This window comes from Rhipicephalus sanguineus, chromosome 7, assembly GCF_013339695.2.
Source record: "Rhipicephalus sanguineus isolate Rsan-2018 chromosome 7, BIME_Rsan_1.4, whole genome shotgun sequence".
NCBI lineage: Eukaryota > Metazoa > Arthropoda > Arachnida > Ixodida > Ixodidae > Rhipicephalus > Rhipicephalus sanguineus.
Window position 1 is genome coordinate 38,555,596 of NC_051182.1, and position 72,089 is coordinate 38,627,684.

General features: G+C 47.7%; 2 protein-coding genes across 2 annotated transcripts; both read left to right on the forward strand.

Moving 5' to 3' along the window:
• Positions 1 to 4,952: 4,952 nt before the first annotated feature.
• LOC119399403 (uncharacterized) lies at positions 4,953 to 34,364 on the forward strand. Its single transcript, XM_037666217.2, has 8 exons — positions 4,953 to 5,067; positions 11,181 to 11,216; positions 15,021 to 15,053; positions 16,586 to 16,685; positions 21,841 to 21,950; positions 22,969 to 23,016; positions 29,487 to 29,522; positions 34,208 to 34,364. Exons 4-8 carry the CDS (start codon positions 16,634 to 16,636, stop codon positions 34,355 to 34,357), a joined length of 396 nt encoding a protein of 131 aa, XP_037522145.2. The 5' UTR covers positions 4,953 to 5,067; positions 11,181 to 11,216; positions 15,021 to 15,053; positions 16,586 to 16,633; the 3' UTR covers positions 34,358 to 34,364.
• Positions 34,365 to 53,083: 18,719 nt separating this feature from the next.
• On the forward strand, positions 53,084 to 67,633 carry LOC119398627 (uncharacterized). Its single transcript, XM_037665460.1, has 3 exons — positions 53,084 to 53,110; positions 53,174 to 55,063; positions 66,479 to 67,633. Exons 1-3 carry the CDS (start codon positions 53,084 to 53,086, stop codon positions 67,631 to 67,633), a joined length of 3,072 nt encoding a protein of 1,023 aa, XP_037521388.1.
• Positions 67,634 to 72,089: the final 4,456 nt, after the last annotated feature.

Consider the following 72,089-nt stretch of genomic DNA (forward strand, 5'->3'; position numbering starts at 1 on the left):
CCAGGCAGTTGTGACCTTCCCAATCAAATAAGCATTTTTAACACGAAAGTGTTTTATCACCAATTACTTCCATTACGGATATGACGTTGATGAAATGGTCGCCAACGGGGGAGAAAAAGAAAACAAGAAAAAGGTACGCCGCTGGGAATCGAACCCACGACCTTAGGGGCGCGGCGGCAAGCTTCCAACGCTCGACCGGCTAAGCTATTTTATTTTCTTATTGTGACTAAGCTACTTTGACAGATGCTCGACACTTCACGAACGCGCCTTATATCTTTCACATATTCTATCTCGCACGGTGCTCTCTGTTGGCGGTGTAGGTAGGCGGGGCGGAGCGGGGTGGTGATGCTGTCTGTGCCAGGTGAAAAGAAGTAATCCACGATCGATAATATTAGCGCTTTCTCCGACATTTCGCGCAATATTGGAGGTCATGGTTAAAGCGTCTCGATACCACCGAGGGACACTGGCGGCGCTGGCTTCGCCGATGCACCCTAGACGCAGTTACATTATTTGCATTTCGCTTCGTGTTATCGTGCGTCGGCTCATCGGAGTAGTGCGGCTTCCGCATGCACCAACGGGATTTCTCCGCCGCCGACTGCTTCGATTGCGAGAGCACCGTCTAACAAAACTGCTGCAATGCGCTATGCAGAAAGGACACAATTTCGACGGGCTAATGTCGTACTTTGGTGGAGCGAGACAGAGGCCAGCGAGAAGCACGCGTTTGTGGCTCAAGCTACGAACGAAGCTCAAGCTCTGCCTCCCGTGTTGCTGAAGCGCAGTGTTGTAGTGTATGCGTGAGCACAGGCGTCGGTTGCCCATTACTGGAAAGCGCACACCGTGCCGTTTCTCTCCTTAATTGACGACGTTTTGAAGAAGCGCATATCGGGTACCAGTCTTGATTATGAGCTTGTTGATGTTATCTTTACGGAGGATTCACGATTCGCTGTGTCTAAGTATATGTTCACAACTTCAGCTACCACAACGGTTTAATCATGATCATGGGCGTTAGTCGTCGCGATAGAGACATGCCACTAGGCGTCAACATGGGTTCATCCACGTCAAACGGTGCTATTGGCATCGAGGCCCACCACCGGGAATGCCGGCGCCACCGTCGGCTAGACGTGCTTGGCAGGATCACGTGGTCTCAGCGGCCGCGTCGGCTGCTTGTGGAGCACTGCCGCATGCTTTGAAAACGAGTTTCAAGTCCCACATGCGCTGCGGTCTGTTCTAATTCTAAAGTTTTCTGATTTTCTACTCGATTGAAACCCTTGTAATAGAGCGGCTGCCTCCGAAGGCGACGAACATGGGGCTCTACCGCTCGGTGCCACAGTGCCGCGCTTACGCAACAGAGCCCAGTGTCAGCCTGCACCGGTAACCGCAGGACAAGAAACTGCGTGAAGCATGGGTTGTAAAGCTAAGAACCGGCAAGTAGCCATCGGCTAAGAGTCTTGTGTGCAACAAGCACTTCCGCGACAAAGACTTTCGTTACTGCGTCGGGCCTGCGATGTTCGGTGAGTAGCAGACAGCGCGCACTGAGACGATGGCTCGCGCGCGCTTCCCGCCGGCAAATGATGCTTATCTGCCACAGGATGGAAAAAGCGCTACCTTTTACCACGTGTGATGCCATCTCAGAACCCTCCCGTGCGGCCTCTTGATCGTCGGCCCCGTGCTCAGCGTCCACAAAATCGGCTGCAGATGCGCAAGTCATTGTTTAGATACGTTGAATTAAAAAAACGCACAGGGTCCCTTATGCATTCGCTAAAGATGACTACAAGGCGAAAGTCATCTTCTTCTTGTGAGTAATTGTACTGATTCTCCCGCGCCCCCCTCCAAAAGCGTTCTGCACCTAACGCGGTTTTGCACGGCCTCCGTGACCGATCACGGAAACTATGCAAAGAGACCATATGTCTTGTGAATAGGTCATCATTTGACATCACGTTATGTCACGTCATGGTGATGTCATAATGAAGTTACAAATTTAGGAGATCTGTGACGTCATATGGTGACGTCATCACGTGACGACTATTTTTTGCGTCACTCGTTTTGACGCCGCCGTCGGTCAATCTTCCCGTTTGAAGAGGCGTCTAAGGCTTTCGCCTTCATAAACTACGCGACATTTGCTGGTGGACTAGCGAGAGTCAAATGCTGCAGCTGTGTGCTGCATTTATGTTGGCAATAACATTTTTTTCAGTCGAGCTTGCGTTCCTCTGACGCAAACACGATGTGCTAAACAGCCCAAATTTAATTGTGCCACTCTCAAAATCACGTTGGGCCTCTTCAACCACGTGTATTTTCTTGGAGCCTCATTTATTTACGTGGGAAAGATGCGACCCTGTTGGCGTTAGACGCGACACTGCTGCCATTTTGCTTGGGAACTCGCCAAATAATTACTATCCTGTTTTGCGGCTGCCGGTTGCTGCAACAACTTCCATTTTATTCACCGCTATTTCAAGTTCATGTGGGTCCTACTTCAGCCGACGTTTGCAGAACAAGTCCGGCAAACGTTAATGTATTTTCTTTATTTTCCTTCGCGTTGCATGCTACTATACACGCTCGGTCTCGTCGACTGCTTCGCCTTCCACCAGCAATCTCGAAGTGGTGAAGCTTTGTTCTTTGAATTTGTTGATGACAGAGAGCGGCAAGTTGGTTGGAACGCAAAGGGATCGATAATTAAAGGGACACTAAAGGCAAATAACAATTTATGTCACAGTGAAAGCTCAATGTATGACAACTTCTAAAACGGCAATATTATCAAGAGCAGTGCCTTACTTACCGAGAAATTAAGCTAAATGTATCACATGATGAGCGCCACGAGTGGGACATTTTCGAAGTGATCACGATGACGTATGAGAGTCTGCCTACAATAAATCACTAGTAATCAAACTAACAGCAATAAAAAAAGATCTTTCCTTGCATCATAAGATGTAATCAAATGCTGTTTGTTAGTTTCCGTTTGATTCATGGAAAAAAGAACCTCTGTGGCGTTGCCATGGGGAACGGCGCGCGTGGTTCCGTTTCGCCAAAGGTTCCGTTTTCGCCGAACTGCGCTTCGCCCGGCGCCCTGCTTAGCTCACGCGGTCGCGTCTCAGTGGTAGTTTCGGGATCGCGTACTGCCGCGTGTGTTTTGCGCGCTCGTGAAAGTCGCTCTGACAGAAAGCTCGACAAAATGCCGCATGCAACGACGCCGGCACTACGAGCCCTCAGCAGCATACCGCGTTCGTCGGGGCTCAAGTCGCTGAATTGGAGCCCAGCGTCGCGAGCCAATGTCTCGTTGTCAAGTTCTCCGTCCACATCCATTGCGGCGATTGCGGCAAGCTTCGATGGCTTCGATGGCCGTTGTTGCTGCTGTGGGTCCCGCTACTCTCGCTCTGCTGCTAGTGTCGGCGGCCGCGCAGTAAAGACGGGCAACGTTGGGCACGGCAGCACTGACGTATGAAAGACTGATTTCAGGCGGGTGATTTGAAGTGCGCTAACGCGATGCGGACCACTAGAACGTGATTTTATTTCAAAATAAGCACTTCCTTGTCATAAAATTAGCACTACGAGGTTTTTCGACCGCTATTTCAACAATACACATCGACTGAATATTTGCCTTTAGTGTCCCTTTAAGGAGCATTAAAAAAAGACGTCGCATTTGCTCACGTTTTGTGTGAGCGCCAAACGAAACGAATGCAGTGAATAAAGAAACAGAAGCAGCGGCATTTGCCCGCTGAGAAGACCGATCAATACGCAGTGCGAGACAAGTTGTCAAATAACATTGAAACGTACATGAATTTAGACCGAAAAAAAAAACACTGAATCGTCGGGACGGTACATCGCAATGTTGCCATGCGCACCGAAGCCGTAGTTGTAACGAAATTGTTTTTGTACTGCTCTGACAGCATCCGCGCAACAATAGTTGTTTGTGTACTAACAAGTTCTCATATTTTGCGGCCTAAAGTTCACAGAGCGGTGCCAAAAGGCGCTCGTAGCAAAAGCGAAGCCATCTGTACGAGCATACATGCAGACGCTCATACATGCAGAGTCGTCAGTCGTCGCGAACCCGTGCGATCGCTGGCTTGAGGCATGTTTCTGTTATGCTCCGTTTGGTTATACATATCTAACGATATATCTAACAAATATCTAATGAGATATTTCACATAGTTTGCACTCAGCGAGTGACTACCTTTCACGGAAGAGGCCGGTTCAGGGGTCTCCAACGCGGTGACCGCGTGAAGCGGGTGCTCGGTTTTCTGCAAAGCGATAGCGACTGTAGAGTATCTTGTGCGTTCAGTTCGTCGAAAATGATTATTTTGACAGTAAAGAACACATTTCCTTTTGAAAGTACTTACAGAAATGCCCTAGGAAGGCTTCCGCGAGGTGTTTTTGTAGAGCGCCGACAGCAATACCTAAGGGAAGCGCGCCTGCGGTATCCTGCCTAGCACGCAATCAAGGCGCGTCCGACAGAGGGCGACTCCGTCACTCCTCGCGGCCAACAGCTGCCAAACACGAATAGACATTGTACAGGCTCTCATACACCACTACACAATAAGAACTACTTCTGTGAAGACACGTTTCACTTTCGTATTACACTGATTCCTATGACGGAGGGATCAGCCGTGTTTTTTTTTTTTTTTTTTGCTAACAGATTCTGCAGGAACATATATCTAGAGATCGTAGAGGAAATCGTGGCACCAGAACACCACCCCCCATGATGGAGTAGGGTATTCCATAGAAATTCTGTACAGGCGCCGGGTGTTAAAGCGCGAGCCGCGTGGATACGGTTTCGTCCACGTCATTCTTCACATCTGTGTCGCGGTACCTCGCAACACGAACCTTGCAAGACACTTGGCTGAGAGAACTCTGGGGATGTAAGACATATTGAAAGCATAAAGTAGAGCTAATGCTGCTTTGTCGCCGTGTCAGTGAGCGCGCAACGTTTTTGTGTGTGTATGTGTGTGTGTTTCAGATATTTCTGCTGTCACCGCAGCAGATACGGTGTCAGACGCGAACGGCTCGGCGAAAAATCTAACTTCAAGCAGTGATTGTTTTGACGTTACGTTACCCGACGTTTTCTCAATAGGCAAGGTGAGTGCCTGTTTTAACCTTCTTGTTGAATTATGCACCTTTTCGTTAATGAAGACTCGGGAGTCCCTACCTGGTGCATTTCGTAGACATATTTCTTGAAAGAGGCTTCTCATGTCCAACGCAATATCTCTGCTACCGTCTGCCCTGTGCCGTCTCACTTGTGCAACATAATCGCCCCTACGGAAGCTGCATTATCTACCACGAGGTTAGAATCAGTTGCAAGAACCATACATGATTGCTTCCTTACGAATGTGCCACACGTAAGCAGGACAAGAAGAAGAAGAAGAAGAAGAAGACAAGAAGACAGAAGATTTTCTGGCAATGAGAGGCTTGCATGCTTCAGCCATGTGCAACGAAACGATATCACTGGAGCCGATATCTAGTAGCTAGTAGGTGCTAGTAGCTTTCTTTGCTGCTTGCAATGTGCATGAAATATAAGCATCTGCGAATCGCCTGAGAATGAGGACGAAGATTACGTTTGGTTGCCTAAACGACTTGTTGCAACTGGTTTTAGCTAAAATTCTCTAGTTCCATGCTCTGTTCGTAATTACGAGCAGTATGTATTGGTAGTTCCTGTTGTGTTGCAAAACCAAGGCAACACGATTAGAACTACAAGGACTCGTGCTCGTTTCTGGTACTTTCTCGGAATAGCCGGCAGCAGTACTTCAAAACCAGAGCATTTTTCCGCAACTACCTTCAAGAATTTTTACTTATACTCTCCTAAGTCATTGCTTATGTGGATTAAAAGTTGTTATATAAGCACGGTCCCTGTTTTCATGCAGCAAATATTTAAACAGAGGCAACAGAGTATGCTAATATGACAAAGTGTGTGTTTCTTCGACTCTTGGTAAGAAATTAGCAGTCATTTTGTTGTACCTGACGAACTAATAGTAAATCAAAAGTATTTATCAACTTTAAACAGTTTTTAAGTTCATCTCAATCAGGGTTTGTGCACACGCTCATGGTAGACGAAAAATTGGATTGTCTTCCGCAAGAACTGAACGACGCATTTGCCGGCGAAAAGAGAAAATCCATGAAAATTACTTGCAGGTACCGCATAAGTGTCCATTGTCATTCATCAACAAAAAAGGAGAAGGGCTTGTTTTCTTCATTAGACACAATCTCTTGAAACCAAGTCAATGAGGCTAAGGAATGTATTGAGGACTTCATTTGTAGCTTTTAACTGCAATGTAGTAATTCTGATACAGCTGTAGCAAAATTATTGTGGACAAAATGACAAGTTGCCGTAAATAGAGACCGAATCTGAAACCTTCGGATAACGTGTTCGGTGCTCACGCAATTGAGCTACGGCGGTGGTCGGCCTCCCGTCCACTTCATTGTGTGCTTCTCTGCATGCAAACCTGGGAGTGTTGGCCAGCAGCAGACGCGTTATCGGACGCGTTACGCGAAGGTTGTAAGTTGGGTCCCCAACGGCGGCACATTGTCTTTTAGTCCACTTTAATTTCTCGACATTTATGTCATAATTGCTGCACAACAGTTAAAAGACCACACATTCTGTCCCCTATACCTTCCTTGATTTCATTGCCCGTGGGTTTCACTACGTTATGGCCATGCGTGAGATAGAAGCCCCATGATGCAGAAATGATTCGGGAGACTAGATGTTTAATCCAGTAACGCCCCTCAGGAGAGCCGTTTTCTTGAATATGATGTACCATAACCGCACAAAACTCTACACGTCGTATAAAGAGCACGCGCCCTGTTATCTTAGCCGCTCCGTAGTGGTTTGAACCCATTGCAGAGTGGTGGCTGTGCTTTCCAGCGCGCGTTTGCACAAGTACAAGGTTTTCTTCCTGAGCCATGGCGTTTTCTTTTCGCTGTGAGTCCACCATGGTGAAGCAGTGGCTACGGTCCCTGGCTGCAGACCCCAACGTCGTGTGTTCGATCCCAGCTGTGGCGGTAGCCTTTCAATGGGGGTTAAATGGTAGAAGCCCGTGTTCTGTGCGATGTCAGTGCACGTTAAAGAATATCACATGGTCAAAATTTGCGGAGAACTTCACTACGGTGCGCCTCATAATCATATTGTGACGGGGTTGTGACGTTGACGAAATCATCAGGCGGCGTGTCCAAAAATGAAACTCTTTATTTGGCCCAACTTGTGGCCGGGAAGAGGAAAGTGAAACTACAGCAATGCACATAGTAGACGGATAGCGGCGAACAGAGCGTTGGCCGTCGATAAAGTGCCCAGTGGTAAGGCGTGTCGGCATTTATACGTGCGGCATCGAGCAATCGAGCCTTATCGCTGGTGGCCGCGTTGGTTCCACAATGAACTAACAGTTCGCGTTTGTGCTCTCAATCCTATAAGAAGATTCTGAAATAATCTGGAAGGTTCCCAAATATTCGGGCGCGGTTTGCGCAAGACAGTGATTTCACGTGTAACGGACCAGTTACATAAACATAGTAAAAGAAACGCGCGTGGCAATATTGTGGCTCTTGCACGTAAAACCCTAGATATTCTTATATTGTAGTTGTTAATCTAAAATTTTAAAATCACAGCTTTAGCATTCAGAGCAGCGACAAAACTGCATGCTCTTTAAATAACTAGGCAATCAAATATTCTACTTTAAGGTTGGCAGCCGATTGCGTTGAAGGCATTAAACAAGACGGCACATGTGTTCACAATTATTGCTTATTTTAAAGAAATGAAGGCAGCTTCACATTAGTGATGCCGAGATTGAAGGAAATGTGGAACCGAGCAGCGTTCTTTCTTTCTTTTTTTTTCCTTTCTTTGTTCACCTCGTTCTTTTTTCGCTGTTCTCTTTGTTTTCTATATCTTTTCTACTCTGTTTATTAGTATTTCTTCCTTGCTGCGTATATTTCCTTCTTTTATTGCGATAGCAATATATGGACTGTCTCGGCTGGTTTTTGTCCGTCCCCGTCGCCGCCGCCGTCATTCACCGTATATGTATAAGTATATATATAAAAGTCCCAAAGAAAAATAATTCAGAAAAATGACTTCGAAGCGCGGAATCGAACAACAGACCTCTCGCTCCGCAGCGCTAACCACTGTGCCACCAAACGCAGATCCTCCAGGTAGCTAACGGCGAGCGTTTTATGCACACCCTTTACCGCTGGCCGGACTCGGAGACGGCAGGCGCTTATAAGCGTTTCTTCATTACCAGCGAGATGGCGCGAGGAGCGCAACGGGCGCATTTAAAAGTTGTCGGCCAGCTCGCTCGCTTCTTCTAATATTTGCGCAGGGAGAACCTTGTCCTTCCGCTGTCTGCTCGCGCGGTAGTTGATGCCGGGGTGCCGCTTTTCTTGCTATCGCATTCATTGCTTCGTCTTTGGGCGAAACTGTGAATTTCAGATGCGAAGCATCTTATAGCGGAGTTGAAACCGATGGTAGTGGTGGTCGTATTGGTGTGCGGCGTGACCACCCTTACTGCGCAGCGCATACCCTCTCCACACACCTCCTCTCCACTCATCTTATCCACTTACCCTCTCCCCTTTCCTCCTTTACCCCTCTCCACTCCCCCTCTCCCCTTCCCCCTCTCCACTTCATGTAGCCATAGGAGCCACTCATGTAATCATAGGAGGTCCCCCTGTCAGTTTCTCTGGAACTTTGGGACCTCCTGCTGTAAACGCTAACCATGTAACTCAACTGAACTATTTAATAAACTTGACCTGACATCCGTCTCCCCCTCCCTCTCTGCCATAACCCTCTCCCCTCCCCTCTCCACCTCCCTCTCCACTTCTCCCCTCCCCTCCCCTCTCCACTCTTCCTCTGAAACGCGGGCTAGACATGCCGAAATTCTCTCCTGCGCAACGCCGCGATAGGCGATAGCGCATGCGCGTCCCCTCCCTCTCTCGCTCCTCTCCTACGCTGCCACCCTCTCACACGCCTGTCGACCGTGTTTCCCACTCCCCCTGTGAGAATTAATGGCCAGGCTAGAGGGAAGACAAGACGCGCGTAGCGTTCCTCTTCGCGTTCCACGACGCGAGTTCGGTAGCATGCCCAACGAACGCCAACTGAACGCGATCGTGCAAGTGCTCCGGCTTCGCATCGCCTCATGGTCCCCTTTAGAGGGAAATAGTGTAATTTTTTATGACTATTTCTTTCTTTCTATTTCTTCACTTTCTTTTTTTCTCCGTATTTCTCACTGCCTCTTTTTTTCTACCTGTTTCTCTTTCTGTCGACATATTTCTCACTCTCTGATTTTCTCCCTTTCTATCTTACTTTCTCTTTCGGTTTTTGTTCCCTTTCTCTCTCTCTCTCTCTACTTCGCTCTTTCTTTTTCTTCCCATGCTATGCTTTACTCTCTCCCTCCTCATTTCGCTTCTCCTCACCCTGGCGTCTCTCCTGCCCGCCGTCACTTTTCTTTCCCACTCCCTTGGTATACTATACTATATTAGACAAGGCTATGTTTGCTCTGCTAGCGTTGTTGGATAACCGAGGATTTACCACGGTCGCTTTCGGATTGTGGGTACGCGGGTTTGAATCCCACCTCGTCAATAAATTTGTTCGGCAAGAATTTCTATTTCTATCTCTTTCGTACACATTCTCTGTACTCGTTCTCTAACCCATCAAGTCATTTCATCCCACGTAGGACAAATATAGGCGCACATGTTCTGGGATTCAAGCCGAAGATGAAGACACAAAGAAATGGTGTGCCGGTACATTTTTTGTTGACGCGAAACGCATAACGAAAAGCTTAGCAGCTTAGCTGTAGAACTTTGTTCATAATACCTGAAACACCGAGAAAAAAACGCAGTCGCATATTTCAATCGCTGCCATCAGTAAACACGGTTTCCTTGCAGACAATTTCTATTCAGCAACACTATCTTCATATCACTATGAACCTGATTCAGCTGTCTTAGTGAAGCTCGAATATATAAATAATTAGGTACAGTTAAGGTAGTGAAACTAATCGGGACGTTGTGTAGCGAAAGCCCATTTATTAAAATGAAAACAAAAGGCGAAGATTCCTTTATAGACAAAACTCTCGTACAACGTTAGTTTTCACTTAGGTGCGCAAAGATGAACTTCTAGAAAGTGCTACATACTGTCCTGTGGTCACCATGTAACGCCCAAAGTGGAAACGCCGATCCATTAATAACATTTCCTCCAAAAATGACGGGCTAGCACTACCAAAGTTAATCGTTGTAAATTCAATATAATCGCTTTTTGAAGGCTTCTCTGCGCATGCGTTCTTTAGAAAAGTGCCAACTTCAGATAGAGCAGCATAGTCAAGAGCGACGATGCGTGCTCTTCACAAAGTTATCCGTCTGACCAAGCAGTAGTCATATCAGAAATATTTAGATTATATTTTTAATGGATGCATGATCTTCTAAAGTAAACTTCTAACGTGCTTGCTGTATTGGTACAATTTTTCCATAGCAGGTCCTTGAATAATTATGCATGTGAAACTTTGAGGTGAACACTCATGGCTGCTGCTCATAACGAAACTTAAATGATTCCGCACAGTTATAAAACGAGTCCTTAAGAAGTAGCGCTTCCTTCTTGTTTTAAGGCTAACACTTGACCAGGCTTAGTGGCCGACTAGAGGTTGGCTGGTAGGAGTTGTGACAAGCTAAAGCTGGCGTGCAGTAAGTCACTTTTGAAACTGCACTCGTAATATGAACGAACTGTAATAAAATCTTAGGAATGCGTGCATCGTGGATGCTTTCACGGCCGCTGATCGGTTCACCACATTAGTGTTACGTATACCAATAGATGGCAGGGTAATGGTCGTAGCCTCGGAGCCAGTGATGTAGCCCTCAACGAGGACATGGAGGCTGTGACTACAAAAGCTTCTGGACCTTTGCTCCTGAGCCCCATGGCCAGACTCTCCATGTCCACAGAGCGTGACCGTGGCTCGGGTCACACATCTTCTTTCGCCAAACTTGGCCCTTAAGCCAATGATCCATGAAAGGTAGCCTTGTTTTAAATGAGGCTATCATTATGAATCTTGCAGCGCATGTTTTAAAATGCACAGCTGTTGTTCCTTTTTGTAGTCTCTCATGACACCAACTTTCACCGTGCATCCGTCGTCTACCAGTATAGAAAGTTGCTGAAGGTGAATGAAACATCGAGCTAACTCGGCCAGCCTTTGCAGTCAATGACTGCATAGTAAATGACAAATTCTTTTCAGTGCATCCAGGAACAGCGGGACTTATGCCAAGAAAAGGTATGCCACAATACTGCCTACACACACACACACACACACACACACACACACACACACACACACACACACACACACACACACACACACACATATATATATATATATATATATATATATATATATATATATATATATATATATATATATATATATATATATATGCCGTGTATATTGCAGCAACATCCTTTATTTGTGCATTTGCTTGAGCTTCTTATATTTTTGCTGAAAACAAATAGTATTCATGTGAGTGAACTGCCGTGGTAGCCGGGGATTAAATTCTAGTATAGGATACGCAGACAACGCAGCGCCTCCGTGCCACCGGCCACCATCCCACAGTGGTAGCGACTAGTGAAGATAAAGCGCATTCTCGTTTCCTCGCAGGTCTCGCAGTACAGAGCGTGCCATGTAGCTTGGGCCAGCGCTATAGACAGATGGACGGTCACTGCCAGATAATGCATGTTCATTCAAAGCCTAAATTATGTAGCACTATAAGGAAGTATCGGTAAGCCATCAAGAGGAGATCGCTATCGCTACCCGTTTGTTAGATGGTACGTTGTGCACTCTATCAGAGCGCTCGTAGACTAGAGGACTGTTGCGGTACAAATCAGCTCCTTGGTAGGGCTTTCTTTAGTATTAATATGCTTTCGATACAACGCGAGCTTCTTGTTTTGAGCGAGCCTAGCAAGCTGCCTCGCTATAGACAATAGTTTCTCCAGTGGCCATAGGTCGGCAAAAAAAGTTGGACCTAGCTCAGACTAACTCTAGAAATATATTTTTCTCTGAGGGTTCACTCGGACTCAGACTCACGGAAAGTTTCCTCAACTGGACTCACTGGGACTCAGACTCACTAAACTTTTTCTCAACCGGACTCACTCAGACTCAAACTCACCAACATATTACTGTACCGGACTCACAGCTTCATATGAGCCTGAGTGAGCCGACTCATGAGTCCGCAGCGTAAAATTTGCTTTTTCATCATGGTGTCTATCCTCTTTACCGCCAATATCTTACATAATTAGTGCTATACGATACACCTTTTGATCTTGTACTTTGAAATGCGAATTGTCATCACATATAATACATCACCATTATCAAATATCAATTCAGTAAAAGCACCTTTATGAAATACGCGACTCAGACGAAATCTTTTAACAAGAACTCACGATGAAAGACTTTGCGGGGGAGGTCATAGCACCCATTTGCCTAACTCGCGCATCGGATCAATAAATATTGAGATGGCGCATGAATGCTAGTGTGCCGAGAAAAGGGCAAGTAGATGTCAGTGTAAACTTAAGTCGATATAAAGCTGATAGTAATGCTCAAGATGAGTAGATAGGACCATAATTCGACAACAAAAGGTGGAGCTCACTCGGACTCGCTCAAGAAATATATTTTGCGCTTAGAACTCACTCAGACTCACACTCACCAATATTTTCCTCAACTGGACTCACTCGGACTCACACTCACTAAAGTTTTCCTCAGCCGGACTCACTCAGACTCAAACTCACCAAACTATTACTCACCCGGACACACTCATACTCACGGCCCGATCTGAGCCTGAGTGAGTCGACTCAAGAGTGAGTTTGTCGGCCTATGCCAGTGGCCTCTTGCTTTTAGTTACAAATTCTGGTCCCAAAGAGAGAGCACTGTGGCAGAAAGTTCCACCTCCGAAACCTTGCAAACGGTGTTCCACTGCGTGGGCTTTTGTCCTGGCATACGGACCCAGAACAGCGTTAACTCATGTTGGCCCAGCCATTTAGTCTTCTGGCCTGAGAAGCATGATAAAGCTCAAATTCTGGTGTCTGTTACCTCGGCGGTTCACAGTCACACTGCACATTTGTGCCCGAAGTATGCTGCTAGAGCAGCACTAGACTTTACAACCCATATCATAGGATGGCTTACTTAAGTTCTCAGATAGAGAACATGTAAGGAATCGCACATGCCTATGTGTCCGCCTAATCGTTTAGAATATCCCTCTTTCCTGATATCCTGATGACAATATTTAAAGATGTTTCCTCCAAGAGACATTTTATCAGTCTCGCGTAGCCGCCATTAGTTAGACGCTTGCTGTGGACCTCTAATCTGTGAGCTGGATTCTAAGAGGAAGTATTTCGAAAGCACACTTTGGTGATTCCTCACTCTGCAAGCTTGAATGCACGGACATTACCAACACACTAGGCTTTTTCGCTTGCTGCTCAGACATCAACATATGTGGTTTTTCAAACGAAATATCCTAATGCAAGAAAGCGTTTAGTGCAACGCTGCGGAAGTTTGTGACATCAAGTGGCACAAGACATTTCTAAATTGAGGGTAGCAGGGTAAATTCAACTTCTACTTAAGCATGAACGCGATCATACAAAAATTTTAAGAATTGCCTACAAACCTAAAACGCTGCACGCTTTTGACATACGAACTGATTTGGTCAACGAAAAGCTTCTATGTGAGAAAAAGAAATTGCTGAGGATGGGCACGATGCATGAACATCTACATATAGCCCTGTCTAGCATAGCACGTTTGCATAAAAATGCAAAGTGGAACTCGAGGCAAGCAGCATTAGCTCCGAAATTCACTTCTTCATATAAATTAATGAATCATTTCGAACGTAAATGACTCCATACTAATCGAACATCTGTTTAACGGCTAGGAAGTCACAGTGAGGGATTGAAAAATACAGGTGTTTTATTTTGAGCTAAGTGACTGGTATCATTAGGGAAAATAAAATTCTGTTAACTCAGTTACCTGATCTGTTTCCAAATCTCAAAGCATTCATTGAAGGTTAAGCATGCAAGTTTGAAATGCAGAAATAAATTTACCGACTTCTGCTAGGAGTCATTTCTGACGCTATTACACTTGGAAACCGCAGATTGTGTTTTAGCATTAAACGACACATGAAGGCGGCTTAGTTAACTGTCATTATTATAGTTTTTGCAGTTTCTCAGGAGTTAGCCGGCTGCATAGGATTTTGCCATGCGCTTATAGCTTGGTAAGGTATGATAACAGTTTCGTTAGGAGGCCTCCGCCACAGCTTCGTGTTCCTTGGCACAGAACATACCTCTAAGTGTACGGTGACGCCACGGTCATTTAGTGAACCCTTCGACAGGGTGAATTTCTGGCCAGAAAATAAATCAATAAACATCTAAAACAGTACATAGGAGGAGCGTGACACACAATAAAGCACAGTGACATCGACACTTACATATGAAATGCGAGCTGTGTACTCGTGTGGAGAGAGCCTAGCAAGCTGCCTTTCGGCAACAGGCTTCAATTGCCGTGCGATCTTGTTTCGGACTAAATCTGGAAGCTCTAACTGTGAATCTCCGTGAACAAAAATCCCCTGCATGGTGCTCTTTTTTCTTCCCTCCACATGGCCTGCATTGCGCATTTTTAAGGTGATTTACCTCATTGAAAGTTGCCACAGCAGTTCAGCCCATTGGTCTGCGAAGCATAGGAAAGGAAGACGTGTACCACCAGCACTCGACGCGTTACTGTGACCTCTCAGATTCGTGGTCGTAACTTTCCGTTAGAGCCGCAATAAGTGGTACAATCAATCTTAGGATATTGCAGATCCTATGTTCTTAGTTCTTAAAATCTTTCGAGTTCCGGGTCCGTTCAGATCAGATCCTCAGATTTACCGTTTCCTAAACTGGAAAACGGAAGTCAACGTAAGGCCTCAAGTGTGTAGTTGGAAGTCCCTTCTGTAAGCTGTATCAGGATCCACGGTCATAAAAAGCCGGACATGGTCGCATGAAAATCCTATATTTGTAAAACTGCAAGTAAATGACCTTTCCGAACTATGTGTTTCAGACAAGGCTACCTCGAGCTATCGTGGCGGTCGGTGTAAGTAGGCTTCGTACGTTTTTGTTCTCTTTTTTTCTCCTTTTCATGAAAGCCGACGTCAGCGGCTCCTGTGTAAATACACGAGGACAAAGAGTGTTATCTGTAACAATAGTTGAGCCTTGAATTATTCTTTCAAAACTAAAGAGCGAAGTTCTTGTTTGATCGGAAGGCGATTCTTGATCTACTAGCCATTTCTTGGTTTATTTGATCAAAAGTCAAAAGTAACACTGTTTCGTACCCTTGCCTTAATTAAACAAATGTCTAACTGAGCTATGAACTAAATTATTAACATTTTGTAAGCAAGACCAGATATCCCATTTAATATGGAAAAAAGAATACGTTATCAATTGCCTTGAAGTGTACAACTAATACGTAAGAAAATTAGAAAGAAAGAGGTAGGAAGATAAAGCGAAGAAAACAACATAGCATGGCCATGTGTAGTATAGTATAGCAGGGGGTGGAAAAGGGAAGCAAGGGTGAGGACGTGTGAGTTGCGGCTGAGAGAAAGGGGGAGGGGAAGGCCACCAGCCTAAAGGGACACTAAAGGCAAATAACAATCTATGTCAGAATGAAAGCTCAATATATGACAACGTCTAAAACGGCAACATTATCAACAGCAGTGCCCTACTCACCGAGAAATAAAGCTAAATGTATCACATGATGAGCGCCACGAGTGAGCCATTTTGGAAGTGATCCCGATGACGTGAGAGAGTCCGACTAGAATTATTGACTAGTAATCAAACTAGCTGCAATAAAAAAGAACCTTCCGTTCATCAAGAGACGTAATAAAATGCTGCTTGTTCGTTTGCGTTTGGTTCATGGAAAAACGAATTTCTTTTGCGTTGCCATGGGGAACGGCGCGCGTGGTTCAAAAGTTCCGTTTTTGCCGAACTGCGCTTCGCCCAGCGCACTGCTTCGCTCACGCGGTCGTGTCTCAGTGGTAGTTTCGGTATCGCGTACTGCCGCGTGTGTTTTGCACGCTTGTGAAATTCGCTGTGACAGAAAGTTTGACAAAATGCCGCATGCATGTGATGTTGCCGGATGCCCGAATGGTGCACGCCGTCAGTGCACGCCGCCGCGGAGTAAAGGCGGACAACGTTGGGCACGGCAACAGTGACGTGAGAAAGACTGCTTTCACGCGGGTGACTTGAAGTGCGCTAACGCGATGCGGACCTCTAAAACGTGATTTTATTTCAGAATAAGCACTTGCTTGGCACAAAACTAGCACTACGAGGTTCCTGGATCGCTATTTCGACAATGAACGTCCACTTAATATTTGCCTTTAGCGTCCCTTTAACTGTTTCCATAGTCTTCCCACCGCTAGTGCGTAGGTGCCGAAAAATATTCAGGCCCTGGATTTTAAGTATCTTGCGCCACACATGTCGAGAAACGTGCATGCCGATTACTGCCTGCCTTTCAGTTCAGCCTTGTGCAATCACACTCCTTTTCAAGTAGCCAATATTCGTATGACAAATTTTGTATCCCATATATGTTATACTGAAGCTAAATTACATATACCGCCCCATTTTCAGTGCACTTTGCTGGGAGCTTTTGCAGATTTAGACACCGTCAGCGCTGTGATGTTGATCCGAGACATCTATGTCGCCCTCGCAGAGAGGAGGTTTCACAACGGTAAGATTCACCTGGCGGTTTCCTTACGCCTTTCCTCTTACGCACGACGCTAGCCTTAAAGCCTTTAACTCATTTTTGTGTGCTGTTGTGCTCTCCAAATTAAACAGTATGGGATATACCCTGATGTGTCGTAAACAACACAGCTTCCCTGGTTTCAGCTCACCCTGAGAAGAATATTCGGTAAATACAACTGCATTAGCAATTCTGTTGCCTATAAAATATTGGCCAAGTGGGGTCTACCACTGCAGAAAATATTGACGTTGCGATGGCAATTGGCAATAAACGGGCATGTCATATCTGCAATACAAGATTAACTACAAGATCAGTGACATTACGAACGCGCGTTTTAGTCTGTTCGAAGACCGAAAATTGTATCTGGAAAATATGTTGATTTTCTCAGGGTATATGCCTGCCATCATTATCCGGGACCTCATGCGGTTGGACTACTTCGTGCGGATTGAGTTGATAGCCCAAGTCGCTTGAACCATCAAGGGTCTGAGTTAAACGATACAGTGAAAATTCAATATACAATTTTCAACGTGCGCATCACTAGGATTCGCATCCGGCGTCCACGCCGACTTTTCAGCAGCACCTCTCTTGGCACGTCACATTGTTTGTGAATGCAAATTGTGCGAACGAGGTGGTTGGCTGCACTGCATACTCTACGGACAGTTTTATTGCAATAGCAGTTACATGGACACTCCTGGCGCATTTGTTGTCGCCGCCGTTAGCGTCCAGCGTGATGTTCCGTGTAAAGTTCAGATCGATAGCATCTTTCCGCGCCTGCTATGTTCTACGCGCGAGTGAAAGCGTCCGAGGGCAGCTGACGCATAAACGAAACGCGCCGGCCTTTTGTCATCCAGGTACGCGTATACGACTCTCATGTCAGCTAAGGTGCTTTCCATGCACCTTTGTAAGAGAGCGGGGGCGGCCCAAATTTCGAATGGCAGCCGGTTGACTCTGTACAAGCTTTTTCTGGTATTGATTCTAAGTATTAAAGCCGTATAGCCCGTCACTTTAGGTTGCTGATAGGCCTGAGTAATGCCTAATCTTGTGAACACCTTGCACTTTACGATGTTGTAGAGTACTTCGGTCATTATAGGTAATGGGTTGGACGCTTTCGATGCGACTGCCTTCATTGTGCTGCGGCAAATCGCCGCGGAGTCTGACCGCACCGTGTCGTTTTCGAACTAAAACTACCGGAGTAGCCCAGGCGGCATACTGTGGTGGCTGGACGAGTTAAACGCTCGAGCTCATCTACAGCTTCTCTGAGAGCGTAGGGAACCGCGCACGCTCATAGGAACCTAGGTATCGCAGATTCGTGCACTTCGAGCTTTATGCGTGGTCCCTTCTAGCAATCTATATCGTTGTAAAAAATCGGAGCATGCTTGTTGAGTATAGCAGATACAGCCTCGTGATGTCGAATCTGGTCGATACCATATATAGAGATGCCCAGGGCCTCGAACCAATTTCGCCAAGCAGGTTACAGCCTTGGGACTTTTTTGCAAGCAGTGGAAATGTGAGCTGCGTTTCCTTGCAAGTCACAATGACAATCGCGGTGCCAACCAGTCCTGACGATATGCACAATCGGATATCACTTTGCATGAGCGAAGGCGGATTATCACGACATGTACTCTGTAAGGTACCTTCGCTAATAAGAGAGTAGGGGAATCCTGTATGCTTCGAATGGCAGGCTTGTGCCTTGGATATCGAGTGCCACCAGATTGTCCTTGGTCGTTTTGAGGCGATACTGCAATATTCTGGACATGCAAGTCAGTTTTTTTCGCGTGCTCTTGACACGTCGAATACTTCGGACTGACCAACAGCATGCAGCTTGGAGTATGAACCGTGCGTCTTCGGCGGGCAGCTTGTTCCCCCCCCCGCTTCTTCTTGAAAGATGCGTTATTGGTGCGGCCTACCTTTTTACAGTAACGGCACATCGCTGGGCGGAACGGGCTGCTTTAGGGGCGAAGCTCCTTACAGGACCTGGTCGGTCGTCGCTCCATGCGGCGTGCCCCCGCCGTCGCGTCTCCCGTATTATTCAATAGATGGCGCTGTCCTATAGCGATGCATGTAAACAGCAGTTGGGTGATGATATACTAGATGGCGCTGTCCCATCGAGATGTGTGCAATATGTGTGCAAAAAAAGAAAAGGAAAAAAGAAAAAAGAGAAAACAGAAAAAGAAAAAAAAGAAGAAAAAAGGAAAGAAAAGAAAGAAAACGAAAAAAGAAAAACAGAAAGAAAGAAAAAGCAGCGGAACCAAGCACGCTACATGGCGTGCAGTAATCAAAGCGGTGTATCGCTTTGATTACTGCTGGGGGAAACCACTGTACATTTCACTGTGTAACCATGATTGCTTCAGGAGCTTCGCCCAAGCTCTTCATCATTCACCCGTGGATATGCTGCAATTTTTTTACTGTCGCAGCGGAAGCAGAGATGTGGTGGTTGCTTGTTGCGAGGACTGTCGTTTGCCACTTCCGGAGCTGTTCTGTTGATGTCGGATGCCTCGCCTTTAATGCGCTGTTGGGGAAACCTTGCGTTCTCTGCACGTAAAGCGATGTGGAGAGCCCTTTGGAAACTTAAATATTTTTCTTTGGATAGTGTGTGCTTCAGGTTGCCATGCTGTAGACCACACACGAAACTGTCTCGAAGCATGATGTCCAGCAGTAGCATCGTTGCATGCGGTGAGCTGGTATGAGCCTGTGCTTCGCCTCCTGCGAGTGATGAGGAGTCCGAGTCCCAAAATGGCGTTCAGTGGCCAATTTATTCACTGTTGTTTCGAAGGCAGTAACAGACTCGCCGGGTAGTTGGTCCCGATGCTGGAAGTAACAGCGACTGTAGAGTTCGTATGACTGTGTATCGCAATGCTGCCGAAGCAGTGAGACGATATCCACGAAACGCACAGTGTTTGGCTTTTCGGGAGCCACCAGTGCACTGTCTCATAACTGGAAGGTACACACAGTGTCAGCAAAACAGCTTGCTTGCGGGCGTCTTCTTTTACGTCGTTCGCTTCAATGTAGAAGTTTAGACGCTCTGACCACGATGCCTAGCCAGTGCCGGAAAACTGAGATGGAGCCGTGTGTTATCATGGTTGGCGCTGTCGGATTCGCGGAAACTTCTTGAACTCATTGCCAGGGTTACATCTTACGGCACGACAGGGCAGATGCGTCCCAATAACTTTATTTAAGAGTTTGAAGTCAACTGAAATTTGAAGCGACTGGACACGGGTGAAAGGAAAGCGGCGCCACGGTGCGAACACGGGCGCGAAGTCTGATTGTCTCGGAGGATTTCGCGCTAGATGGTCGTCTCGCGCGCTATGTCATCTCGCTGAAGACCGCTCGCCGATCGGGACGTCGTGTTCCGCCCGCGAACTTCTCTAACCGCTCCGCCCATCTTTCCTTTTACTTCTTCGCCTCCTGTCGCCGTTGCCGACATCCGAGCTCTTCCATTTCTATTTCTTTCTGCTTTTCTCTCCCCCCCCCCTGCAAGGCGCTGAATCGTGGTCCCGCAATGGTTGCAAAAAATATAGCGTCTTCTTCCTTTCATCAAAACACTATCACCTCTAATCTGGCTCACGGTTGTCGTTGCGGCTGTCGGCGGAGGCGATGAAGGCAGTATATGAGATAGGGTAACATCCATATTGCCACGTGCGTTTCTTATTATAACTTTTCCTGTGTTCGGTTTTCGCCCACAAAGACTGTCAGCAACGCTCTGCGCAAACAGCGCCTCATTGATCGAGAAGCTTCGCGATGGTTGTAGATCATTTTGTTAAGATTGTGCGCAAGATGCGAACGCTCGGGCTTATTCTAGAGCATGCGCGACACCCAGCGATAACGCTGGTATTTTCGACGGCACATGTGTAAATGACGACGCGCTTCACCGCTTGTCAGTTGATCGACGGTCGACGCTCTGTTCGCCGCTATCAGTGTATTGCTGTAGTTTGACTTTCAGTTTCCCGGCCACAAGTTCGGCCAAATAAACAGTTTCATCTCGGACGTCCTGACTGCTGTCTTCGTCGACGTCACAACCACGTGACATCTGGTGGAGGTGCTGGGTACACGTCCTGACGGGGGCGTCCGGAACATGAGCGAACAGCACCTCCACCAGATGTCACGTGGTCGTGACGTCGACGAAGACAGCAGTCAGCACGTCCGAGATGAAACTGCTTATTTGGCCGAATTTGTGGCCGGGAAACTGAAAGTCAAACTACAGCAATACACTGATAGCGGCGAACAGAGCGTCGACCGTCGATCACTTGACAAGCGGCGAAGCGCGTCGTCAATTATACATGTGCCATCGAATATTCCAGCGTTATCGCTGGAATATTCTTATTTATTGATGCGAGGTGCTACCTTGATGCAAGGTGCTTCTCTTGAATATGGCGCGTGCGATTTCACGATGCAGTCCCACGCTTACACAAATTCAATAAATGTCTCAGGAAAATTAAAATGCAATTTTCCCTGAATAATTTTCTGAAGGAACCATTTCTACGAACTTTGAATGAGCAGAATTTCTCTGTGACAGAAGGCAGCCATTGCAAAACCACCAGATACTCCACCTCTTATTCAATTCAAATATAATGATAGCATTCGGCGCATTGAACCCGCGATATATTTAGGAGAGACACCATATTGGAGGCCTTCGACGTAATCGTGTCCACCTAGAGATGTTCAATGTGGGCACAAACCTGAGATTTGGGCGTTCATGCATTTCTTCCTCATCTAAATGTGTCCGTCGTGGGCTTATGTCAAACCCACGTCCTCACACTAAGCAGCGCGACAACTTATCCGCCAAGCTACAACAGTGGATCACCTCTTTTCGACAGTTTTTGTTTTAAGCTATGCTATTTGTGATAACACGGATTGATTCCATTAGCTATCTCACGGAGATATAACATCATCGTAGCTACCGAATTCTGACGCTACTGTCGAAACTAGTTTTTCGGGCTTTCCACTTTTGTGGAAAGTTGTGGTTCATACGCATCCACACGAGACATAATGACGGCACAGTGCACTGTTGGTGCTGCTGTTTTTATTTTCTAGAAAGGTATACACCAAGTGCAAACTCTTCTAATCAGTTGATGTCCAAGCGGTTACTGCAGGATTTCGTGTTCCGTTTTTCTTGCTAAAGCGATACGCAATATGTTTCTTTCAGCTGGAAACGTCGTGGATTATTACTTATATGCAAAAAAATTCAGCGGGCACATCGGTGACCAAGTATGCGGAGGAGAAATTAAGATTACATTGCCCAATATATGGACTAAGGTTGGTCACTCAATCTCGATAATTTTGTCTGTCTGTCTGACGCATGTATGTATGTATGTATGTATGTATGTATGTATGTATGTATGTATGTATGTATGTATGTATGTATGTATGTATCTCAGAGTAATCGTACGAGTTGCCCTGTGTAACTTTGTGTTCAATATTTCTTAACTGACACGCGTCAATTTGGGAATAAGTAATCCGCATACGTTTGTTCCCTCGAATGAAGGTAGTGCAAATGATCCTATGCACTTAAACCACAGTCGGTACCACCAATAGATGGTCCCTATCGACAAAGCACCTCCCCATAGACAAACTCGTAAGATAGCGTTTAAGCCAACCCTGACGCTGCGTGTATCACTAGCCGACGGAGCTTGACAATCACAAAAATACTCAAAATGATCCTATGCATCCGTCTCAGTCGACTCCAAGGTGAAATCCATCCTCTACTTTTTCTTCTAAGACGATTCACTAAACCTTCAGCTCTCTGAAAGCTCTCTGAAACAAACGTGGTTTTGCAATGTGTCCAGGATCGGAGGCATTGTAAGCTTTCTGTATCTTACCTTGTTTCGCACTGCTTCCGAGATCGGCCCACCTATGACCAAGCAATGATATCATGTGATGACCTCACCATGTGGCGTCACAGTGACGCCATGATGGCATCATAATGACGTCACACATTCAGGTGATTTGTAACGTCATGATGGCGCCGTATGGTGAAGTCATCACGTGATGATGATTTCTTGCATTAGTCGTGCTGATGCCGCCGACGCGGGACGCAGACGCTGGACGCCGGTCAATTTTCCCGTTTCATGAGGCATCTAAGGCTTTCGCCCGAATAATCTGAATTTATGAACCTAAATTTTTCGGTCGCTGTTGGTAAAGTGAGCATGGCCCACACGTGTTGGTGTTAATGTTGGTGCTTCATAAACATTACTGCTCTGCGTATACTTCCTTACAGTGCATATCAACTTGTAAAATAACTTGTTTCTTTAATATATGTTTCTTCCGTACACAGTGTGTCAACGAAAACTTGGCTGGGTGCGTGAAAGGAGATAAAGTCAGTGTGAGTAATGCGCTAGCCTCCTTACCTTGCGCGGAAACTAGATGTATCAAGTTTCCCAAATATTACTGTGGTAGGCATGACCCACTATGCGGTTAGAATGCGAAGGTAAAGATTGACGAGCAACTTTGCAGTAATGGTCTTACGAGCATCAGTTCTCAATGCTCTGGCATCCTGTAGGGCCACTGCACAGAAAAGGTTTAACACGGCAGCGCGTAAGTACCAAGTGATGCCCTGTTTCTTGCGCATTATGCTTGTTAAAATTTTATTGCTATTGTGAGGAAGAAGATCGGCAAGCATGAAGGCCCATCGCCATCGGCTGGCACAGACCGACAATTCGCTCTCTGGCTACGCCCTGCGCGCTGCTGCTACGATCGTCGCTCTCGTAGAATCCTCAATAAACCCCCCGTAACAAGTGGTGGAGCTGCGGGGTAAGCAAATCTGGAACTACGCAACGGGAAACTCAAGCCCGCCTCTACTATGACAGAAGGGGGACCAATGCAGCAGCAACAACCCGGTGCCACGGTGACTACCGTGCTCTGCCCTGGCCCGTTCCCTCAACGCGACCCACCAATCTTCAGCGGTGCAGAAGAGCAAGATGTGGAAGACTGGCTCGCTGAATGCGAACGAGTGAGCGTGATAAACCGCTCGGACGACGCAGGAAAGCTCAACTACCTGTCATTTTACTTGAGCGGTGTCGCCAGCGTGTGGCATCGAAACCACCAACGTGACCTCCCGACATGGGCTGCCTTCAAAACTTACGTGACGGAGGTATTCGGGCGCCCCGCCGTTCGCAAGCTTCGATCTGAGCAACGTTTGCGTGCTCGTGCGCAGCAGAGTGGTGAGAATTTCACAAGCTACATAGAAGACGTTCTCGACCTATGTAACCGCGTTGATGGAGCAATGACCGATGCCGAGAAGATTAGGCATATCTTGAAAGGAATCGAAGACGATGCCTTTCAGATGCTGCTGGCGAGGAACCCATCAGCAGTCTCTGACCTAGTCAGCCTCTGCCAAAGCTTCGATGAACTGCGCAAACAACGTGCAGCCACCCGCCAATCTCTACCACCCGCGACTTCAATGTCCGGCTTGGCTGTTGCTCCCGATCACACGTCCCTGCTGCAACAGATTAAGGATTTCGTTCGAGAAGAAGTCGCTCGTCAGCTTTCGCTGATGCCGCTTATTCACGGCCAGTCGAGTTCTCCATTGGCGCCAGCTCTCCAGAACATCATCAGGAATCAGGTAGCCGATCAAGTTCCACCTTCTCTCCTTCAGGCTCCAACTGCTGCTCCTCTGACGTACGCTGAAGTCGCTTCGAGGCCTGTGCTACAAAGTTACGGCCCACGTCGCCCACATATGCGCCCGCCAGTATCTCCACCCGCCCGACCAGCAGTACAGTACGCACGAGCTGAAGATCCTTGGTGCACGGAAGACAACCGTCCTATCTGTTTTCATTGTGGTCTTCCTGGGCATGTGGCACGTTACTGTCGCTTTCGTGTACCGAACGTCTCGAACAATATGCGTCCACCATGGGTCACGTATGCGTCACGTCAGCCCCGCCGTAGTTATTCGGACGACCACGAATCTGCTCCTGTCTCTGAGGCACCATTCTCCTCCCGCCGTTCGCCTTCTCCTCACCGCCATTACCTTTCACCCATGCAACGACGGCGGAGCCCTCTGCGCCAGGAAAACTAACTAACGCAGTTCAGGAGGCAAGAACTGCGGTGCCAGCGAAATGTCTAAGGCCTCAAATTTCCCCGAAGAACGTTATTGATGTCGCCATAGAAGGAATACGGACGCTAGCCCTCGTCGACACTGGCGCTGCTCTTTCAGCAATTGATGCCCGCATTTGCCGCCGAATCGGAAAAGTGACGACACCACTTTCTGGACTATCTCTTTGTACCGCCAACGCACAGCACGTCGAGCCGTCCGGCGCCTGCACAGCCCGTGTCGTCATTCAGAATGTCGTCTATGTCATCGAATTCATCGTGTTGCCATCATGTTCTCACGACGTAATATTAGGCTGGGATTTTCTCTCAACGCATCATGCGATCATCAATTGCGCCCGCGCGGAAATCGAGTTGTTTCCGTTTTCATCAGATATTATCAATGACCACACAGACTCTTGTAAAATCGCAGTTTCCGAAGACACCGTTATACCGGCCTGGTCTACTGCTCTTGTCAGCATCTCTTGTACTTCTATCAACGACGGCACCTTGCTTTTCGCACCCTCTGACCTTCTACTTCGCCGCCGATCACTACCACTGCCGTTTGCCGTCCTTCAGTTCAATTCTGGCACCTCTGTGATGTACGTGTCAAACCCAACGGCCGCACCAGTCACCCTACGCCGCCGTGAAACCCTAGGGAGAGCCGAACCACTGCCATCTTCTTCAATTTTCGACATCATGGAAGACTCCGCTGACCTGGCCGCCCTTGAGACCTCACCTCCTCAGTCACTGCCGCGGTCTTTCACACCAACTATTGCAAGCGACCTTACGACGACGCAGCGCGACCAGCTTCTTCGCTTGCTCGAAGGCTTCTCATCCTCGTTTGACTCCCACGCAACGTCGCTTGGCCGCACGACGGCTGTGTCGCACACCATCGATACTGGAAGCCATGCGCCCATTCGACAGCGTCCTTACAGAGTATCGGTGAGCGAAAGGTGCGTTATCGATGAGCAGGTGAAAGACATGCTCCAACGTGGTGTCATTCAACCTTCCAACAGTCCCTGGGCCTCTCCAGTCGTCCTGGTTCGGAAAAAAGACGGTACCATACGATTTTGCGTCGATTATCGACGGCTTAACAAGATTACCCGAAAGGATGTGTATCCGTTACCCCGTATTGATGACGCCCTGGACTGTTTGCAGGGTGCGGAGTTTTTTTCTTCCTTGGATCTCCGCTCTGGCTACTACCAAGTGCCAATGGCTGACGCTGACTGTTCGAAAACGGCGTTCGTAACACCAGACGGATTGTACGAATTCACTGTAATGCCGTTCGGTCTCTGCAACGAGCCCGCGACCTTTGAACGCATGATGAACGGCATCCTGCGCGGCCTGAAGTGGCGCACTTGTCTATGCTATCTTGATGACATTGTCGTCTTTTCCCCAGATTTTTCGACTCATCTGCACCGTTTACATCAAGTTTTGACCTGTCTCCAGAATGCTGGCCTGCAGCTTAACTTGAAAAAGTGCCAGTTTGCGGCTCGAAAACTGACTATATTAGGCCACGTTGTCTCCAAAGAAGGCATTCTCCCCGATCCTGCTAAACTCCGAGCCGTATCCGATTTCCCAAAGCCCACTACCCTGAAAGCACTACGCAGCTTTATTGGCTTATGCTCATATTTTCGACGCTTCGTTCGCAATTTCGCTAATGTCATCGCACCCCTGAATGCACTTCTCCACGGCGACAATGAACTGTCTACCTGGTCGGAAGCCTGTGATCACGCGTTTACGACTCTTCGCCGCCTGCTTACGTCTCCGCCAATCTTGCGCCACTTCGATCCCAGCGCACGGACAGAAATTCACACTGATGCCAGTGGTGTTGGCCTTGGTGCTGTGCTCGCACAACGTAAGGACGCCAACACTGAATACGTGGTCGCCTATGCCAGTCGTGCGCTCACGAAACCTGAGACCAATTACTCCGTCACAGAAAATGAGTGCTTGGCTATCATATGGGCTCTTCAGAAATTTCGCCCCTATCTTTACGGTCGTCCTTTTGACGTCGTAACGGACCACCACGCTCTTTGCTGGTTGTCGAACCTGAAGGACCCGTCAGGCCGCCTCGCTCGTTGGGCTCTCCGAATCCAGGACTACGACATCCGCGTCGTCTATCGCTCTGGCCGCCGACACGCTGACGCTGACGCCCTTTCTCGTTTTCCCCTCATATCAGACGACAGCACTTCTACTCGCGATGAAGATATGTCGCCGCTTGACATCCTGGACATGGCCACGGAACAACGAAACGACCCATGGATCGCCACCATTTTGAACTTTTTGTCAAGCCCTCCGACAGCGTCGGCACCTCGCGCACTGCGACGCCAGGCACAGCATTTCGCTATCCGCGACGGACTTTTATACCGCCGCAACTACCACAACGACGGCCGCACATGGTTACTAGTCGTACCCCGTAATCTTCGTCAAGAATTATGCTCCGCTTTCCACAATGACCCACAGTGTGGTCACGGTGGAGTGTCTAAGACGTACATGCGGCTCAGTCGACGATATTATTGGCGGGGCATGTACAACTTCGTCTGCAAGTACGTCCGCTCTTGCATCCCCTGCCAACGACGCAAACCAGTCTCGCACCTCTCCACAGCACCTCTCCAGCCCCTCCCATGCCCAACCCTCCCGGTTGACCGCGTCGGCATCGATTTATACGGGCCCCTTCCATGCACTGGTGCTGGAAACCGATGGATTGTCGTTGCCGTAGATCATTTGACCAGGTATGCTGAAACCGCCGCCTTGCCTGATTCAACAGCAAAAGACGTTGCATCGTTTATTCTGCACAACTTCATTCTTCGCCATGGCGCACCTCGTGAACTCCTGAGTGATCGGGGACGTGTATTCCTCTCGGACGTGCTGCAATCCCTCCTATCTGAATGCCAAATTATTCACCGCACTACTAGCGCTTATCACCCACAGACCAATGGCTTAACTGAACGATTTAACCGGACCCCTGGTGGCATGTTGTCTATGTACGTTGCCTCAGACCACTGCAATTGGGTTGTTGTACTTCCGTTTGTCACATACGCGTACAACACCGCCTGCCAAGCAACTACCGGATTCTCACCATTCTTTTTGCTTTATGGCCGCGAGCCCTCCAGCACGATTGATACAATTCTCCCGTATCACCCCGACCCTGCTGACGGCCAACCTGTGTCTGAGCTCGCCCAGCACGCTGAGAGATGCCGACAACTTGCCAGATCTTTCACCTATGATGAACAGTGTCGCCAAAAACTGCGCCATGACTCCAAGCCACCTCCGGACCCTTTTCCTATCGACTCCCTCGTGTGGCTTTGGGTGCCTCCAGTTGCTGCTCCCGGCCTTTCATCTAAGCTCCTTCCAAAGTACCACGGACCCTACCGCGTGGTTGCGCAAACCTCCCCTGTCAATTATGTGGTCGAACCCGTTACGCCATCTTCCGATCTCCGTCGTCGCGGGCGAGAGACAGTCCACATTGACCGCCTCAAGGCATATTATGATCCTTTGACCTCTATCTAAGTCGCCAAGATGGCTACCTCTCCATACCGGGGGTGATTGTGAGGAAGAAGATCGGCAAGCATGAAGGCCCATCGCCATCGGCTGGCACAGACCGACAATTCGCTCTCTGGCTACGCCCTGCGCGCTGCTGCTACGATCGTCGCTCTCGTAGAATCCTCAATAAACCCCCGTAACACTATATCAATTATATGGAAACTCTCAACGGCTTTTCGCCTTCATATTCCGTTTAAAGTCCAAATCGATGAGATCTCCCCGCTCATCGTATAAGGAACCCAAGCTCAAGTTTGCGCGCCACGCTCGCGCGGCCGAGCTATGCGTTACTGGGGTGAGACGCTGCCTGCGAAGGCGGTTTGTCGCCGGATTCGGCAGATGCGGCGTCAAGGACACGTGCGCGCATGCGCTCTTCATTCGGCCCGGAGCCCTGCTAGTCAGCAATAGTTACACTGTGACGCAACACAGATGCAATCCGAGATCTCTGCGCGGGCGCGGAAGCTGGGGCGGCAGTGTTGTGGCAAGAGAACGCGCCGTGGATATACCCAGTTGCGATATGAGCAGTGGCGCCGATTGACGTTGCTTTGGAAGTCCGCGTTCTGCCCGCGGGCAAAAGCGCGTGAGCAGGGCCGACGAACGCGGCTGAAGCAGAGATGAAACGAGCCGACCAATCTCCGTCGCACGGAGGGCGCATGCGATATCACCACCCACCCCGCTTGCGAAGCCTGCAGTCGATTGCTACTCAAGCAGAGAGGAAACGCCCCGCCCGCCTCGAAGGAGCATGAAGGAACGCGGAGGGGGTGATGTGTCGCTCGAGCAGCAACTGTGCACTTAGGTCAAAAGGGAGCGCTCGCGATCGCTGGCGCGTGCGCTAGCTCGCTGAGATCAGGAGACGGCTCGTATACCTTTCAACGTGCCGTGCTCTCCACGCGAAGCACTGTGTAAGAAGCGCAGCTCTCCCTGGCGCGGCCGTGTTCACTTGCACCTGCGTTTTGTAGAGTTACGCGAGATTGGGTCCAAATGAGTTAGCTGCCAGACTTACTTCGTATAAAATTACAATCTATTGCTACCACATTCAATGCTTCGCCATCGCGGTGAAACTGTGATTTCTGTAATAACCTTACCGCTTGATTGGTGGAAGAAATGGAGAGATCTGGGACAAATGTAACTCAGGCCAAAATGTCAAAACGCTAGAACAGGTTAGATCAAAGCATTTGTGTCAGTCTAGCAGGTAAATAAGAATATGTATTTTGGTTCTTCTAGGAGAGCAAAATCCAGTCAATAATACACCTTGAAGAGGTAAGTGCTACGAATATAACTTTTTTTTTCTTTGTGCCTACTTTGCTAGCGACGCAGGTATTCTGCACCTGCGTATAAGATATAAGGTTATTTAGGCACACAAAACCCTAAGATCTGGGTGAAAACGAGCAACAAGATATTTCATCGTCTCGGCTTAAAAAAACATCATTTCATCAAAATATGTTGAACCTGAGTACCATAATTATGCATTGAAAATGTGCATAAATTAGGCATTTCTGTAACAGTACGCGCAATAGGGCAAAAAGGTAATAAAGGAGCCCTGCAACACTTTTTGGGCATGGTCACAAAACGCTGCTGATCGATAGTCAGCAGCGTTTCAGCAGCGATAGTCAGCTGCGATAGAGAAGAGAGAAAGCGCTTACAGCTTGCTCCAGATCCCTGTAACTACGCTCGTACGTGACGGATTCTAAAACTTTTGGCGACTGCATATTCGTGAGGCGATAAACTCCTTTAATGAAGCCACTCAAAGTTTCTTAGGAATATGTTGCAGGGCCCATTTAATAAAAAATTCTGAAAAAAAGGTAGTTCCATTTAACAGGGTTCGGAATGGCTGCAACGCTGAAACAATCTTTTCATGAAATTTTTTACAAACGTCGTACAGCCCGGTTGCCAATGAATCCATCATATTCCAAGCCTCTGCCACTAGTCGACAGAATGTTTTTAAATACTGTTGAGCTGGTTTCTTCATTTAATTGTTTTATTGTGAGCGTAATAAATTCATAAACCTGAGGCCATTCGTCTTCTGACGAATAAGACTATTTTCGTACTTCGGGACGGCGACATTATAAAAGGAAGCGAAAGGGACCTGATTTGTAATGACGGGTAACGTACTGTGGCCAAAGAGAAGAAACTTTCGCTGAGTGCTGCATTGCACTAATGTGTGTAAATCACTGACGCGTAAAGCTCAAGGACGCGAATGGCAAGTTCCGTAACGAAAAAAAAAATAAACGTGTACGTTGCAGCTTAGCGCCCACGACCAATCCCTAGATAAGTGTTCAATTTTCGAGAAGCCTATCAAGTAGTAATTGCTTGTAAGGAATGGTAGCTGAATTGTCCTTATGAACGCAAGGCAAAAATTGCTGCGAACGAGACAGCATTTTTTTTTATACTTGAAATGCATTACCCTTTTTTTTTGGACACGACAGTGCGGTATTGCACGTGCAACTAATATAACTGTTTCAATATACCGTTATCAAATATTTGTTTAAAAAACAGTTAATCAACATATTAGCCGCAGCTTTCAGGTGCCCGTATCGTCTAAAAAGCAATGTCGGCGTTGTTCATGAGTGAAACATCGTCCTGATTGGTGCAAAAAATAAATAAATTGCCGAACAGGTCAAATCGTGCTCGGATTGGAGCCCATCTTTGGAGGGCAACTGATGCGAGTCAACTAAGGTAACTCAGTTCGAAAGGAAATTGGATAAATTTGTGTCAGATGGGAATTGAACGCCGCCCTTTCGGCGGTGAGAGTACACACTTCCCGACTCGTTAGTTCCCGGCGGCGGACACACACAAGGCTTGTTAGTTTAAGCTCATCAAAAGGAGACCAGTCAGTCGATTTGTTTAACTAAGCTCTTCATGCTTCACATAGAGGAAGAAGCGGAAAGTTCTCACTGATCGCTCGCGGAGGCGGCTGTGAGTAAGAGGACATCGGGCATAAAGCGCTGGAGCGCGCGTACACGCTTGAGACACTTCTGATGGATTTGGCGCCGTCCACCTAAACGATGACAAGGACGTCGTACACTGGGCAAAGAAAGGAGTGTTGTTTCATGAGACTCGCGATGTGCGACTCAAGCTCATGACAAATGAATGAGAAGGCGACGCGTAAGAAGACCGATGACGCTATGGCGTTTTAATCTTAAAGGAGAAGCTCAAGTGTCCTCAACTTTTGCCTTCTGCTTTTTTCAAGCAGCTTAGTAAAGTTTATGTAATGAGTACGGGCATCCATCCATAAAAATGCGGCAGATCCCACGCATTGTGGGAATCGATGTAATGCGAAGCAGCCAGCAAAGAGCTGCATACATCGCCTTGTTTGTCTTTGAGCCAAATGAAATCACTCATGCCACGGCATCTAGTCCACCATATATCGCATGTTTGCCATGCACGCATGCATACACAATGTAGTGTACACCATGCCAATGAAACGCATATTCTGGTATATAAATGCATAACCTGTCGCTTATGTTCATCACGCACTCGTGTCATGCCATACCAATTTTGGTATATATCACGTTAACAAAACGGCCGGAAACGCACCACGACAGTGGCATGTAAATCATACCGTACATGACATGCATAACATGATTCGCATGTTAAGACCTCTCATTTATGTTCGTCATAGTCGCATCGCGCAATGCATATTATGGTGTATATCAAAGGAGCGAAACGGCCGCGAGCGCACCATGAGTAGAGCATGTAAATCATGCCATACATGACATGCATATTATAGTTTTTCATGTTACCACCTGTCACTAAAGTTCATCATACAGTCACATCGCGCAATACCAGTTTTGGTCTATATCAAGCTATCGAAACGGCCGCGAATGCATCATGAGCGTGGCATGTAAGTCACGACATACATGGCATGCATGTCATAGTTTCCATGTTACCACCTGTTATTCATGTTCTTCATACAGTCATATCGCGCAATACCAATTTTGGTGCATATCAATCTAGCGAAACGGCCGGGAATGCACCATGAGCGCGGCATGTAGATCATGACATACTAACCTGCATGTCATGATTTCCATGTTACCACCTCTAATTTACGTTCGTCATGCAGTCGCGTCGCGCAATACCAATTTTGGTGTATACCAAGCTAGCGAAACGGCCGGGAATGCACCATGAGCGCGGCATGTGAAGCATGACATACATAACCTGCATGTCATGATTTCCATGTTACCACCTCTAATTTACGTTCGTCATGCAGTCGCGTCGCATAATACTAATTTTTGTGTATGTCAAGATAGCGAAACGGCACGAGTGCGTCATGGGCATGTCATGTAAATCATGTCGTGCATGTCATGCATGTCATGATTTTCATGTTACCACGTCTCATTTACCTTCGTCATACAGTCGCTTCGCGCAATACCAATTTTGGTTACATCAAGCTAGCGAAGCGGCCGCGAATGCATCATGAGCGTGGCAATTAAATTATGACATACATGACATGCATGTCATGGTTTTCATTTTACCAACTGTTATTCATGTCCTTCATACAGTCACATCGCGCAATACCAATTTTGGTGTATATCAATCTAGCGAAACGGCCGCTAGCGCATCATGAGCGTGGCATGTAAATCAGGTCGTACATGACTTGCATGTCATGATTATGATGCTACCACGTCTCACTTACGTTCGTCATACAGTCGTGTCGCGTAACACCAATTTTGGTGTATATCACGCAAGCGAAACGGACGCGAATGCACCACGAGCGGGGCATGTAAATCATGACATACATGTCATGGATGTCATGGGTTTCATGCTACCACCCATTATTCATGTTCTTCATAAAGTCACATCGCAAAATACCAATTTTAGTGTATATTAATCTAGCGAAACGGCCGCGAGTGCGCCATGAGCGTGGCATCTAAATCATGTCATACATGACATGCAAATCATGATTTTCATGTTACCACGTGTCAGTTATGTTCGCCATACAGAAATGTCTCGTCATACCAGCTTTCGTATGTATCCCTTCATTTAAACGGCCGCGAGTGCCCCGAGATCATGTCATGTAAATCATGCTGCACATGACATGCACGTCACGATTTGCATGTTAGGACCTGTCATTATGTTCGTCAGGGACTGTTGTCACGCCGTACCAACTTTGGTATATATGAAATTAACGGAACGGCCGCAAGAGCCCAAAAGCCATGGAATGTAAATCATGCTTTTCATGACATGCGTGTCATGATTTTCATGATATGACCTGTGATTTATGTTCGTGGTAAGGCCATGTTATGACGCACCAATTTTGGTATACATCCGATTAACGGAACGGCCAGGGAGCCCAAAGGCAGTGGAATGTAAATCATGCTGCTCATGACATGCGTGTCATGATTTTCATGATTTGACCTGTCGCTTATGTTCGTAATAAGGACATGTTATGACACACCAATTTTGGTATACATCCGATTAACGAAACGGCCAGGAGAGCACAAAGTCGTAGATAGATAGATAGATAGATAGATAGATAGATAGATAGATAGATAGATAGATAGATAGATAGATAGATAGATAGATAGATAGATAGATAGATAGATAGATAGATAGATAGATAGATAGATAGATAGATAGATAGATAGATAGATAGATGCGCTCAAAGTCGCAGAAGATCGCTAAGAAATGCTTCGCATTTAAAAAGTGAGGCTGGGCTCATTTACCAATTGTACTTGGCTCGTTTAATGTGGCGTTGAATGGCGTCACTAGTAGGAATTTTCTGGCAATCTGAAAAAAGTAATTTTGAAACGTGCTAGTGAAGATTCGACGAAGAGGAAAAGGAGGCCAAACAGGCTCGCGAGTCAGTCCAGCCTCGTTCTCCTCTTCGTCGAACTTTCGCTACCCCGTTTCACTATGTATTATATATTGCAGTTATTATTTATTACGATAATAATCTAACATGTCTTGCACGTGCGTACCTTGTTCCTTCTATAAAATTCTAGTGCATCGCCAGGGACTTCTTCGACCGCGTTCCGCAAGATGCCATCGAGGACATGTTTTGTGACTTTCTCAAGAATGTGCAAGTTACTTCGGCTGCTGCCTTGAAAGCAAAGGGCTTACTAATGCTGATATTCAAGGACAAATGTAAGTGATACCGTCATCCTATCACATAATCGAAGACTGTGTGCACCAAGCGGGTGAACTCGGTGTGTTCTGCTTGATCACCAGAACGATGAGTGAGATTCTTGATAATTTCTTATATCTATTTTTAAAGAAGGCTTTAAAGGCGTTCACGGAACCTCTCTTATGCCAATGCTGAGAGTGTTTTACTTGTACGATCTGCGCGTTTCGGCGCAGAGAGACGTGGACTGAATGCCTGCCACGGTTGCCGCATTTCGATGGGGACGGAACGCAAAGACCACCCGTGTTCTTAGATTAAGGGGCACGTATCGAACCCCAGATGGTCGAAATTATTCCGGAGTCCCGCACCCCGTCGTGCCTCACAATCGTATTGAGGTTCGGCACTTTACACCAGCACTTAACATTATTTGTGATACGATCTTCTTCTTCAAGAATTGAGATGTTTTACAAACAACATTGGTTTGTTCGATTTCATCTCTGCCTTTTTGACGTTGAGAACCTAGACAAGATGAACCGAAGTGGCCGCTACTTCCGACATAAAACTCAAACCTTTCAGTCAACACAAGTACGACGCATGCGCCTCCTATTTTCAAACTGACAGAGTAATCACGTCAACTAGCTTCAGATGCTAGAGCAACGCGCAATACCCGAGGCTTCGGGCGTTTTAAGCACAGCCCTACGGTGATAATCTAAAGCGCTGCTCGCAGGAATAGTTATGCGATGTCTCACAACATTTACTTATCCTCAAATGAGTCTCCCAAAGATACTCATTAAATCGTGAGTGCCATTAGAAAGACAGCTTCATTGAATGTCAGGGACAAAACTTACATTGTATAATTGCTCACATACGAGTTGTGTGCAGGAAAAAAGCAAGTGTTACAACCGTAAATTTTATCACTCGAAGTGGTAAAATATGAAAGACTGAATTTCGACGGAGTTCATAATTTAAAAATGCGCTTCACAATTTGTAAAATAATAAATGAAACATATTCTTTAAGTACACATGAAAAGCTTTAGAAACTTCTCGCTAAAATGAAATTGAACTCACTTGTGTCGCACAGACGTATGTTTTAAAATGCAGAAAGGTCGCTCAAGCAGTGTCTTACAAGATGTTTAAGAATTATTTTGTTTTTAAATATCGCTTTTCCTGACGTAGTTCACGCGAACAGCGAATCATAAGTTGCATGAATAAGTTTGATAGTCAATTATTTTTAATTACTTCTGGTCGCATCTTTCGCGGCGTTTCTTGTGTGTCATGACAACTGTGTCTATAGTGCGGGTGAGTGCGCAGTGACTGTTCTGTGATCACCTTGGCTGAAAAATTGCAAGATGATCGTTTTTATAAAGCGTGATGAACTATTGTATAAGCGTACAAAGCTTTTATATGAACATTGTTGTTGACGTGTGAACATTACGCTTGTGAACGGACATTTTCGTGAGTGAATTTTGCGATAATTGATTGTTATTGATAACTGGATGACGCAAATCAATATGTAGCAGAAGAGAAGTAACCGGAGCTATACACAGGCAACCAAACGATGGAATTGTGCGTTCCACGAGTACATCTAGGCGCCACTACTAAATATGCCTGGCTTACCATGTTAACCGAAGCAAGTGTCACTAATTGCACCTTCACCCATTCACCTCTGCTCGTCGGGAGCGATTTCCTCCTCACAATTTTGCGCCATTTTTCTTGAGGAATTTCAGAGGTTTTAAACTGCGCGAAGGAGACAGGGCGAAAGCACGAACACATACGCACACACAAACGCTTGTGTGCGTATATGTTCCTGTTTTTGTCCTGTCTTCTTCGCGCAGTTTACAGCCCTTTTTAAATCATGAAACGACTAACCCAACAACATGCCTTGCTTCTTGAGGAAGTTGGCGTCATGCTGCGCTTCCTAAAATCTACGATAAGCTGCGCTACAGTGTAAATTCTGCTGAACCCTTCAAGGGATTTCAAACAAAGCAAACACCGTTTTGGCTGACAAAAATTTAGAAAAATTAGAGTATCAGGCTCTTTTGCATCCCCAAATAGCCTTCTGGTTCGTGTAAGGGATAATGATTTACATAAGACACCCCTGAGGAGTCAAGGGCGTTGAGTTACCGGGACATCTGCAGCCCGTATGACTCGCCGATTCAAAATGCGTTGGATATTAGGCGAGCTTAATTTAACATATCTGTCTTATTGTTATCAAAGAGCACACGCGTATTTTTCAATGCTGATTATTTAATTATGCAGAAAAGGAAAATCCCCACCATTACTGAACGGGGGCGCTAGATACTATGGCTAAATATACTATATGGCCAGCGTGAGGGTGTGTAGCACGAGCGCTCCATCCGGGTGGTGTTTTGCAATACACTATGTTATGCGTGACGTTAGGCGCGTACGTGCGCCCTCTATGCTGATGTAATCTCTAAAGGATGTTTCTTGACTGGTAGTCTTTATCTTGCACTGCTTTTCAGCGATAAGGGTGCCTGGACGATTGCAACACCCCATAATATGGGCGTTTTGACTCATGAAAATGCCTTTTTTCCTCAGGTGTGAGGGTGTTATGGGCCCCTTAAAATTGTAAACTGGTTTACTGTTATACGAGCATCGTATCAGAAATACTATGCTCTTATCTTGAAGCCAACTCTGTTCTACATTAAATGCACACAGTGTCACACACAAAGTGAAAAACATTCGCAGCATGAAGGAACGTCAAGCACAACTCTGTCCAGGCGACTCAGCAGCATAATCTTGTCAACCACCGTCACTGTCGTTGTTTTCACAATCCTCAACGTTTAGTAAAAAAATGGTTGTCCCCAACATGGCCGCTCGGAGCACCACTGTCAAAAACTGACAGGGTCCCTTATGGATTCACCTAAGACGACTAGAAGGCGAAAGCAATCTTCGTTTTCTTCTCAGTCGTTGTTTGATCCAAATATTCCTGTGCCTAACGTGGTTTCCCACGGCTTCCAGGATGGGAAACATTGCAAGCTTTCTGCGCTGCCGCCATGATTGCCCCATGTTTGATGAAGCGTCAATATCATGTGATGACGCCATCATGGGACATCAGTTCATGCGACGGCACAAATTTCGCCGATCTGTGACATCTTGACGATGTCATGTGGTGATGTCATCACGAGATAATGATTTTAGCATTATTCGTATTGACGCCTCCGACGGTCAATTTTCGCGTTTTAGGAGTTATCTATAGCTTTAGCGTTAAAAGCAATCACAATAATGACCGCCTTCGAAAGGCCTAGACTACTCCGCGGCGCCATCTTTATAGTGAGAGACGCGAGTTGCGGTTAGAAAAACTTTTCATTTTTGTTTTACAGCTATTAGCTCTGGCTGAAAAAACTGGACATGTACCACCATCTGGTGTTAAAAACACCTCAAAAAAGGAAATCTCGTACACTGTGCCACCACCTACCCACACATACGAAAACGAGCGCTTTCTAGGCGACCGGCGCAGCACCACCTGTGTAAGCGAATGGGTAATAAGGCGTTAATATAACAATAAACGTGAACACAGTCTTAAAGCTAAACTTATGGTTTCGCTTCGTGCAAATGAAAGCAAACTTCAAGAAGAAATACACTCGTATTTCAGATAAAAATAATGAAGCATGGTGATGTTCAGTATTCTCATTTTACAGTAAAACGATTTTAATGATCAGCGTTTAAATATTGATGTCACAGCGAAAGATGTCTAACGCTATTTTTTATTTTACAGGTTTGTGAAATATTCGAGCTTTCTGACTACCTCAGAAAAATGTTTCCAGATTCCATCAACAACAGAAGGAACGAAATAAAGTAACGCATTCTGAATACTTCTGTGCAATAGCATTTTTCTTCATAGCGTCGGTGTACTACGTTGCATATTCGTATAGTTGTTTTCAGCATCCGCACCCAGACTCATGAGGTTTCGCCCCGCTATGGTGGTCTAGTGGTTATGGCTTTCGACTGATGACCCGAAGGTCGCGGGATTGAATCTCGGCCGCGGCGGCTGCATTTTCGATGAGGCGCAAATGTTTGAGGCCCGTGTATTTAGAGTTAGGTGCACGTTAAAGAACCCCAGGCGCTAGAAATTTCCTGAGCCCTCCACTACGGCGTCTCTCATAATCATACCTATTTTATTTAGGAAAAACCTTACAGGCCCTGTCGGGCATTGAGAAAGGGGGGCATTGTTACAAGAACAGGTGAAATACAGTGGAAACAGCTCGAAAATACATTTCAAGTAACTGTACAGTTACCTTAAAAAAACAGCACACACATGGTGAACAATTAGAACAGCAAAATAAATCAAGGCAGATTAAGTAAAAAGTGCGTACAGACGTTCCCGAAATATTGTATGATCGCTTATCGAGACAATATGAACACGATCATTCCAGTGCGATATGGCACGAGGTAAAGCTGACAAATTGAAGGCAGTAGTTTTAACAAAAATTCGCTTGAAGCTAAGATGATTATGTAATCTTTGTGACGTGCGTGGGGGCGTTTGGAGGGGTAATATGCATGGCTTAGCGGAATGGAGATATTTGTGAAGCAGACAAAGCAAGGAAAGCCTGCGACGGATATGTAGGGTCTGTAGAGAAATATTGTCACTGGGTCGTGACGTCCTCGAAGGCAGCAGTCGGCGTGTCGAAGATGAAACTTTTTATTTGGCCGAACTTGTGGCCGGGAAACGGAAAATCAAAATACAGCAATGCGCACTGTACACCGATAGCGGCGAACAGAGTGACCGCCGTCAATAAAACTGCTCATGGCTGGGACGCGCCGTCTTTTATACATCATGCATCAAACTTTCCTGCCTTATCACTTTCCTGCCTTATCACGCAAGCTCTGGAATAATCTTGACTATTCGCGTCATGTGCGCAATCTTTACAAAATGATGTACTACAATCTGGAATGTTTCCAGTCATTCTGGCATGGCCCGCGCAAGACAGCCATCACACGTGCAACGGACCAGTTACAAAAACATAGCAAAAGAAATGCGCGTGGCATTGCCCACGTTGAAAAAGCGTCATCCCGATGCTCGTCACAGAGCATAGAAGGGGGGAAAAGTGCATACACGAATAAAGTACAATGATAAAGGGTAAGAAAAGCAGTCCTAAGGTTCGCTAACGCGTATAAAACGGCTTAAGGCGCACGACATCGACGACTTCTGGTCGTGCGCGGCGCCGCTGAGAGTTCGTGATGCCACCCGACATGACGTCGTAGTCTAGAGCACCGAGACGTCGAATAACATTGTATCGCCCGAAGTATCGCTGAAGAAGTTTTTCGCTAAGCCCACGTCGGCGTATCGTCGGCGTGCAGACCCAAACACGGTCGCCGGGCTGTATTCCACGAAGCGTCGTCGAAGATTGTAACGGGGCCTGTCGGTCGTCTGCTGATTGCTGATGCGTAGGCGGGCGAGTTGTCGGGCTTCTTCGGCGCGCTGGAGGTACACAGTCACGTCGAGGTTTCTTCGTCGGTGGCGTTCGATAGCATGGCGTCGAGCGCGTTGCCGGGTTCTTTCCGTAAACCAGCTTGTATATGGCGTCATTTGTGTCGTTTCTTGCACGGCAGTGTTGTATGCGAAGGTCACAAACGGCAGGATGGCATCCCACGCCTTGTGATCCAAGTAGGCGTAGGTGGTCAGCGTGTTGGCGATGCTCTTATTTAGACGCTCGGTGAGGCCATTGGTTTGTGTGTGGTAGGCTGTGCTCCGGCGGTGGCTTCCTTAGCTGTATTTCAAGATCGCTTGAGTAAGGTCAGCAGTAAAAGCCGTACCTCTGTCGGTGATGAGGACTTCAGGGGCGCCATGACGCAGGACGATGTTCTCAACGAAAAACTTGGCTACCTCGGCGGCACTGCGTTCGGGCAGGGCCCTTGTTTCGGCGTAGCGGGTGAGATAGCCGGTAGCTACGACGATCCATTTGTTTCCGGAAGTCGACGCCGGGAACAGCCTCCGTAAGCCCATCCCGATTTGCTTGAACAGTCGACCAGGTGGCTCGATCGGCTAGAGAAGTCCGGCTGGCCTTGTCGGCGGTGTCTTCCGTCGGTGACAGTCTCGGCGAGTCTTTACGTTGTGGGTGATGACAGTGAGGCGAGTCCAGTAGTACCTTTCTTGTATTCTCGCGAGCGTGCGGTTAACACCGAGGTATCCAGCCGTCGGGTCGTCGTGTAAAGCTTCCAGCACTTCTGGACATAATGCTGAAGGTACTACAAGGAGGTAGTTGGCCCGGAGTGGCAAAACGTTTTTCCCTGGGAGCATTTCATTCCGCAAGAAATAGGACGCCAGTCCTGGCTTGAATGCCTTTGGAACAACGGCGGCCTTGCCCTCGAGATATTCCATAAGACCCTTCAGTTCCGGTTAGGCTCGCTGTTGTTCGGCGAAGTCGTCAGCACTTAAGGTTCCCAAGTAGTAGTCACCAACCTAGTGTCGTGTGGCGGTGGATCAACAGGGGCACGGGACAGGCAGTCAGCGTCGGAGTGTTTTCTTACGACGGTAATGTCGAATTCCTGAAGTCGCGGACTCCACCGTGCGAGGCGACCTGAAGGGTCCTTCAAGTTAGCTAGCCAACACAAGGCGTGGTGGTCGCTCACATCTTTGAAGGGCCGGCCGTAGAGGTAGGGGCGAAACTTCGATGTACGCCAGATGATGGCCAGGCACTCTTTTAGGGGCGAAGCGCATTATGCCGTGGGTCTGTCCATCCTCCGTTTGTAGGTTTGTAGGTTTGTAGTAGCCACCTCTAGTTCGTGAGAAGCGCGCGTTCTGGTATTCAGTAGAAGAAGAAGACGACATTGACGAGTGAGACTCTCGTGCGTATTCGCCTGTGTGGCATTCTTTCTTCTTTACTGCGCGCGTTCTGGTATTCAGTAGAAGAAGAAAACGACGTTGACGAGTGACATTCTCGTGCGTGTTCGCATGTGTGGCGTTCATTCTTCTTTACTACGTCTCGTGTTTTCAACGACAACGAAGTAACACGCCATGAGGCTCCCTCCCTGGCACGCTTTCTCTTTAGCTCGCAGTCGCCAGATGGACGACAAGGCTGCGGAACGGAGGGCACGGAAGGCGGCGGCAGCACAAGCTCGCAGAAAGAATTCTGAGGTGAGAGCCCGCGAGGCCGAAGCTGCACGTCGACGCCGCGAAGCAGATTCCGCCGTTCGAGCCCGCGAAGCCGAAGCTGCTCGACAAGCTGCACGGCTGCGACGAGAAGACCATCCGAGGGACGTGTATAGACCTGGTATTTTCTAATTTCCAATTGCAACCCGTACAAGAACCGCTGTCCCTTCACTTCACGCACCATAAAGCCGTGATAACGAAGGGACAACGCAAGCCAAGCGTCATCTAATTAAGAAAAACAAAAGTTTCATGTTTGTAATATACACACGGTGTTTCTCACTCTTCATATGATGATTGATGGAGCGTTACACAGAACATTCACGGTTTACCGATGATTCTCTCCGGAGCTTCGCCCCACTCATCATCAATCACCACGTGGATATGCTGTGATTTTTCCTGTTGTGGAATAGTTGGCTTCCGCCTTAAATAGCGACCGGCTAGCATAACTGACATCCCTTTCTAGTCCGTCACTCCTCTGCACTAGGACTTCTCCGAGCCCCACGCTTTCTTGCGTCGGTGTGGATTTCCGTGTCGGCGTATTCGTCCAAGTGCGCAAGTATCGGCGGTGTCTGCAGGCGTCGTTTCAGTTCTTGAAATGCCTCGACTTCTTCCGTTCCCCCCTTCTATTGCACGTCGCTTTTCGTGAGGTGCGTTAGCTGCTCGGCGATCCTTGAATATCCTTTCACGAATCGCCTGTAATAGGCGCACAAGGCCAGAAATCGGTGTACGGCCTTCTTGTCGGTGGGCGGCGGGAAGGCAGCAATAGCAGCTGTTCTCCGCGGGTCCGGGTGAACTCCAGAGTTGCTAATCCCGTGGCCCAAAAACAAGAGCTCCTTGTACGTGAAGCGGTACTTTTCTGGCTTCAGGGTGATTCGAGAGGCTTTGATTGCCTGAAGTACAGCCTCAAGACACCCGAGATGCTCGTCGAAGGTTGAGGCAAACACAACGACGTCGTCCAAGTACACGAGGCAAGTTCGCCACTTCAAACCTACCAGTACTGTATCCATAACGCTTTGGAAAGTCGCAGGCGCCGAATAAAGACCGATGGGCATAACCTTGAACTCGAATAGGCAGTCGGGTGTTATAAAGGCAGTCTTCTCTTGGTCTCTCTCGTCGACTTCCATTTGCTAGTAGCCGGTTTTGAGGTCCAATGACGTAAAGTACTTCGCGCTGTGGAGTCGATCCAGGGTGTCGTCTGTGGGTGTCAGAGGATACACGTCTTTGTGATTTTGTTCAGGCGACGATAATCGACGCAGAAAGGTACAGTTACATCCTTCATTTTCACTAACACCACGGCTGACGCCCACGGACTCTTGGACGGCTGGATGATGTCGCCACGCACCATTTCGTGAACTTGTTTTCTACGGCCGCGCGTTCTGGCGTCCAAACTCTGTACGGGCGCTGAGGGAGCGGTCTCGCCCTTTCCTTTGTAATGATGCGATGTTTTGCGACTGGGGTCTGCCGGATTCTTCACGACGATGAAAAGGAGTCCTTGTATTGCAAAATCAGGGTTTTGAGTCGTTCTTGCATATGCTTCGGAAGGCTAGGATTGACGCCGATAGCTGGTTGAGGAGCTTGGTTTACCGGAGTAGGCTCGGAAAAATCGGCGAGGGCGAAAGAAAGCATTGGTGGCTTCCATAATTTCTTCGATGTAGGTGACCGTCGTGCCTTTGTTCACGTGCTTATACTCGTTGATGGAATCTGTGAGCATCACTGCTGCTTTTCCTCCACGCAACTCGGCTACTTCTCTGGCGACGCAAATCTCGCGGTTAATCGACTGGTGCTGGTGGCGTTCAACCACGACTTCTAGGTCTGCTGATTTCTAAGTGCCGACGGAAATGATCACACTGTAGCGAGGGGAAATCGTTACTTGTTCTTCCAGCACATTCAAGGCGTGCTTTCTTGGCGGAGTGTGCGGCAGTAGTGCTTTTTCTGTGGATAGTGTTATCGACTTGGATATCAGGTCGAAGACTGCACCATGAAGGCTCAAGAAGTCCATGCCAAGGATGACACCTCTGGAGCAACGCTGCAGGATTACTCGTGTCCTTTTATTTTGCTGGCTTTCTTCAAGTATCATGAAGGAACTGTCCCAGATCTCAAATCTGCAAATTACGAAGTTTTTGAGATACATTCGATTGTTAATGTTGAATCGCGCTGTGCAGACTCCCTCCGGCGTTACTAGATGACATCCAGCTGTCCGGATTTTGGGGCCTTCCCAGGCTGTCCTAATTTTCTTCAGCTTCGTGGCGAACGTTCCACTGATAACAGAATAGTCGGCTCCGGTGTCGACGAGAGCTGTGACGATGTGGCCATCGATAAGAACGTCGAGGTCGCTAGTTCGTCGCCTCGCGTAGCAGTTAGGTCGTGGCGTCGGGTCGCGGCTACATCGGTTTGTTCCGCTGCTTCCCCGTTGCGTCGTCAGGTCTTCTTCTAGCCGCGAAGTTTCGACGTCAGGGCTCCGTTGGGCTTCCGGCGTGTTATTTAGATTTCATCGCGGCGTCGTCGTCGGTGGCGGAGGATCTTCGGTAGTTCGTCGTACAGCAACCGCACCTCCATCGGTTGCTGCCCTTCATTTTCCGGATACGGGCTAGGTGACCAGCCCCTAATTGGGCCAGTGTATGGTCGTCGTTGGAGAGAGACATAGCAGCCTGACGACGGCGAACGGGACGGTTGTCAATTTCAAAATTCAATATCAATTTCAAATTCATTCAAATGCGCCGACGCGAAACTAACCACCGATTTCGCTGAACACGGTCTATACTGCCAGCAAGCATACTTCGCAATGAAATTTAAATGCATGTTTCAAGTTTCAAGTTGATTTCGCATTTTCTCTTCTTTTACAGCAAAAAGCGAAGAAAAATGCCAGGGCAAGGATAAAAAAAGCTGTACAGTCGCAGAGTGACGAGGTTCCTGCCCCCTTCGTTTTACAACAAGAATACAGCATGTATATAAAATACACAAAAATACAATGCATATTCTACACACTTCTATACTCACATCTACGCATATACAACACTTGTACATATTCCAGTCTATATATATACACGTTCATATACGCATCTATTCACATACAGCATTGGCACCTATTTATATATCCGTACAATTACATCTGCTTGGAAACCTAAATAATAAAAAAATACAGTTATGTACACGAAGAGTACGTTATTGATACAAAAAGATAACTACGACGACATACATAAGTTTTGCTTAATGATAGGGTTTTATTGCGAAATATTTACATTGTTCAGCCAAAAAAAAAGCAAAGCCGAGAAAAAAATAAACAAAGGAAGAAGTACGAAAGGGAGAGAAAAAAATGCATCACGTATCAAGAAACTGCAAGTTATCAGAGCAAGGCAGTTCGCAAGTGAATTCTAGCCCGATCCCTTTTTTCTTTAAAATGTGCACAATTGGAATATGCACACTTCTTTGCACAGCACGTGACTTGTCAATTAAAGTCAAATAGTAATCTGTACTCCAGAACACTCTAACACATCTCTGCAGATTGGTTAAACCCGATAACGAGCCGCTATGACATTAATTGCCATTAGGATGGTGATTCAACAAGAAGTTGTTCAATAAATATGAATTCAGTGTTCCACCTCACAATGCTCGTGATAGCACGTTTTGACTGAACGTGACGGCATGTGATTACTCGCATGCCAGCTAACTGCTACATTCGCTATACATCCGCTCGGTAATATTTACACTCACTGCATCATTCCTTTCGCATTTCATTAGTAGAGCTAAATGCTGGTGAGTTCAGACATACGCAGTATTTATGATGTAATAAAAGTCAACAAGAGGCGACGCTCTGTTTCCCGTATGGTGCTTTCATGGCGCCAACGAGCAGCGGGTGACAGAACAGCCGGCACGTTCGACGTAACCACTTTTCCCATAGTGCTTCACGCGCACAATGGGTGTTCTGGGATTGCTTGAAAAAGGTCTATGGAACCGTACCACAAGGAAACACGGTGGGCGCTGCTGTAGAAACCTGCTTGTGGCACGTATGTGCACATAGCGTTTACCATTTGAAACTGTCCTTGAATGCCAAATGCAAATAGTTACGAAGTGCCCTCTACGCCATAATTATTTCTTTTGCGAATCAGCAAAGAGCACACTACGCGTCTGTAAGTCAACATACAAACCTGCGTAGTTGCTCCTTTTGTACATGCTTTTGCTAACAATCATTCAATATGTCTGACCGGTTTGTAATGGGTGGGCCTTTAAAACACCCAATTGTTGGGCAATTCACATGTTGTGATGCTAGGCACAAGTCTACGCTTCTGCTATACAATATTACACATGCATAGGAGACGACTCCAACGTCTGCATGGCATTCGTTTTTTAACACGAAAGTGTTTTATGCCGGGGTGCACCAAGACTATCATGACGTATTTCCGTCACGGATGTACGTCAGCAAAGTGAACGCCATCACATGGCAAAGAAAAAGAACTATAAGAAAACGTTGCGTTGACGGGAGTCGAACCCATGACCTCTCGGTCCGCGACGATGGCTGGCGGACGTTTAGCCCACTGAGCTACCGCCAGACACATTACGGAGGCTGCATGAACGCGCCTTTTATCTTTCACACTTTACTCTCGCAGTGCTCTTGGCTTTATGGATGGAAGCTATGAGCATCCCCTTTATAACGGGGCGGTGATATCTGTGCCACCAGGTTCCAAAAAAAAAAGAAGAAGCGCCGTTGACGATCGTCCCACTCGGCGCGTTTCCAATACAAATCTAATTTCATCAGCGCTTTAACACACCGTTGCACCGAATTTGACATGCAGTGACATTCGTACAAAAATTAAACACTGACCTTTATGTTATATTCTATTAAAGGGGCCCAGCAACACTTTTCCAAGTAAACTTCGAATGTCTTCATTAAAGAGCTGTTGCCTTACGAATCGGCTGTCACAAAAATTTTTAGAATCTCTCAGTATGAGTGCAGCTACAGGGATTTGCTGTACGTTTTAAGCACTTTCTCTCTCATTTCATGCAAGATGCACGATGAAAGCATTGCAGAAGGGGGGGGGGGGGGTGACAAGGGTGCAAGAAGCTACGCTCGTTCATTGTGCGTCATGACCTCGAGCAGTTTCATTTCTTCTCTTTCTTTCTGATAACATGCGGCTTACTTTCAGTGTAATCGTGAGGGAGTGCACGGGCATGTCACGTCATCCCGTGGTGGCCACAATAGCTCTGCAAAATGTGTCAAAGTGCCCTTTTAATAGACCTAAGACGATCAAATCAATGACAGAGCTTGAGTTTATGAGTCTAAAACGTGGTACATTCTACTTCACCAGAGTTGCCTGAAAGAGCACAAAATTTAGTTACCTGAGAAGGAGCAGGAGTAAGGAAGTCATTAAAGATGTGTTCAGGCCACCGAAGACGCCTCTTAAGCACCTTCCGGGCTAGGTCCTCCTTTGACTCTTTAACAACAATAGTTCGGTGAGGTTTCTGTGACAGAAAGTGATGAGGTCATGCGTTGGACAGTGCACAGACATCCCAACTTTTAAGCATCCACACAAAGCAGAGTTTCAATAGATAACATAAAGAAGCGGAGGTGCTCTTACTGCATCTAGTAGGTTCTCACCAACGTCTCATTCGATATGACCGTTTACCTACTTGCCAAGCTGTCCAACAATTGTGACAATAGCAACGGGTGGGACACACATAATGAAGTAGCATACATTTTTTTGACATGTTGCACTAAATGCAAACCTTTCTGTCAGACACATGTGCTTTATTTTCGATGATGCACGTTCGTATCCACAATGTAAGAGGCTTTGCACAGCAGGCATATGCAAGCAATGAAGTATTCTTAGGTCACAGTGAACTTGTTGCCATAAACTTTTTGAAGACGGTATCTGAATAATCTTGCTGCAAAAAAAACCTCACTATAATGACATTTTTTTCTTTCGCGTATTTATTTCTTACAGAATTTTTATTCAATCCAATATATATAAAAAAGGCAGAGAATAACAATATGGGAGACTAACGTTGTTTCCGATGTGCTGCCTAAGAGCAATCACTGCCACTGCTCTGATTGACTAAACATGCCTAGCATTGTCAACTGAGAGAATTGTTCGGTTTGGAAGGCAGCGTAGCTTCAACATGCACTTCATAAATTCGCTTCATAACTGTGGGGCATATAATTATGCCTATGTGTCCAGTGTATAACTTGCACGCAACTCAATGCTCATACATCACTGTGACACTATGTCCAAACACTACAAGGTTCTAGGCCGTTAAGGGAGCGATGTTGTCGAAAATGGGTCGTTATGTTCATGTTACGCCAGCTTTCTTTAAGCAGCAAGGCACGCTTAGAGCTGAGCTGCATTTCTAAGCACACGCGATACGACCACACAATGGGTTAGACAAAGCTGCTGTACAAAAATCTATAATTCATAAACATACATAACAATAGCAAATTGACGAGTCTCAGCGCTTTGTCCAGAGAGCTTACTAGCATAACAGAACATGTAGCTAAGATTGCCCTACTTCTACATGGCACAGGTATACGCCGCTAGCCTTGCGAATTAAATGAATGGCCTTGTTTTTTTTTGTGGCATAATAATATGTTGCGCGTATGCATAAGTTTCATAGCAGAACGCAGCGCGAATGGTGACGAGATTGACTAAGCAGGACTACTGCCTATTTGCGCTAGTCCTGTTCGGTCTTTCTCGTCATCGTTGTTCACGTTGTGTTCGACCACGAATATGTACCAACAAGCTCAACTTCGCACTTTATTATTGCACAAGGCTTTAGCGCAAGAACCAAGAATCAGAGAAAACTGCGCATGTCCGTGACGTCATGCGCCACGGACAGTATAAAACCACTACCACAGAATTTCTTCACCAGTGGGCACGGCGAAACGGCTGCGACCATGCCGCTGACCAAGAAATTTGTTCTCGCTGCGCAGGTCAGTTGTTCATTTTCTGGAATTAGGAGATGAGATGTTTTTATTGGTTCGGCCGTGCCCAGGCGTTTGTGTGAGTATTGCCCATGACTGTTACGTAGCTCTTGCAATTTTGATATGTGGTGATGTTGAAAGCAACTCGGGTCCCTCTACAGCTGATATGTTACAGAATGTACTGAAGGGACAGGCCGATATTCACGCCGAGGTTACTGAAATGAAAAACAAATTTAGCGAGTGTGTACAGCTCATGCCTTGCAAAGCAGCAAACTGGTTGACCTTGAAGATCGCAGTCGAAGGTCAAACATAATCGTTTATGGCATTTTGAAAAATAGCGGAGAAAACAAGGCATCTTTAAGAAAAAGTGTTGTTGGAGAGATTTTTGAGAAAAAGTTAAATGCGAGTCTATAGCCCGTATTCACCGCCTTGGCCGCCGTACCAGCCGACGCCCAGTAATAGCCTATTTTCAAGATTACAATGAAAAGCAGGCTGTCATTCAAAATACAAACAAACTTAAAGGGACAAACATTTTCATTCAAAATGACTACAGTCACGAAAGACTGAGCGTGTGTAAACTCCTCTGGGATAGTGCCAAAGTTGATCGAGTGAATAAGAAGCGCGCATCTCTTTTGCATGATAAGTTGAAGGTTGACGACACCCTTTTTGTATGGGACGACACTAGAAATGAAGGTGTAGCACTTACAAAAGCAGTGGGATGCCGCTCATTGACGTAAACCGCGTACTGAGGTAAAACATATAAGGATACTAAATTTTAATGCTCGGAGCCTTGTAAATAAAATTGGCAAACTTGAACTGTTACTTCTTGAACATGATCCTCGCATAACAGTAATCACGGAAACCTGGTTAAATGACAACGTCTGTGATTCTGCTTTAATACCCCCAAACCAAACCATTTTTCGTTGTGATCGGCCAAGTAGGGGCGGCGGCGTAGCCATTGTTTTACGGCATCCATTGACAGGTGTTGTTGTTAACCAAATCGATGGTCATGAAAGTTTGTTCTTCAGAGTAAACTGTTGGGACTATATCTTTATTGTGTGTGTTGTGTATAGGCCTCCATCGGCTTCCCCTGAATATATTTCCAAACTGTGCGATCATATGGCTGCATTTTCGAACAACAGGGTGATACTCGCCGGTGATTTTAATATTCCTTGCATTGATTGGCGTGAAGTTGTTTCTTTTTTCGATGTGGAAAAAAACCCCTCGTGGATATTATGATCATGTGTGATCTAAAACAAATTGTTACCGAGTACACCAGAGAAGCAGGAAGTGCCCGCTCAGTAATAGATTTAATTTTTATTAGTAATGATATTTGTACATACTCTGTGGATGTGGTTGATGATATCTCGGATCATAAGGCGGTGTACCTTTCCTCTCCGCTTGGTGATACGAAGTCGCACAATAAACAAGGAAAAAAATTAATAAAGGATTTCGCTAAAGCCGATGGCCATGCGATACTTGACTGTTTGTGGGAATTTTGTGATAACATGCCGGGCTGCGTCACGGCACTCTGGGATGCTCTGAAAGATACTATTCATTATTGCATTGAAAAGTTTGTGCCTTCCAAATATGTTCGCACAAACAAAAATAACCCGTAGATGACAAGAGAAATCATTCATTTACACCGTATGTTACAACGCGACAAAAAACGTAAAAAAAAACCGTTAGTGCGATATCTCAATTAAAAGTCAGCCTTGCTTCCAAGCTCTCCGACGCAAAAGTTAGGTATTTCACTCATTAATTACCTCAATTTTTGACAAAAAGCCGTGAAAAATTCTGGCGATATTAAGAACAAACGAATGCTACACCCAGTCAAATAACCGTTGATGGTTCCATTGTAAACGATGCGTCGATTATCGCTGATCAGTTTAACAGATACTTCTGCTCCGTAATTTCTGCTCCCCAGCATGAATTACCGCATGAAAACCTTCTTCCAGTAATGTCTTCGGAGTACACAACTTATGAGGGTATATTTTCTTTGCTGCTTAACCTGAAAACTAAATCTTCAGCTGGTCCAGATAATATCCGTAACACAATCTTGCGTAGAAATGCCGAGCCCGTTGCGCACATTTTAACAGACGTTTTTCGTCTCTCCTTCGAAAATTCCTTCATTCCTGATGATTGGCGCACGGCACGTGTAGTACCGGTATTTAAGAAAGGTGATCGTGTAAACATTGCAAACTACAGGCCTATTTCCTTAACGTGTACGTCATGTAAGCTATTCGAACACATAGTCACACATTACATCACCGCATTTCTTGAAGAAAACAACCTGCTGTCGCCATTTCAGCACGGATTTAGAAAAGAATTATCGACCACAACGCAACTAGTCACAACAATTCATGAGCTTATGTTGCCGCTTGATACGGGGAATCAAATTGATGCTATTTTTTTAGATTTCAGTAAAGCCTTCGATCTTGTCACGTACAGCAAACACATTTCTAAATTACATATTCTAGGACTACCTGTTAACCTAATTGACTTCACAATCGCAAGCAGTATGTTAAAGTAAATGACTGCATGTCTGATATTCTTCCAGTATCTTCCGGAGTTCCTCAAGGCTGTGTTTTGGGACCTATTCTCTTTTTAGTGTATATAAATGACATTGTTAAATCAATAGACACATCACAAGTACACATAAACCTTTTTGCAGTGACTGCAGACTTTTTAAAATAGTTACTGCTCCGAATGACGAGAAATGCCTGCAATCCAACCTTTGTGCCATTTCTAAGTGGTGTGCAGATTGGTCAATGAAATTAAATAGTGATAAATCAGTTGTCATGCATATAACAAATAAGAAACACCGTTTTATTTATATGTATTCTCTTAAGAACTGTCCTTTGACTGAGGTTGACAAATATAAATATTTAGGTGTCACAATTACAAGCGGCCTAACATGGTCAAGTCATATTAATAAAACATGCTCATCGGCTTCTAGAAATCTCGGTTTTTTGAGACAAAAATTAAAAACAGCGCGCTCAGAAATAAAACTGTTGGCCTACAATGCTTTTATAGGACCGAAGTTAGCTTATGCTAGTGTCGTTTGGGACCCACATCTAAAGAAAGATATTAAGAAGCTTGAGATGGTGCGGCGAAAGGCGGTTCGCTTTATCTTTAATGCATACCACAGAAATAACTCACCAACAACGATCATGACAATTAATAACATCCCTACATTACAATACCGAAGAGCAGTTGCCCGGCTGAAACTTCTAGACTCACTTTATTTTTGTAAATTTAACATTAGTCCAGAAACTTATATAAGAAATCGAATTTCAAGACAAACTCGACATACACATACTTACACTCTTGAACCTTACTTCGCACGTACTAATCTTTTCATGAACTCGTTCTTTCCCCGGACTATCAATGATTAGAACGCGTTACCTGGTGAAGCATTTTGTGATAATGAAAATCCTGACTTTGACAACTATGTATCTTCCTGTTTTTAACTGTACAACTCAAGCTCTCAAGACTGTTTCACGTTGTATTTGATTTGCATTTTCTAGTTGCGCATTGCATTTTCTTGCTGCCATTTTAGTTTGTTCAGTTGTTATCATGTGTTCTACTGCTTTAACATGTTTTTTGCTTGAACTTTCGTTTCATTCAAGCTATATTGTGAATTACTTTTTATTATGCCCCCCTGCTTGGTCTTTGGACCGCAGTATTCTGTAAAAAAAAGAAAAACTTGCACCACACACATAGTACTTACAGTCGGTTACTGATGGCCGCTGTTACTGATTGCACTCAGAGACAGTAAACAAAAGAGAAACGTACATGACGTAATCAACAGCCACGCTTTACAACACGCTGCACGCCACTCACCTGCCAATTCGATCACGTTGCCAGGAAAACATTCGTCCAGGTCACCGTAGCCGTCGTCCCGCTTCTCTCGCCAATATATTATTCTGTTTTTCCCAGCGGCGAGGTCTTTTTCAAATGATGATCAGAAAGCACGTGTAAGTGAGTCTGACACGACGGCTTTCGCGCCATCCTTGTACACGACGTAAGCGTACATCAACATATAAAAACTAGTATATATATATATATATATATATATATATATATATATATATATATATAAAACAACAAACGCATGATCTAACCAAAGCGTCTCAGCGGGAAGCGTGCAGCGCACGATAGATCTAAGAGGCTATAGATGGCTTCGTCTGCTTTGGACTTTCATGACTTTTGGCTTTCACGGCACGCTAGTCTAGGCGTCGTCTGCTGCACCCTCCCAAAGCGTTCGAACCATATATTGTCGAGAAATATGAAACAGCAGCAATTTTTCTACTTCTTAGACTAAGTTGTTGCTCAAAACAGAGTAATGCATTTGGAAGGTCAATGAATAAGGTCATTCTTTTTCTGATTCGCGAACCATCAGAGCATCATGACAGGTTATTGCATCATTGCAAGTCTTTCACAAGGCCGGACGTGACAAGTTACGGAAAGGACACCATAATTAACTATATACGAGGGCCTGCATATTTTGCAAGTGCATGTTACATTCTTATATGTATTGTTAAAAATAGAATAGTGGGGCATAGTCTTGAGGGTGGCTACAGGGTCAAAAACGAAGAGGAGAACGAAGTGGAATTAGGAGCTAGCCCTTGCACAGTAAAGACGTGTTCCAGATCAACGACCACGGGTCCTCGTTATTTACATTTTTGGTGCCGTGAAACCTGGGAACTGGTCAGTGCTGGATAACGATGTCTTCGACCGAGCGTCTTCGGAAGGTGCGTGGAACTGTCAGGGCCAGCGTCTCCCGGAATATTACGCTCCTGACAGGACTGCTGCAGGACCCCGACACCGAGGCGCGTGAGGTCAATAGGCAAGTCGCTGTTTTAAAGACGAAAGAAGCTGAGCTCCGCCAGCTAGACAAGGACATTCTCGATCTCACGGAAGACGAGGCTATTGAAGGAGAAGTCGAGGGCGCATGCGACTACCACGAGAAGATTCTGTACGCGATTGCTGATGCGCAGTTCTTCCTGTCACAGCGTCAACAGGCGACCGGTCTCAGCGGCCCGTCTAGGAGTGAACCCAATGACGACCGGGTAGCAGCCACCCAGAGCAACATCGGATCTGCTGAGGCGCCGCCAGGACCCGTCAGTACGCCACGCTACCGGTCGGTCGGGCTTCCAACGCTTCAGGTCCCGACGTATGCCGGAGATTTACGTCAGTGGCAAGAATTCTGGGACCATTACAGCGCTACGATTCACGAGAACACCGAGTTGCCGCCCATCGAGAAATTTAAGTATTTGCTGACGTACCTGCCGGGAGCGGCCAAGCGAGCTATCGAAGGCATCAGGCTGGCTGATAACTATGAAATTGCCGTGACCACACTGAAAGACCGCTTCGGTCGACAAGAATTACTAGTCAACGAGCAGATCGACCAGCTTCTTGCATTGTCGCCCGTGAGGAGTTCCAAGGAAGTGGAGAAGCTTCGGGTGCTGCATGACACTGCGCGTTTCCGCGTAAGTGCGCTCCAAGGTCTTGGTGTACCACCTGAGCAGTACATTGTGGTGCTGCATCGGGTGCTAATGAGGTGCTTGCCAGAAGACTTGAGGATAATGTACCGACAGAAGAAGAAGGAGGAGAGCACGCGTGGTACTAATGCATCAGCAGAGTCCACACCCCCTGAAGCGAGAACGCACAAGGCGACCGATATTTTAGCGTTCCTGAAAATACAGGTTGAAGTGCGTGAGGAAGGGAAGCAAGAAGCGGCGTCATCGTATACGCAGAACTCGATCACGGAACCTGGTGACATGAGCTCGCCGACAAGATCTTCGCAGGGCATTCCATCGGCATCCGCGCTAGCGGCGACGGAATCTCTACAGCAGCGCACGCCTTGTGTACTGTGCGACAGCCGAGGTCACGGCCTGGCAGAGTGTACGGTCGACTTATACGCCGACGAGAAACGGGCCAGGTTGCTTAACGCTCGGTGCTGTTACAAGTGCAGAATGCGCAATCATGTCGCACGGTTTTGCAGAGTCTCCCTGAACCTTACGTGCAACAAGTGCCAACGCCGACACCTAACGGTCCTTTGCGAGCTGTCACGGGCCGTCAACACGACCGCTGCTCCTACACCAACAGTACCGGGCGGCTCGTCCGGCTCTACCTCACCGACAGTAACTACGGCGTCAACCAGCGCTACAGAAGCCAAGTCCGTGCTGCTTCAGACGGGCCGTGTTTGGGCGGAGAGCGGACCGCGAGAGCTCCTGGTGCGTGTGATGCTTGACAGCGGCAGCCAGCGTTCTTTCATCCGCACCGATGTTTCCAAGAGATTGCAGTGTAAGGTCATTGGCAGGGAAGAGCTGTCATTGGTAACGTTTGGAAATGCCAAGCCACGGAATCATTTACGTTGTCGACGCGTCTCTGTCACGCTGCGTGGACACTTTAACGGCAGCACCGTCGCATTGGAAGCACTGGAAGTCCCCGAAGTGTGCACCGTGACAAGTCCACCGCTGAACATTGAAGTGCTCGAGTTGTTGAGCGCCCGGAGGTATGATGCTGCGGACATGTTTGACCCGGAAACTTGGCACCCAGAGGACGTCAGCATATTAATTGGCTCGGACGCTTATTGGAAGGTCGCCACGGGAAAGAATGATCGCCTCAACGAGCAACTCACTGCCGTGGAAACGTCGTTCGGGTGGACTGTGCAGGGCAGTAGCTCGCACTACGAAGCTACAGCAACTAGTGCCCTTTTAGGAGCGAAGCTCCTTAAAGCGGCACCCGTTCGTCCCTCGTAGTCGTAGTAGTGCGTAACCAGTCGTAACGCTAGTACCAGATCTTGACCTCAAAGGTGGTGCCGGTGGGAGAATTTTCCTGTGCGTTGTTGAACAATAAAAAATTCGCAGCGTGCGCTTAACTAAAAGCCGAATTCTTCAGTCTCTCATTCCCCATTAGCAGACATTGGCATGTTCCAGTAGGAAACGTTAGTAGAAGTGTAAGTGTTAGCTAAAAGCCGACTTCTTCTGTCTCTCATTCCCATTAGCAGCCATTGTTTACCTCCAAGGTAGTGCCTGGTGAGATTTCTCCTGTGCGTGATTAAATAATAAAAAGTTTGTTCAAAACGCCGTTGATTGATGAAATAAACCAACGAAAGACGCCAGATGTTTTCTAAAAGCAAAACGAAAGAACGCCAGATGTTTCTAAAGCAATGGTTTTCTAAACAATGAAAATTCACAGCGTACATGTAAAATTAAAGTGAGCTGCAAGTCGTCATAACTCATCGAACCTTTAGTATAAATGCGCCCGATCTCACGTCGGTGATGATGTACTGCGCACAATTCACGGAAGATTCACGGTTTACCGATGAACCTCCGCAGCTTCGCCCACTCATCATCATTCACTCCGTGGATATGCTGTGATTTTTACAGGGAAAGCTGTTATGAGATCATTTCACCGGCCGTTTTAAATGCGAAGCATTTCTTAGCGAACCTCTGGCACTTTGAGCGTTTCTATCTACGTATCTATCTATCTATCTATCTATCTATCTAGCCGCCTACGTCTGGGTGCTCTCATGATCGCCTCCTTAACTTGGTGTAGACCAAAATTTGCATGGGAGGGTAAGAGGATTTGACGAATATAACTGCCGGGTAATGCCATAAATAAAGTTAAAATCCTGTCGCGTACGTCGTCAAACCCTTTCCACAAGACACGTGTGGCACATACCCGTTTACCACGGGCCGCGGTGTACGGGTATGCGCCACAGGTGATTGACAGTTTATGTCTATCCAGGAACGGCGAAAACAGACATTGGTAACTTAAATGCTAGAGAGTTAAGTAAAACCAACATCGGCAGCGTTGACTCAACGAATGGAAATAATGAACATTAGGATCCCAGCAGGAATCGAACCCAAGCATTCTGCATGGCAATCAGGTATTCTACCACTGAGCCACGCCAGGTCTATAAATTGGTTTGGAAAAACAGCCTACGCAGGCGTAATAGTGGTGCAACGTCACTTGTGGTTGTGGTGCTGGCTATCTAATTTTACAAGAAAGCAATAAACACTACATGATACTCCTACGATGTGTACTCCTACAATACGGGCATCATATCAGATTGACGTCTGTAGTTCCAGTGTTGGCTCCGCTTTTATAGCAGTCTAATAAACATTACGTTTGTATTCCTATGATTCAGCAAGCTATATTGAAGCATTGCTCGACCCCGGAGGAATACAATAACGAAAGTTACATATGATATCCAGATCACCGCATCGTAAAGTGCACTTTGTCCATCAGAACGACAAAGTGTCCTCTTCATTTCTTAAGAGGCTGGGCGATGGCCTCATGCTGACCGAGGATGATGTCAGATTGATTGACAGCCATTTGTAGACTAGGCTACGTAGGCCACATAGCCCCAGGTAGTCTACGAATAGGACAAACACCATCCACTAATGTTGGTCTACGTAGCACTTTCCAGGCCTACCAGCCTCGACGACCTATGCCACACCAACGCGAAAGGTGGCTTCAGGTTCCGACATGTCGCCGTCTCTGTCGGCCGACAATTCGTCGACGAAATGACCTAGGCATCCACGAATTCCAACAGCTCTACTATACCACATACTTCAATACACATGGACCCCTCTTCACCACGATCACGACCGGATCCTATAACAAGTCATGACCAGCTGCTGGTGCTCACTGATCACGGTGTTGATGCCCTTGTTCAAGAACTGTCAAGAACTTCTTGCACACATGCACACGGGTTCGTGAAACGCGCGTGCGTTCTAAGGACACCATAGAATAAAGAACCAGTTTAGAGAAGGGAAACTGTAGCCTTGACAACGGTACGAAAGATAAGCAGCGGTAGCGCATGGAACTACCGAAGGCACCCAAGAGATGGCGCTGCGTGAACAGGAAGCGGAAAACAAAATTTATTGTTTTTTTTGTAGGTAGAAAAAAGCAAATGGCTGCCTTTTTTTTGTACCGGGTGCGTATGCGCATACGCGGGTGCCTCGGCTGGTTTTTTATTCTATCCTTTTTAAACAGAAGTGGACGGAAGAGGCCGGGACTCGCGTAGGGCTACGGAGGTCTCGTTATCTTTCGCCCGCTTGTTTTGAGCGCGTCGATACGCCCAGCAGCACGCCAAAGCGCCCTTCGGAACGCAGTACCTGTGCGTACGAAGGTTACATGGAGCCGAAAGGCATACATTGGCAACTGGCACCAGTAAGAACAATTCAAGAGTGAGTAGAAGGAACGATAATCTTTATTGACAGTGAGCAAGTGGTAAAAGGCCCTTGTTCAGACATCGTGAGCTCGTAAACGACTAGCCTTCGCGGTACTTCAAAGAGACGAAACAAATCAGATGACGTTTGTTGCCCGTTTCCACCGTCAGCTAGCGCTCACAATAACCAACTTGTATTGTAGGACAGGCGTAAAGCATCAGCATTTTTTTTGCTACAGTTTCAGTACTTGCTTTCAACGAGTACGCCTGAAGACCCCCGGGTTTGTTGTTATTACAACATATTGCGGTCAGGCTGAGAATACCAAGCAGGTTCACGCAAAGAAATCACATTATAGTGGATGCCTACAGAATGGCAGAAAACATGAGCTTTTTAACACGTGATACCGATGAAACAACCCATAAATGGGATATATGCAAGGCCTCAAAGATGTGCAGAAATACAGAGAAGAGAGAAACGATTTTCTATCCCGGCCATTCTCTTATTGTGACATCGCCACTGGAAAGTAGGCTTCATCAACAGTCTGGCAAAGTCGTGCTCATGCCATCGCATAATTCACTCGTTCATTTGAGCCCACCAGACCTTGCAAGTACAAGTGAAATAGCAGCTTTGTCCACTCGTGTTAGCATACAACTCAAAAGCGAGAACAGTGAAGTGTGATATGTTAACGAGGTCACAAAGCAGAAAGAAAAACGCTGAGCTTGAAAGTACGTGTACCTGCCATCGTCGAGGAACCTGTGGAAACTGACGCCTTCGCTGGTATCGCAGCTCCTGCGGCACCATACAGTAGCACACCGACTGCCCACCATAATTGCAATATGATTACATCGGTGAATTAAAAAGCTTTCATGCGTATTTTAGACAACATTAACGATAGAATTCTCAAGAAAACGGGGAGCAACAAACCAGCTGCCAACCATCGGACGATAACTGCGCATATTCTGCGCGTTATCTGCGGCACCCGAGACGCAGCGGCGCACTTTTTGCGCTTCGTCACTGGTCACAGCGACGGTCCGCTTGCTCGCTACCGCGCGCCGGCCGTCAGCGGTGAGCGACAAGGCAGAGATGTTTTCAATCACTAAACAACAAATTTACTCATCATTCAAACATTACTTTCAGTTACACAAGAAAAAGCACTTTTATGCGGCAATGATAGCTGTATTTCTCTTAAATGTTGCTTTTATTACGGCGCCTCTGGCGGTTTTTTTGGCGTTGCCGAGGGCAGATTTGAATGGAGCCACTATGGTTTGTTTTTTAGCTGCGACGGGGTCGATTTTTTCGCCCCCCTTCGGCGATGGCTGGAACTTGAGACTTTCCGAGGCCTGAGGACACGTATAAGCACTACATATCAGCTTACCGCTTCTGGTGTTGGTAATACCCACGTTGTCATTGGCAGCGTTACCCAACCGTAAACAACTGCTTATATAACACATATGCAGCTCTTAAACATGTGTGCGTATAAGATATTGCCACGGGCGTTTCCTATTATCACTTTTGCTTTATTCGGTTTTCGCCCACAAAGACTGTCAGCAACGCTCAGCGCGAACCGCGCCTCATTGTTCGAGAAGCTTCCCGATCATTGTAGATCGTTTGTTAAGATTGCGCGCAAGACGCGCACACTCGAGCTCATTCTAGAATTTGCGCGACAGCCAGCGATAACGCTGGAATATTCGACGGCACATGTTTAAAAGCCGACGCGCTTCACCGCTTGTCAGTCGATCGACGGACGACGCCCTGTTCGCCGCTATCATTGTACAGCGTGTATTGCTGTAGTTCTAGTTCTCAGTTTCTCGGCCACAAGTTCGGCCAAATAAACAGTTTCATCTCGGACGTGCTGACTGTTGTCTTCGTCGACGTCACGACCACGTGACATCTGGTGGAGGTGCTGCTTCTTCCATGATCCGGACGCCCCCGCGAAGCGCTGACCCAAGCCCAAGCCGCGAGGAGGACTACGGCAAAGAAAACCCGGATCGCCGAGCAAGCCGCAGGCAACAAGGTCTACCGCCAGAGCACGGGCCTCTACCTGAAAAGACCAGGCAAACAAAGATCCTGACCTCGACCAAAGCGACGATGACAGACGCTGTGCCGCCCGCACCGATCCTTCTCCGGACGCCCAAGGAGCCGCCAACCTTCCGCGGATCGTCGTTCGAAGACCCGGAAAGCTGGCTTGAAGCCTACGACCGAGTCGCCGTTTTTAATGCCTGGACCAGCGAAGACAGGCTACGACATGTCTATTTCGCTCTGGAAGACGCCGCTCGGACCTGGTTCGAGAACCAAGAGCGAAGCCTGACAACGTGGGATATCTTTCGCACGAGGTTCCTTGCGACATTCACGAGCGTCGTCAGGAAAGAGCGTGCTGAGGCTCTGCTCGAGACCCGCGTGCAGATGCCGAACGAAAACGTGGCGCTCTTCACGGAAGAGATGACAAGGCTGTTCCGTCATGCAGACCCTGTCATGCCCGAGGACAAGAAGGTCCGCTTTCTTATGCGAGGAGTCAAACAGGAGCTCTTCGCCGGGATGATGCGGAACCCCCCATCGACAGTTCAAGAATTCGTTTCGGAAGCAACGACCATCGAGAAGACGCTCGAGATGCGCATACGGCAGTACAATCGCCGCGCATTTCAAGACAGCGCAGCTGTTCATGGCCTCGGCTCCGACGACTTCCGCGACACAATCCGAGCCATCGTGCGAGAGGAGCTGCGAAAGCTTGCGCCGTTTGCACAGCCGGAAGTTACGTCGATTGCTGACGTTGTACGCGAGGAAATCACACAGTCACTGGGGGTTCCTCAGCCGACACCGCCGCAGCTGCAAGCCATGAGCTATGCTGCTGCAGCCCGACGCAACGCCCCCCCTCCTCGCCCACGTCAAGACGCCGCGCCACCCCAGCAGTTCCGCCGCCAGGCACCACCGCCGCCACCACCGACATCATACCGCCCGCCGGCTGGCCAGCGATACACGCCGAGGAAGACCGACGTCTGGCGCGCCCCTGACAACCGCCCGCTCTGCTACCACTACGGGGAGGCCGGCCACACGTACCGCCGCTGTCAGTACCGACAGATGGGGCTACGAGGATTCGCCGTCAACGCGCCGCGCCCGCAGCCAGGCGAACGGCCTCGCGACATCGACGACTACCTCACCGGAACACAGTGGCAAGAACGACGACCTTCCCGCTCGCCGTCGCCGGGCCGCTACATGTCACCGCACCGCCGGCAGAACACTGGCCCAAGCCGGGGCCGGTCGCCTAGCCCGTATCCGGGAAACTAAGGGCAGCAACCGATGGAGGTGCGGTTGCTGTACGACGAAATGCCGAAGATTCTCCGCGGCCGCCGCCGACGACAACGCGACGAGTCCTTCAGAACACGACGCTAACCAGACAGACACCTGACGACGAACCCTCGCGGACCGAAGTAGACCTAACGACGCAACGCGGAAGCAGCGGAACAAACCGACGTAGCCGTGACCCGACGCCGCGACGTAACCGCAACGCAAGACGGCGGACTAGCGACCTCGACGTTCAGATCGACGGCCACAACGTCACCGCTCTCGTCGATACTGGAGCCGACTATTCCGTCATCAGTGGGCCGTTCGCAGCAAAGTTGAAGAAAGTTAGGACTGCTTGGGAAGGCCCCGAGATCGGGACCGCTGGAGGCCATCTCATAACGCCGATTGGTATCTGCACGGCGAGAGTCACCATCAACAACTGGACTTATCCTGCGAGCTTAGTAATCCTACAAAACTGCTCCAGGGATGTGATACTTGGAATGGACTTCCTAAGTGACCACGGCGCCGTCATCGACTTAAGAACCAAGTCGATAACCCTATCGTCGGAGAAAGCGACACCGCCGGATACGAACCCATGCCAATATGCCCTGAACGTGCTCGAGGATCAAGTCACCATTCCACCTAGATCCAGCATCATAATTCCCGTCGGCACCGAAACGGCTGAATGCATCGAAGGTGTCATCGAGAGCGATCAGCGTTTGCTGCTAGACCGTGACATTTGCGTCGCAAGAGGCATTGCTCGGCTGTACGAAGGGAAAGGAAGCGTGATGCTAACAAATTTCAGCCAAGAATACAGACACCTGAGCAGGGGCACGACGATTGCGTACATCGAAGAAATCTTGGCTGTCAGCGATGCGTTTGCCTTTTCAGATTCTGACGAAGCTACAACGACAACCGCAATGCCTGAGCCATCCTTCGACGTAAACCCAAGCCTTCCCGCCCGCCAACAACAACAGCTCCGATGCCTTCTGAAGAAGTGCAAGGACTGTTTCTCGTCGTCATCACGGGTCCGGCAAACGCCCCTTGCTAAACACCGTATCATAACGGAAGAAAATGCTCGACCACTCCGTCAGAGTCCCTACCGGGTTTCGACGCGAGAAAGGGACGCCGTTAAGAAGCAAGTCGACGAAATACTACACGACGACATCATCCAGCCGTCCAAGAGTCCGTGGGCGTCTCCCGTAGTGTTAGTGAGGAAGAAGGATGGAACCCTACGTTTCTGCGTCGATTATCGTCGCCTGAACAGAATCACGAAGAAGGACGTGTACCCTCTTCCACGGATAGATGACGCACTGGATCGACTCCACAACGCGAAGTACTTTTCGTCGATGGACCTCAAGACCGGCTACTGGCAAATCGAAGTCGACGAGAGAGACCGAGAAAAGACGGCCTTTATAACACCAGACGGCCTCTTCGAGTTCAAGGTCATGCCCTTCGGTCTTTGTTCGGCACCTGCGACATTCCAACGAGTTATGGACACAGTGCTGGCTGGCTTGAAGTGGCAGACGTGCCTCGTATACTTGGACGACGTCGTCGTGTTTGCCTCAAGCTTTGACGAACACCTCCAGCGCCTTGAAGCCGTACTTGAAGCAATCAAGAACTCCGGTCTCACCTTGAAGCCTGAAAAGTGCCGCTTCGCGTACGAGGAGCTCTTGTTTTTGGGTCACGTTATCAGCAGGGATGGTGTTCGCCCAGACCCGCGGAAAACAGCTGCCATCGCTGGCTTCCCACCACCCACCGACACCAAAGCCGTGCGCCGTTTTCTAGGCTTGTGCGCCTACTACAGGCGCTTCGTCAAGGAATTTTCACGAATCGCCGAGCCGCTAACTCACCTTACGAAGACCGACGTGCAATTCAAGTGGGAAACGGCGCAAATCGAAGCATTTGAAGAACTGAAACGACGCCTTCAGATGCCTCCGATACTAGCGCATTTCGATGAATACGCCGATACAGAAATCCACACCGACGCAAGCAGCGTAGGACTCGGCGCCGTCCTTGTGCAGAAGACTGCCGGGCAGGAAAGGGTCATCAGTTATGCTAGCCGGTCGCTATCAAAGGCAGAAATGAACTATTCCACAACGGAAAAGGAGTGCCTAGCGATCATCTGGGCTACATCCAAGTTTCGCCCCTACCTCTACGGCAGGCCCTTCAAAGTTGTGAGCGACCACCACGCATTGTGTTGGCTAGCTAACTTGAAGGACCCTTCAGGTCGGCTCGCACGGTGGAGCCTACGACTTCAAGAATTCGACATTACCGTCGTTTGCAAGTCCGGAAGAAAACATTCCGACGCTGACTGCCTGTCTCGCGCCCCCGTCGACCCACCGCCGCAGGACGATAAGGAGGACGACTGCTTCTTAGGAACCATAAGTGCCGACGACTTCGCCGAACGACAGCGAGCGGACCCAGAACTCAGGGGCCTTGTGGAATACCTCGAGGGCAGGACCACCGTTGTTCCGAAGGTATTCACGCGCGGACTGACGTCGTTTTTCTTGCGCAATGGTGTTCTCCTAAAGAAGAACTTCTCACCGCTTCGAGCCGATTGCCTTCTCGTGGTACCCTCGACATTGCGGCCAGAGGTCCTCCAGGCTCTGCACGACGACCCGACGTCTGGACACCTGGGTGTTTCTCGCACGCTAGCAAGAATACAGGAGAAGTACTACTGGCCGCGCCTTTCCGCCGATGTCATCCGTTACGTAAAGACCTGCCGGGACTGTCAGCGACGCAAGACACCGCCCACTAGGCCAGCCGGTCTTCTGCAGCCTATCGAGCCACCACGGCGGCCGTTCCAGCAAATCGGGATGGACTTACTGGGGCCGTTCCCGACGTCCAATACCGGAAACAAGTGGATCGTCGTGGCAACTGACTACCTCACCCGCTACGCCGAGACAAAGGCCTTGCCCAAAGGCAGTGCCGCCGAGGTAGCCAAGTTCTTCGTGGAGCACATCGTCTTGCGTCATGGCGCCCCAGAGGTTCTCATTACCGACAGAGGTACGGCGTTTACGGCTGTCCTAACTCAAGCGATTTTGGAATACAGCCACACAAGCCACCGCCGGACCACCGCGTACCACCCACAGACCAACGGCCTGACCGAGCGGCTCAATAAGACCATCGCCGACATGCTGGCTATGTAGGTCGACGTCGAACATAAGACGTGGGACGCCATCCTTCCATATGTGACCTTCGCTTACAACACGGCCGTACAAGAAACGACGCAGATGACTCCATACAAGTTGGTCTACGGACGGAGCCCGGCAACAACGCTGGACGCCATGTTACCAAACGTGACCGACGAGGAAAATATCGACGTGACCACCTACCTACAGCGCGCCGAAGAAGCACGACAGCTGGCCCGCCTGCGCATCAAAACCCAGCAGCACACCGACAGCCGTCGCTACAACCTTCGACGACGCTTCATCGAGTACCAGCCCGGCGACCGTGTCTGGGTCTGGACGCCAATACGACGACGCGGACTGAGCGAGAAGCTTCTTCGCCGATACTTCGGACCGTACAGGGTACTTCGGCGCCTGGGCGCACTCGACTACGAGGTTGTCCCTGACGGCATTACGAACTCTCAGCGGCGCCGTGCACGACCTGAAGTCGTCCATGTCGTGCGTCTCAAACCATATTACGCGCGTTAGCGAATCTGAGGACTGTCATTTTGCTTTTTTATTGTACTTTCTTGCTTGTGATTATTGTTTATTGTACTTCGTTGTTTTATTCTTGTTATTTATTGTTGCATGCATTGGCCTGTTCTGTTTTAAGCATCGGGACGATGCTTTTTCAGAGGGGGGCATTGCCACGGGCGTTTCCTATTATCACTTTTGCTTTATTCGGTTTTCGCCCACAAAGACTGTCAGCAACGCTCAGCGCGAACCGCGCCTCATTGTTCGAGAAGCTTCCCGATCATTGTAGATCATTTGTTAAGATTGCGCGCAAGACGCGCACACTCGAGCTCATTCTAGAATTTGCGCGACAGCCAGCGATAACGCTGGAATATTCGACGGCACATGTTTAAAAGCCGACGCGCTTCACCGCTTGTCAGTCGATCGACGGACGACGCCCTGTTCGCCGCTATCATTGTACAGCGTGTATTGCTGTAGTTCTAGTTCTCAGTTTCTCGGCCACAAGTTCGGCCAAATAAACAGTTTCATCTCGGACGTGCTGACTGTTGTCTTCGTCGACGTCACGACCACGTGACAATATATACAAATCTTTAGCGTCATTTTGTAACGTGTCGCTCAGTAAAAAGTTACGCCACAATCACCTTCCCGCCGCATGCTTCGCATAACATCGACTCCCATGGTACGTGGGATCTGCCGAATTTTTTGGCGCCGTAGTTGTCCGCCGCCGCCACCGCCCCCGCCGGTGTCCGTTACCAGTATCGCTCGAAATAAGAAAAAAAACGAAATAAGAAAAAAAATTCCAGGATGGAACGAGGTTCGAACCTGGGCCCTCTGCGTGGGAGCCCAATATTCAACCTCTGAGCCATGCCGGTGCTTGAAACTGCTTCGCAAAAAGGTCCTATACAGGCTTCATGTCGGGAAGGAACCACATATATGCAATATAGCGTGGTAAAAGAGTAAAATAAACACCAAGCGTCGCACAACGCGAATTCTGTAAGCAGGCGTCACACAATGCGAATTGAGCAACGAGTAGGTTGTTGAATGCTCCCAACCCATTACAAACGGCTCTGCCATAATTCATCGTCATCAGGCACAGCATCAACAAAGTGCGCATAATGCCTTATATGCGTTTAGCAGGTACCACGGCTCTCCGTAGAATGACGAAAAATGACACAGTGCCTGCTGCCCTACTCCTCAAAAATTACAATGATTTATAGCGTAGTGGATTCCTCGCAAGTGCACTTGTATTGGTTGCCAAGGAAGCCCATAAGCGCATGATCCATTTCCTCGGGGTTTCAGTAAAATTACAATAATTTAGAGCGTAGTGGGTTCCTCTCAAGTGTAGTTGTAGTGGTTGCTAAGGAAGCCCATAAGCGCATGATCTATATCCTTGGGGCCTCAGTAAAGTTCTTCGCCCCCCCCCCCCGTCTCTCTCCCACGTCAACGTATGCTCTACAGCATGACGGGAGCGGGAAATAGCGACCGGGCGTCACCCAATGCAAATTACATAACTGGTGGGCCGTTTAAAGCTTCCAACCCATTACAAAGGGCTGAGCCATAATTCTTGATCGTCATAAGTCGTCGCGTCAACAAAGTGCACATAATGCCTTACAGACGTGTAGCTGGTGGCTCGCTTCTCCGCAGAATGACGAATAATGGCTTAGTAGGTGCTTCCCAACTTCACAGAAATTGTGATTTATGGCGTAGTGCGTACCTTTCTAGTGTACTTGTATTGTAGCCCCAAGAGAGCTAGCTTACAAGGGGCTCTAGAAACGCCACTCTTCCAGCTTTCGCTGTGACTGTGCTGCGGTTTCAGCGCAGGCCTGGCGTTTTTTTCTTATCGGCTGGTGGTTCTCATCAAGTGTGCGATGAATCGGCTATGTGGCGCATCGACACTATTGGTATTGAGAACCGGTGGTCAAGTACTGTAAAAGACGACCCTGACCTCGACATATTTGAACACTGTCTGAGGAAGCAAGCTGGTCGTTACCATGTGCCCCTAATGATGCAGGAGCCTGGCATTCCTGCCGGTAGTGACAACAGGCAGCTTGCAGCACGTCGACTAAATCTGCAGCTTAAACGATTCAGGGAACAACCCGACCTGCTGAAACAGTACGTCGAAGCCATCACTGCTTATTTCAAGGATGGTCATGCCGAAAGAGTTGATCAAGAGCAGATTCCAGGCCCGAACATTTATTACATGCCGCATCATGCTGTGATCCGTCGAGATGCAGTGAGCACCAAGCTCCGGGTTGTTTTTGACGCGTCGTCACATGTCGTCGCAAAACCGTGCCTGAATGACGTTTTATCGAAAGGGGTTAAGCTTGGTGTTGGCCACGACAACGTGGCCATTGAGACTGAAACAGGAGATGACCATCTCATGAAGGTTTTGGGCGTGCCGTGGGAGCGTAAAGGCGATACCATCGCATTGACAGTGCGCAACGCAGCCTCCTTTGCCACAAACAGTCCGGCCACCAAGCGCACGATCCTTCAAACTGTAGCTAGAGTTTACGATCCGCTCGGTTATCTTTCCCCCTTCACTGTGAAAGGGAAGCTAATTTTCCAAGACCTGTGGAAGCGGAAGCACTCCTGGGATGACACGCTGCCAGATGAAATACAAGCTGCATGGAACGCGTGGTGCGCCGAGTTACCAGAGTTCCAGGCACAGATTCCTCGCTACGTGTTTCTGCACAACAGTAGTGCAGAGCTCGCATTTGAACTGTACATATTTACTGATGCCAGTGCTAAGGCTTATGGTGCGTGTATCTACGTTCGGGCGCTTTCTGCCGACGGGGCATGCGTCACACGATTGCTCATCAGCCGAAGTCGTGTCGCTCCGCTCCAGACGATGTACCTGCCGCGACTGGAGCTGATCGCCTGCGTTAGTGGAGCACGGCTAGCGAAGTACGTACGGTCCGTGCCACTTCTCCAGCAGGCATCTGCTCGATTTTGGACCGACTCCCTCGTCCCTCTTCACTGGATCCGAGCAAAAAGAAGAAATCGAGATCTTTTCATCAGCAATCGTGTGGCCGAGATATCTAAGCTCACTAATCCCGACACCTGGGCGCATTGCAGCAGCGGCGAGAATCCTGCCGATCTACTCACCCGTGGCGTGTCTGCAAAGGCGCTTTTGGAGTCGGATAAATGGTGGCACGGTCCCCCTTGAATCTCAACGCCAGGACCGATTCCCAGTTTCAAGCTGCATGACCTTCCGAACGACAGAGACATTGAGCCTCTCTTTGAGACAGCCACGACGATCTGTCCATCGCTTGTTTCATCGAGGACGTCAATTGTGCGCGCGGAAGATTTCAGCTCGCTCAACAGGCTTCTGCGCGTTACTGCTTTCGTACAGCGATTCGTCCACAACGCTTCGAGAAGGAGCCCTCCCCGCGGTGGAACGCTCACGACTTTAGAACTTGAAGAAGCCGAGCGTTATTGGCTTAGACTCGTGCAAGACCAGTATTTCAGAGCCGAAACACGATTTCTTGAGAAAGGAAAAAAGCTGCCATCAACGTCATCGGTTCTTCGCCTGGCCCCATTCCTGGATACAAATGGACTCCTCCGTGTCGGTGGGAGGCTCGACCTGCTTAACGCCAGTCCTGACATCCGGCATCCCATTCTGTTGCCCGCCGAACCCAAGTTCACCACCCTGATTGTTCAAGCTGCTCATGCCCGCACTCTTCATGGTGGCATCGAGCTCACTCTGACCGAACTCCGGGCAAGATTCTGGGTATTGAAGGGAAGGAAGACCGTAAAAAATGTGCTTTCGCAGTGTTTACCATGCCGAAAACGACGATTGACGGCAGTGTCTGTTCCAGTAGCACCATTGCCACCAGAGAAAATAACCGAGGCTCAAGCATTTTCGGTTGTTGGCATCGACTATTGTGGGCCACTTTACGTCCGCACAACTGAGAACTCAAACAAGTCATACATATTGATATTTTCATGTGCCGTGACACGAGCTATTCACCTCGAACTGACCTCCGACATGACAACGGCGACCACGATTCTTGCTTTTCGTCGGTTTGTTGCGCGGCGAGGTGTTCCAGCCGTGGTGTACTCCGACAACGCCCTAACGTTTCGTTCTTGTGCACAAAGCTTCAAGGCGGTCATCCCTGCGTTGCAAGAGTACGCCACCAACACGCGAATACAGTGGAAATTTATTGTGGAACGAGCTCCTTGGTGGGGTGGATGGTGGGAGCGCCTTATCCGCACTACGAAAGACGCTTTGAAGCGGACCTTAGGGCGTAGCAGCCTTGACGTAGAGGGCCTCACGACAACATTATGCGAAGTTGAAGCCTGACCTACCTGGAGGATGACCCCAATGAATTGCAGCCTTTAACTCCGGCGCACTTTCTGCTCGGAAAGCGAGCCATCGCCATGCCGGAGCCGGGTGTCACAGCAGAGACATCAACTCACGCTGAGCTACAACGACGAGTGCAGTACCGGAAGAGGATCAGCACGGAGCTTTGGCCAAGATGGAAAAATGCCTGCTTACTACAGCTGCGATCAGCGCACTTCCTCCCAGAACAAGGTTCCTCACCGATTCACATAGGCGACGTTGTGATAGTGAACGAAGACAACACTGCTCCGACGTTCTGGAAACTCGGGTGAGTGACGTCGCTGCATCCCGGCCGAGACGGGGTAGCTAGAGCCTGCTCCGTAAGTTTGGCTACGGGCCACGTGGTGAACCGGCCGGTGCAAAAGCTGTGTAATGGAAGCTACAAAATGACTTATGTGACGTTTTTTGTCCTCTCCCCCTCGGAGGATGTTAAAAATAGAATAGTGGGGCATAGTCTTGAGGGTGGCTACAGGGTCAAAAACGAAGAGGAGAACGAAGTGGAATTAGGAGTTAGCCCTTGCACAGTAAAGACGTGTTTTAGATCAACGACCACGGGGCCTCGTTATTTACATGTATACTTACCTCTACTACTGACCTGAAGGTCGCGCGATCGAATGCCGGCTGCAATGGCCACATTTCAATGAAGGTGACATGCTAGAGCTAGGTCCGTGTGATTAGATTTTAGGTGCACACTAAAGAACCCACTTGGTCAAGATTTCCGAAGCCGCCCACTGCGGCATCCCTCATAACCTTCTTGTGCTTTTCGGACGTAAAACCCCAACATTTATTGTATTATAAATACAAGCTAGAAAGCACTCTGAACAGGACAGAGTTCAACTCTCAGCTGAATTGCACAGTTTGGCACTATTACTTGTGAAGTTTCTTTTTAACTTAAGTTGTACCTCTGAAGAAGCGATGTCTGCTGTACCAGACGCACGGTGTGGACATGTAATATACGTAACACCAAGACCTACTGAAACTCCAGCATATCGTATTCACGTTCACTTTGTAGGTAGCTATGCAGTAAACTTTATTGATATCCTGAATAACTCCCTTATTCATAGAGCAAGGACCGCTGGCCGCTCCCACGTTGGGACGGCAAGGCCAAGCGTCACCATTGCGTCGTAGGCCTTGCGGACTGCCTCAATCGTGGCTCTTAATTGCCCACCGAATATAAAGTGTCTTGCGGGATCTCTTCATCCTTGTGGAGCTGTAAGGAGGGGCGCTCACAGAGCATGTGGTTGGGACACGACGGAAGACCTCCGTGAAACATCGATTATAGATCAAAAGGCTGGGATACGAGTGCATTGTAATGACCAAAGCGTAAGCGATTGAGGACGTGACATGTTTCAGTGGGTCAAAAGAAACGTCCCGCGAGAGAGTTGATAATGCTTTGTGACTTGGTTAAAGGTGGAGAGTAGGCCCCTAAAGCGGGGGCTTCCGTCTACGCCACTGTGGGACCAGACCTGTCGCGGGCCGCGCCCCCTCAGACTTCGGAGAGCCCGAGGCGCGGCAAACGAGACCGAAATCATTAATTAAAATCGACGTCGCAGCATGCTTTTTCGTAAGTACCGAAACAAAAATGGCAAAGCAAGTAATGTTATAGACAGCAGTCGACAAGCACTCCAGCGAAAACGTTTAAATTAAAATAATTACAAAGCAACTCATGTAAAAGATCCGTCAATGGTCAAAGCCAATAGAGTCAGAGGACAATCAATAGGTGTCTTTTACCGTGGTAAAGAGTATCGATGAAAACTAAGACGTGGGACACGCGGGAGGAAACAAAAAACACTATTATCAATTCTGAACGATGGGACATTCGGTTGGTCGCTTGAAACGACACCGATAGTGTCTGAAAGTGGTGTATTCAACATTTTAAAGCTCTACAACTAGAACAAGCAGGTATGCAAGTATTTGTTCCTCCTTCTTCATCATGTATTGACCCGCTTATTTGAGTATTAATGCTTAGTTGCTCGTTTACATCAATATTTTAGAGCCTCCGGAACGATCTCACGCAACCATCCGAATGTGCTATTACACTACACCATGATGTGTGTTATGTAAAGTGACTCCGTAATTTTTCTTTCAATATATATATATATATATATATATATATATATATATATATATATATATATATATATATATATATGTGTATATATATATATATATATGTATATGTATGTATGAATTGAACTATTCCTAAGAACAGCTGTTTATATTATCGACGTTTCGACGGGAGCCCCGTCTTCTTCAAAACATATATGTATCCTCATTTTTGCCTGCATGCTCTGATAGTCCACAACAAAATTACTGCTTCACTACTACTTACGTAATGTTTAATATTCACTAATTAATTTGCCCACGGATACGGCACAGGGGGACGCTGTGTGGCAGCTCACTGCAAGGGCTCCACATGCATCACAATGCTGCGCTCTCCTGTGTGCATTTTCGAGGCGGTTCGAGGCGACAGAAATTTTTCTGCACGGTGATTCGGTCTCCAGGTTTGGGTAACGCCACGTGTCTCAGGGACAACCACTTTCACGTTATTTCTCTACTGTGGCTACTGCGCCCACTGCTCTCAGTGATCCCACGCTTTTTGCAATTAAGATGAGCCAAGGTTCACCCAGAATTGCTCGGAAGCGCTACCTCGACCAAGACGGGCCGTCGGTACTGCCGCAGTCGACTGCAAACTGGAAAAAGCAACCAGAGCGCAGCCGCCCCCGTGACTCTGGCTCCCAGGACGCCGGAGTTTCCGCAGGAACTCAAGGTTCATCTGGTGACCCGTCACCGTCGACATGTGAGCCTGCACTGACCGCAGACGGCGTGCCGTCGAACCCACGTTTGGGTGCTACCTATGATTCGCCACAACAACGTCGACTTGAGTCCAGAGGACGTGCGTCCGCCACAGGCCGATGGCCACGTTGTCGACGACAGAGCTTCATCATGGCACGTGCTCCGAAGCTTCAGAGGGAGCCCAGGATGAGCCTTGATCGATGGACGAGATGGTCAGCGATTGCAGTGACAGTTTTGAATGAAAGCGATGGTAACGCTGAAATTAGCTAAGAATCGGAAACAGCGCCATACCTTTCTTGACGGGTCGGAGTTGTTGCGTCATGATTTTGCACACTTATTTACTCAGACACTCTGCCAGGGTCAACGAAATCAAATGCAGCTGCAGTTCTAATTATCGTGACCTTTGTACTAATGCATGGCCTCAGCTGGGTGGCCTTGGATGACCTCCTGAGTCTCATTGACGACCTCTTTCGCCATCAATTTA

What these genes read in the sequence shown, in the direction of transcription:
- LOC119399403 (XM_037666217.2), top strand. Translation starts at nt 16,634, where the DNA reads ATGTTGATCCGAGACATCTATGTCGCCCTCGCAGAGAGGAGGTTTCAC. An exon ending in AGAGAGGAGGTTTCACAACG is followed by an intron (nt 16,686 to 21,840) that starts GTAAGATTCACC and finishes TGTTTCTTTCAG; the next exon opens with CTGGAAACGTCGTGGATTAT. An exon ending in CAATAATACACCTTGAAGAG is followed by an intron (nt 29,523 to 34,207) that starts GTAAGTGCTACG and finishes ATAAAATTCTAG; the next exon opens with TGCATCGCCAGGGACTTCTT.
- LOC119398627 (XM_037665460.1), top strand. Translation starts at nt 53,084, where the DNA reads ATGTCTTCGACCGAGCGTCTTCGGAAG. An exon ending in CGACCGAGCGTCTTCGGAAG is followed by an intron (nt 53,111 to 53,173) that starts GTGCGTGGAACT and finishes GGACTGCTGCAG; the next exon opens with GACCCCGACACCGAGGCGCG. An exon ending in GCTCGCACTACGAAGCTACA is followed by an intron (nt 55,064 to 66,478) that starts GCAACTAGTGCC and finishes CTAATGATGCAG; the next exon opens with GAGCCTGGCATTCCTGCCGG.